The sequence below is a fragment of the Esox lucius genome, chromosome 7 (assembly GCF_011004845.1).
Source record: "Esox lucius isolate fEsoLuc1 chromosome 7, fEsoLuc1.pri, whole genome shotgun sequence".
In the NCBI taxonomy this organism is placed as follows: Eukaryota; Metazoa; Chordata; class Actinopteri; order Esociformes; family Esocidae; genus Esox; species Esox lucius.
In genome coordinates this window covers 39,938,547-40,000,914 of record NC_047575.1, presented here as the reverse complement: position 1 = coordinate 40,000,914, position 62,368 = coordinate 39,938,547, and the positions used below count along the sequence as shown (strand labels likewise).

General features: G+C 41.3%; 5 protein-coding genes and 1 pseudogene across 5 annotated transcripts; all 6 read left to right on the top strand.

The window, feature by feature from the left end:
* Window positions 1–9,375: 9,375 nt before the first annotated feature.
* Window positions 9,376–10,317, top strand: LOC117594677 (olfactory receptor 4S1-like). Its single transcript, XM_034292996.1, has one exon. The coding sequence runs from the start codon at window positions 9,376–9,378 to the stop codon at window positions 10,315–10,317; it is 942 nt and encodes a 313-aa protein (XP_034148887.1).
* A 5,395-nt stretch (window positions 10,318–15,712) lies between these two features.
* Window positions 15,713–17,858, top strand: LOC117594676 (olfactory receptor 8I2-like). Its single transcript, XM_034292995.1, has 2 exons — window positions 15,713–15,808; window positions 16,950–17,858. Exons 1-2 carry the CDS (start codon window positions 15,713–15,715, stop codon window positions 17,856–17,858), a joined length of 1,005 nt encoding a protein of 334 aa, XP_034148886.1.
* Window positions 17,859–22,177: 4,319 nt separating this feature from the next.
* LOC117594675 (olfactory receptor 4S1-like) lies at window positions 22,178–23,125 on the top strand. Its single transcript, XM_034292994.1, has one exon. It carries the CDS (start codon window positions 22,178–22,180, stop codon window positions 23,123–23,125), a length of 948 nt encoding a protein of 315 aa, XP_034148885.1.
* A 6,587-nt stretch (window positions 23,126–29,712) lies between these two features.
* On the top strand, window positions 29,713–31,831 carry LOC105008331 (annotated as a pseudogene).
* Window positions 31,832–40,184: 8,353 nt separating this feature from the next.
* On the top strand, window positions 40,185–41,126 carry LOC105008332 (olfactory receptor 4S1-like). The gene has a single exon (XM_020048007.3). It carries the CDS (start codon window positions 40,185–40,187, stop codon window positions 41,124–41,126), a length of 942 nt encoding a protein of 313 aa, XP_019903566.3.
* Window positions 41,127–59,193: 18,067 nt separating this feature from the next.
* LOC105008333 (olfactory receptor 4S1-like) lies at window positions 59,194–60,018 on the top strand. Its single transcript, XM_010867615.4, has one exon. The coding sequence runs from the start codon at window positions 59,194–59,196 to the stop codon at window positions 60,016–60,018; it is 825 nt and encodes a 274-aa protein (XP_010865917.4).
* The last annotated feature ends 2,350 nt before the right edge of the window (window positions 60,019–62,368 follow it).

Genomic DNA, 62,368 nt, shown 5'->3' with positions numbered 1-62,368 from the left:
TAACACGATCCCTACGCAATCTAAACTTTGTATATTACAAACGATTTTGGAGCTTACAGGACTTAATAAAGGATCTCCTCCTTCAGAGGTCTGGTGGAGTCCATGCCTCGATGGGACCTGCACAATATTACACGCGTGGTCATAATGTTATGGCTGACCAGTGTATGTATATGTGAGGTTCATTTTTCTTCGGTTTAGATTTTACTTTTCTTCTTGAACGTGGCCTGTTCTGTTTGTTTTTTAGACCTTTGATTTGAATGCTGCTTGTCCTTTTGTATAATTGATTACACCTATGTCTTGTTTGCCCCCTTGTTGTGTCCCTTTTTATGTTCCCTCTGCCTTAATGTTTCTTGATGGGCATTGTGTGTTCATATGTCTACAGCTTTGTTGCTTGTGAGACTTTTTTGATTAAACTACTTTTGCTCTTGAAACCTCTGTGCCTATGTCCTGCTACACATGCTGAATTGTGACTATATACAGTTAAGCCCAAAAGTATTCATACCCATACCAAATTCTGAGCCATAGTGAAATTTTATTTGACCAATAGGTTTCTTCTGGCTGGAAATTACATGAACAAGTGACAAAACACAGTAAGACATTGTGCTGTTATTGGTCAAATATAAATTCACTATGGCTCAAAATCTGGCATTGGTATGAACACTTTTGGGCTTAACTGTATATAAATGGTACAACTTAATATATTTTAAATATTTTTTGACAATTTATATTTACTAATTAACAAATACTATCCAAATATATGACTTCAGTTTGACTTTCAGTTGCCTAGAACTTTTGCACAGTATTGTTAATGAAAACACAAATCTCCATTTAAAACTGCAATGAAAAAATATTCTAATTTCAAATGATACAAATGCTCAGTTTGTCTAAAGGTCAAGAACTACAGGAAACATATGATCTCTGTAATTGCAAACAAAGGCTTCTGTACCAAATATTAAGTTCTGCTTTTCTGATGTATCAATTACTTATGTCATGCAATAAAAGGGAAATGTATTACTGTTGTGTGTTGTGTGTTGATTAATATTGTCTTCTAGTTCTGTAGTTTTGAATGTCTACCACATGGCTTCCTCCATGCCCGCTGTTGCTTTTTTGTCACACGAACAGTCATTGAGCCGATGTTACATGAGAACAACACCCTTTCGTGCATTATGTAGTAGCATTCATAGTTTAAAATATTTTTTATTTCCGTTAACCCGAATACTATTCGAATATCAACACATACTATACTGATAGTAAAATATGGTCCAATGTACTACCCTAGTTTGCACACATCTCAGTAGGGATTTTGTCCCACTCCTCTTTGCAGATCTTCTACAAGTCATTAAGGTTTCGAGGCTGACGTTTAGCAACTCGAACCTTCAGCTCCCTCCACAGATTTTCTATGGGATTGAGGTCTAGAGACTGGCTAGGCCACTCCAGGATCTCATTGTGCTTCTTCTTGAGCTACTCTGTTGCCTTGGCCATGTGTTTTGGGTCATTTTCAAGCTGGAATACCCATACACTACCCATTTTCAATGCCATGGCTGAGGGAAGGAGGTTCTCACCCACGATTTGACGGTGCATGGCCCCGTCTGTCATCCCTTTGATGCGGTGAAGTTGTCCTGTACCCATTAGCAGAAAAACACCCCCAAAGCATAATGTTTCTACCTCCATGTTTGACGGTGGGGATGGTGCTCTTGGGGTCATAGGCTGCATTCCTCCACTCCAAACATGGCGAGTTGAGTTGATGCCAAAGAGCTCGTTTTTGGTCTCATCTGACCACAACACTTTCACCCAGTTCTCTTCTGAATCATTCAGATGTCTATTGGCAAACTTCAGATATGCCTGTGCATGTGCTTTTTTGAGCAGCGGGACCTTGCAGGTGCTGCAGGATTTCAGTCCCTCACGGCGTACTGTGTTACCAATTGTTTTCTTGATTTTTATGTTGTTATTAATGTCCCTCACTGTTCAAATAAACACTGTAGTCAGTAAGGGGAGAGTTTGAATGGCCATGAAGGACTGGGGTCACCTGTCGAGCCATGTTTGACAATATATCACTGGACAACCCCCTCCCCATATGTGGATACAAGTAGGCCAGCCGGGAGACATAGTCCCTCCAGCGGGTCCTAGGTCTTCCCCGGGGTCTCCTCCCGGTGGGACGGGACCGGAACACCTTCCCAGGAAGGCGTACGGGAGGCATCCGAAACAGATGCCCAAGCCACCTCAGCTGACCCCTCTCGATGTGGAGGAGCAGCGGCTCTACTCTGAGCTCCTCCCGGGTCACCGAGCTTCTCACCCTATCTCTAAGGGATCGCCCAGCCACCCTGCGGAGAAAGCTCATTTCGGACCGCCTGTATCCGGGATCTTGTCCTTTCGGTCATGACCCAAAGCTCATGAGCATAGGTGAGAGTAGGAAAGTAGATTGACCGGTAAATCAAGAGCTTCGACTTGCGGCTCAGCTCTTTCTTCACCACGACAGACCGATACATCGACCGCATTACTGCAGAAGCTGCACCGATCCATCTGTCAATCTCCTGTTCCATCCTTCCCTCACTCGTGAACAAGACCCCTAGATACTTAAACTCCTCCACTTGAGGCAGGCACTCTCCACCAACCTGAAGTGGGCAAGCCACCCTTTTCCGACTGAGGACCATGGCCTCGGATTTGGAGGTACTGATTTTCATCCCCACCGCTTCACACTCGGCTGCAAACCGTCCCAGTGCATGCTGAAGGTCCTGGTTAGAAGGGGACAACACGTCAACATCATCTGCAAAGAGCAGAGACGAAATTGTGTGGTCCCCAAACCTGACACCCTCCGGCCCCTGGCTGCGCCTAGAAATTCTGTCCATAAAAATTACGAACAGAACCAGCGACAAAGGGCAGCCCTGCCGGATCCCAACATGCACAGGGAACAAGTCTGACTTGCCGGCAATGCGGACCAAGCTCCTGCCTCGGTTGTACAGGGACCTGACAGCCCTTAGCAAAGGACCCAGGACCCCATATTCCCGAAGCACTCTCCACAAGATGCCACGAGGGACACAGTCGAATGCCTTCTCCAAATCCACAAAACACATGTGGATTGGTTGGGCAAACTCCCATGAACCCTCCAACACCCTGTAGAGGGTATAGAGCTGGTCCAGTGTTCCACGGCCTGGATGAAAACCACACTTTTCCTCCTGAATCCAAGGTTCTACTATCGGCCGTATTCTCCTCTCCAGAACCCTGGCATAGACTTTCCCGGGGAGGCTGAGAAGTGTGATCCCCCTATAGTTGGAACAAACCCTCCGGTCCCCCTTCTTAAAAAGAGGGACCACCACCCCGGTCTGCCATCCCAGAGGCACTGTCCCCGACTGCCACGCAATGTTGCACAGGTGTGTCAGCCAAGACAGCCCCACAACATCCAGAGACTTGAGGTACTCAGGGCAGATCTCAACCACCCCCGGTGCCTTGCCACCAAGGAGTTTCTTGACCACCTCTGTGACTTCAGCCTGGGTGATGGACGAGTCCACCTCTGAGCCCTCATCCTCTGCTTCCTCAAAGGAAGATGTGATGGCGGGATTGAGGAGATCCTCGAAGTACTCCTTCCACTGCCTGATGACATCCCCAGTTGAGGTCAACAGCTGCCCACCTCTACTGTAAACAGCGTTGGTAGGGCACTCTCTCCTGAGGCGCCGGATGGTTTGCCAGAATCTCTTCGAGGCCAGCCGATAGTCCTTCTCCATGGCCTCACCGAACTCCTCACCGGCCCGAGTTTTTGCCTCCCCAACCACCCGGGCTGCAGTCCGCTTGGCCTGTTGGTACCTGTCAGCTGCCTCAGGAGTCCCACAAGCCAACCAGGCCTGATAGGACTCCTTCTTCAGCTTGACAGCATCCCTTACTTCCGGTGTCCACCACGGGGTTCGGGGATTGCCGCCTCGACAGGCACCGGAGACCTTACGGCCACAGCTCCGAGCGGCCGCTTCGACAATGGCGGTGGAGAACATGGTCCACTCGGACTCAATATCTCCAGCCTCCCTCGGGATCCAGTCGAAGCTCTGCCGGAGGTGGGAGTTAAAGATCTCTCTGACAGGAGACTCGGCCAGATGTTCCCAGCAGACCCTTACAGTATGCTTGGGCCTGCCGAGTCTGTCCAGCTTCCTCCCCGGCCATCGGATCCAACTCACCACCAGGTGGTGATCAGTTGACAGCTACGCCCCTCTCTTCACACGAGTGTCCAAGACATATGGCCGCAGGTCAGATGAAACGACAACAATGTCGATCATCGACCTGCGGCCTAGGGTGTCCTGGTGCCACGTGCACTGATGGACACCCTTATGCTTGAACATGGTGTTCGTTATGGACAAACTGTGACTAGCACAGAAGTCCAATAACTGAACACCGCTCGGGTTCAGATCAGGGGGGCCGTTCCTCCCAATCACGCCCCCCAATCAGAGCACTTTCCAGCACCCCTCCCAGAGACTCCAAGAAGGTCGGGTACTCTGAACTGCCATTCGGCCCGTAGGCAAAAACAACAGTGAGAGACCTATCCCCGACCCGTAGGTGCAGGGAAACGGCCCTCTCGTTCACCGGGGTAAACTCCAACACATGGCAGCAGAGCTGGGGAGCTATAAGCAAACCCACACCAGCCTCCCGCCTCTCACCATGGGCAAATCCAGAGTGGTGAAGAGTCCATCCTCTCTCAAGGAGTGTGGTTCCAGAGCCCAAGCCGTGCGTAGAGGTGATCCCGACTACCTCTAGTCGGAACCTCTCAACCTCACACACGATCTCAGGCTCCTTTCCCGCCAGCGAGGTGACGTTCCATGTCCCTAGAGCTAGTTTCCGTGTCCAGGGATCGGATTGTCTAGGCCCCCGCCTTCGACTGCCGCCCAATCCTCTCCGTACCGGCCCCTTATGGTCCCTCCTGTGGGTGGTGAGCCCACGGGAAGGCGGCCCCATGTCGCTCGTTCGGGCTGAGCCCGGCCGGGCCCCATGGGGATAGGCCCGGCCACAAGGCGCTCACAAACGAGCCCCAACCCCGGGCCTGGCTCCAGGGTGGGGCCCCGGCTGCGCCATACCGGGCGACGTCACAGAACACAAAATGTTTTTCATCATTAAGGGGGTTTTGAACCGCTCTTAGTCTGACCCGTCGCCTAGGACCTGTTTGCCTTGGGAGTCTCTCCCAGGGGCATATAGCCCCAGACAACATAGCTCCTAGGGTCACTCGGGTACTCAAACCATTCCACCACGTTAAGGTGGCAGTTTTTCCATTCAACCGGAATATATTTTATTAACAACTTAATTTCAACTTTATACCTCCAATCAAGAATTATTACTGCTATCTTTTGTTGCTCTGTATTGAAACACGGGTAATATCCACAATTGGATAACATGAAGTCACATTCTCTTCAAAAGTACATTTCCACATACAAGTATTATCACATATTTCCTCAACATTAACTTATCGCAGTTTTATCTTAAACCATAAACACACATTTTCTCTCTAAACCATATACTCTCTTATCTCTCATTAACAAGTATTTCTGTATTCATTATACATTTTGTAAGTGTTCACATAATAAAACAGAATAAATCCCATTTGCAGATAAGTTAAATTGTATTTACATTACATGAGTACAAATTTCAATATAAATCATATTTCTCTCATAACTTTAACACTTAATTTCTATGAACCGAAACTGTGTTATAATCTAATACTACCACGTGCGTCTAATACTACCACGTGGTTTTCACCCAAAGCTACATCTGTAAACTGCTTTTATTTATCTGTAAACGTTATTTCTTACCCGTAATGCATAGCCTTACACACACAGTTGCTCTACACATCCACAGTAATAAACTCAGAAATATCCCTAAGCAGTTAGGAATAGATAAGAGAAAACATTTGAGTGACTGTCGGCCGCCATTTCCTCTCAACTTCACAACGTTATCATTGGACTTGACTATTTACACACTTAACGTACCTTTAGCTTATTAAACACACATCATTGGGGATTCATATTAGCTTATAACCCTCTGTAGTCATATAAACGATGTACAATAAACCTGGAAATATTGGAAATATGACGCCGTTATAAGAGACGCTGGACAACTGTTACACTTTTTCCATTCAACCGGAATATGAGCTTATCTTCCTCTGCGCCTCGCTAAAGGTCCCAGAGTGACGAAGCTGAGAGGTACTGCCTTCTTGTGTCCTTGCTTCTTTGCATTCTCTCAACAGTATTTAACTTGAAATAAAAGAAAAGAAAACAAAAGATAATTATCTCAACAAAACCTATTTTTGTGTCACATGAAGAACCATGACATGTAACCAATGACACTTGCTGGAGGCGCCCCGGCTGTGATGTAAAGACAGTAACCCCGCAGCATCCTCAGAAGTCAGCTGTTGTTTCAAGCGCGGAGTATATCGTTTCTGTTGTAAGTACAAGTTATTTTATTTGAAATAATTGATTTGAATTGTGCTGCAATTACAAAAGTTATCAAACGAGACATTTGAACTTTTTAAGAATTTGTAAATCAATTTTACGTTTGCGCAATACATGCATTTTTAGCTGTCTTTCATATTGCCTGTTTAAATCCCCGGTTTAGGTTGAGCGGAATTAAACACCAGCCATGTTTGGTAAACACATTTTTGGGCCTTCAATTCTTGGAAATAATTTTGACATTATTGTTAATCAGCTTTAATTACCTGTATACCCTTGTTAATCCTCTTTGTATTAATACCAAGTGACGAGCATCTGTGTCAGATGGACTGAGCGGTTGTGATCTTACACAACCACCTAGCCCACAACCTGAGCAGATAGATTTTGTGTAAGTTTAATTATTTACAGACATCTTGTACTAAAGTGTTATTAACAATTTTGACAATATGCATACAGCTGAACCTTGGTACTCTTTTTTTTATTCCAACAGATTTAGGACAGCCTGGTGATGATACAGAGTACATTACCATAATGGATTCAGTTACGGACCTCCTACCTTATGGCTGCACAGCGTGAGGGTATTCATGCTTGAAAGCTGAAGGTAATACCGTCAGCTCATCAAGACTGCGCTGTATGTGAATGTATGTTTGAGTTAGAGTACTTTAACCTGAAAATTGGATCGTTATTTACACGTTAAGCTAGAGAAATGGTTAAAAGATAATGCTAACAACAGACCAGACACGGAACAGACAACAACCTCTACACATAATTAATTGAACACACTCCAAAAAACAAAAGAACCAACCATTACTTTGTTACTCTGCGATGCACACAATAATCCTCAGATACATCATTCGTGTAGGCCTTTATTTCATCCTGCATGACAAAGGGGTCGGCAGAAACAGTTGCATACCATTGCAAAAACTCAACTTTTTCTTCAGCCATCATGGTATTCACATCGTAGTAATGTGGTTCCGGATGGGGGCCAACATAGTTCTCATTTGTTAAACACCAAACACCTTACAGCTGACACAGCACTTATTTATTGCCTGGGAATTTAACATTCCGGAAACCAAAGGCCCATTTGTTAATAAACCAACATAACCCACCTGTTATAACACTAGTCTGGTTTGCTCATCACGCGTTGTAAAACATAAAATATGGACACATCAATATAATCATAAATGACAAAGTCACCGGACATGCATACGTCACTCCTGAAGTCCTGCCCGAACACGTCATACAGGAAGTCCCACCCTAACACACGTACAAACCAGATGTCCCGCCCACCTGTCACATCAATCTGGAAGTCCCACCCTCCAGGGCAATAAATCACCATTCCGACACATTATAACCTGCATTTACTACTGATACAACCTCCTACAGTTCCTGCTTGCTCTTGGTGCCTTTTGCCTTCTGGTTTGTTTCCAGGAAAAAAAGTCCAGGCAGGTCAGGTGATTGACAGGTGCTTTTTCAACAGTCACATCATTGGCAGCCATACATGCCCGTTCCATAACACTTCCTCCACCACGCTTCACAGAAGATGTGCTATAAAACTTCTCCCACCATGCTTCACAGAAGTGTTTATTTGTATTTTTATTTAAAAAACCTCTGCATCATGCCTACTCCAGATTTCGCTGATATTGCTACACTTGTTCTGGCCCTTGGGCCATTTTGCATGTTTTTTTATTACGTGTTTTGTATATGCATTTCTGTATTTTTCAATGTAATTTCTCATCTAAAAATCTGATTGGATTGCAATGATTCTTTGAATGTATTATTATTTACAAACTAATTTGAGTGCAATGTTCAGAAAGCATTTTGTTAATATTTGGGAATGCCGTATTGATTCATTGAATCTCCTAAACAGATTTTCAAGTTGAGCACAATCTTACAGACTACAAAAGATAGCTCCATGATCCATGCCCTAATTACTGTCAGTGATGCTTGAAAAGCGTAATCTGCAAATGTGTCTCACAATGAGTCTCGTTGGTAATAACCATTTATTTCTTACCAGATAGAAAGTCAGAAGTACATTAGGGCTCAGAATTAAAAAGCCGCTGCTGTATGGCAAACTTGGCTCACCAACTCAGCTGAATATACATGCAGATATGTTTGCTCAACTTTGTTGAGATCTACGGTATTTGTGGCAAGTGTGAATATGAACATCAACAATATTTCTGTGCTATTGTTTTGGAATTTCATTATAATGGTCTTATTAATGTGGCCTCGTCAGGAAATTAACCTCTAGAGATAGCAGTATATGTCATCAGTCTCTCCAGATACTCAAATTCTGCCCAATAAAAGTGTGGTGTAGAGAGAGAAGTGTCCAAACCTACGTATGATCTGGTATGTTCAGGACCCAACAACAAAATGAACAATGCAAAGGACACTCTTCCAGGTAAAATTGAGTGTTGTTTGTATTCTGTTTTAATCATTAATAATGTCATTATTTTATTTATATACACTACCCATATTTCATCATCGAACTCTAACAGTTCAGTATAGGAAGGTTTCTCCTTTACTTTATGTTCAAATATTTGGGAAGATTTTTTATTCAGTGAATAGTGTAAAGGTTAATCCCAAAATGTAAAATTAATAATTTGCAAATATATCATTCTATAAATGATATTGCTTCATACACACCAGAATGTGATTTATTTGTAATACTGTACTAACTCCACCCAATTTACTGTTCTCTAGATAGGTGCTGACGCAACAAGGTTTGGGGTTTTCCTGCTATAAAAATACCAACGGAAATTAAACAAAATACCAAGCAGGAAGGTTTAGACTGTCATGCAATCAAAATACAAACAACACTGGTAAAAAGAGAGCTGTCAGTGTGGTTGGACTAGCCATACACATTTAGTGTTATGTTTTAAATAGACCACTTGATAACATTTGGATAAAAGCTAAATGTTCATACCCTGTGAACAATAGCCCTGTTTTGCTGTTGTTAATGACAACCCTGTTCAACTCCTCCCAGGAGATAGTGTTTATGCTGCATGGACTGAATGTGACACAGAGAAACAGACACATCTACTTCGTATTTCTTCTTATCACATATCTCTTCACCATTTTTATTAATCTAACATTGATCCTCACAATATTTCTGGAAAATATGTTGCAAACCCCAATGTATTTATTCCTCTGTAATCTGTGTATTAATGGTATCATTGGTGCTTCATCTTTCTACCCAAAGATACTTTATGACATTTCATTTGACTCTCATGTGATAACATACAGTGGGTGCTTTACCCAGATATATGTAATCTACTTCTATGTTTTCTGTGAATTTACCAACTTAACAGTGATGGCTTATGACCGATATGTTGCCATCTGTAAGCCACTCCACTACCACTTTTTTATGACTATTAGAAAAGTGTGGACACTGATTCTTCTAACATGGCTTTTCTCATTGATGGAAGTTACTATTGGAATAGTGCTAACAGCTAGGTTACCCCTCTGTGGTGTTGACATTGATAAACTCTACTGCTCAAACTGGGCTGTGGTGAAGCTGTCTTGCATTGACATCACTCTGAACAACCTCTACGGTTTCATTTTCACATCAACTCAAGTCTCACAAACAATACTTATCCTGGTATCATATGTGAACATCATCAAAGCATCTTTGCGTTCTCAGGCAGGAAGGAAGAAGTTCATGCAAACCTGTGTACCTCATCTGATCACACTGATTAACTTCACCATATCTCTTGTCTTTGATGTGATGTTCGCTCGATATGGCAGCAACACCAGTCTGTTGGCCCTGAGGAATATCATGGCTGTAGAGTTTCTGGTTGTTCCTCCTCTGATAAACCCTATCATATATGGGATGAACCTCAGTCAGATTCGGAATAGAGTAAGAAAGATGTTCAATTGTAAAGTTTCTGCTGTAAGCTAAATTTTTTGTTGTTTGGTGTAAATGTGATTTGGAAGAGATGTACATATACTGATGGGGTCAATGGGTCGCAGACACTAAGCAGTTTAATTGAATATCAAAGATATGCAAATACTAAACATATGTACTTAATTTTTACTTTATAAACATGTCCCAATTTTGGGGGGATTTTTATTCAGTACAACAATACATTATTTCAGCTGTAAATCTCTGTTTTGTTAAACCTCCGTAGTTTTTGATCAATGATTTAACTGAAAAATATAATAACTTTACAGAGACATTTATGGATGTCTCAGAATTTATTGTTAGAAATTATAGTTAGATCAACTTAACTAGCAGTGCAGATACAGTATGTATAACTGGTAATTAATGTGCACCTCAATTACAGTAATTTGTTAAAATCTATGATAGGAAAATGTCTAGCTGAGTATCGTTACAGTAATAATACACTCATAAAATATTTTTGATTAACAAAAATAAATAAATAATTAAACCATGTGATGGCTAATAGTTTTAACAAATTATATGTGAAACCATAACAAACAATGCTTGAAATGTCAAAGTTGTTTGAGTGGCTTTCTGTATCACTATATTTGCTGGAGATAATCAGAATAAAAGACCAATACAGCAGATTTTACTCATAGTATAGGGTTGTTCTATTAGTACAAAAAACAGAAATATTATGGGCAAAATGAACAAATAAAAACAGAACAATAAAGGAATACCCCAACTTATCCCACTAGACTTGGTACCCTTTCCAAGATCAATACCCCAAAAGTGTTCACCACCTTTTCCCCACACCTCCCAGACCATCTTGTCTCGTTCCCTTTTGGTGCAAGGGATCTTGTATCAAGATTAGATCCATTAATTAACCTGCCTGCAAGGTTATATTTCTATAGAATCATAAAAAGGTAGGGCCTGAAACAAGAGAGATAGTATAGTAAAAGCAAGATCCACTGTCAAGAAATCTGTCATCAAAGTCCGGTGGCTACATTGAAGAATCTAAAATGAAAAGGCTTTTAAATTGTTAAACACATGTGTGTTATTTGATAGTTTTGATGTTTACACTATTATTTTACAATGTGGAAAATAGTAAAAACATAGAACAATCCCTGAGTGAGGTTTGTGTGGGCTATATGTGAGAGAATTCTTATCTAGGCTGGAATAAAATGATGTACTACACACAATGAGTACCATGCGTGTCATGAAGTATGTCAGTAGACCATCCACCATCAGATGGTTTGGAGAGTGTTTTTTATATTCCGTTCAACTCATCCGTGAAACATATGGAGGTATTGCTATGGCTTGGGCAGGAATGGCTGCAACTTTATTTTCATTTACTGTACAATGAGGATCTCTGAATGGTCTGGTAGAAACTCACTAATTAGAACTCTAAGGCAGGTAAGACAGATTTTCTTTCACACAATAACAGTTTATTATATTTGCAAATAGAGACAGAGAGAGACTAACTCCAGAACAGTGAAAGTCTGTCTGATATACAGTTAAAAAAAATCAACATGTTTATATGGTCTAAACCAGTTTGGTTTAATCCTCTTGTCAGTTTCATTCTCCTCCGCAAGTTTCCAAATACCTCCAGACTTCCAACTGTCCACCGATGTCTTGTCCCTTTCCAAATTACAGCACCATCAACATATCTTGTATTCTTCCTACTTGTCTAAAAACAGGCTCGGTACCTATCTAATCGGTCCAATACTAAGCTAGTAGTTCTCAACTCCCCTATACTGTTGTAGAATTAATAAATACATCAGCTCAATACATTTCTATAACAATGGCTTTTCATGATTGTCACGTCCTGGCTCTGCGCTGGGCTGGGGCCATAAGCCAGGACCGGATAGAAGGTGGTGCCTCTAGGCACCTCCACTCAGTTTGGTCTCCCCAATTGGAGGCAGGTGTAGATCCAATTGGGGACCCTATTTATGTTCTGTGTTTGGCCACATCCGGTGTGGTTCATTTTTGTTTTGTTTTGTACTGAACGCCCTACGTCACTGGTTGCTGCTTTTGTTTTGTTTTGTTTTTGATTAAAACTATGGATTACTACCACCCTTTCGTCTCTGCGCCTGTGTCCTACCACCACCGTGACAATGATGCAGCAGGATACGGACCAAAACATTTCCCGGTTGCTACCAAAGAATTCTTCTGGGCCAACAAATCTTAAGTTATTGAGTGGCCAAAACAATCCCGATCTGAAGACAAGACTGAAGCAAAAGGCCCAAAGCAAACATGAACTGAAGATGGTTCAGGGCATAAGAAGGACATCCCACCCTGCGCCTGGTGAAGCCTATGGATTACATACTTCAGGAAATGATTGCATGCAAGTGATATGCGACTGTTATGACCCAGCAGCTTGTCTAGGGAACAAGAGGTTGCAACATAAAACACCCCCCGCCCCACCCCAACCTAGTGTGTTTTGAAAATGACCGCCTACGTGTAGAATGTAGACCCCAGGGCGGCTTCCCTATTCCCTGTCCCCAAAAATACAATCGAAAAGGGCCAATAACCAAAAATAATAGCAATGCTTACAAAAATAAACAAAGAAAATATCTACCAGAGCTACATAAGGACAAAGAGACAACTGAATTCTGATGTGACAACACCAAAACTTTCTCTTCAGGATACTTCCAGGGCTATATTCACAGAGTGTGGCGCGGGAAGGAACTGGCAGTCAGCGGTAGTGCATTGCCTGATGGGCAAGTTGAAATGGCAGTGGGATGCACCAATCCTGTCGATCCTAATGTGAATAAGATGAGGAGAGCTGAACATAGAACACAAACAACAACTCAAGGACACACACCAATGTGTGGGGATGTAACAGTGAACGAGCACAAAGCTGATTTACTTTGTTATACATAATGTCAGTCAGTGCAAATATGGTTGGTACCCTAAAACGTGTGGAGATTTCTATATACTTTGCCCGGATTAAATACAAGTCAGTCATATGGATTAAATACAAGTCAGTACACAACCTACGCAACAACCTCAGGGTTTTCTACAAACAGAAAATAGATTTCTTATGGAGTTCAGTGAATTTCAGAAGTCCTATAGTGAAAAATGTTGCTCAATGTCAACACAATGTATTGCTAAACAATGGGACCTGAAGAATGTTGTAGAAATCCCATAAAAGTGAACAGGGGACAGAAAAATTAACTGTGCATCAGTTAGGAATGTATGAAGTTATATATTCCAACAGTCTGCTAATTATGAAGTTCGGACAGTATTTATAGCATAAGTGGTGTAAAAAAAATAACAATAACATCTCAGAAGTATGAAGAACATCTAGTTAGGGGTGCTAATATTCCTTTACTAACTGCATTGTGGGTTATATCAATAATGAGGAACTATGAGAAAGATTTAAAGTGTGGCTGCAAGCATGCTACATTAAAAATTAGAATGGCACAGATTTCAGCTAACTATTGCAATGTTTGGAGAGCGTGGAGGGAATAATGATCAGTTCCAAATACCAGGAAATGTTGGCACAAAATGTTCAGGCGTCCGTTATAAAGCTGAAGAAGATAAAGTTCACCTTTCAGCACGACTACGACCCAAAGCTCACATCCAAATCCACAAAAACATGGTTTCACCAGAAGAAGATTAATGTTTTGGAATGGCTCAGCCAGAGTCCAGACCTATATCCAATTGAACATCTGTGGGGTGATCTGAAGAGGGCTGTGCACAGCAGATATGGAGCGCTTTTGCAAAGAAAATTAGGCAAATATTGCCACGTCAAATGTGCCATGCTAAGAGACTGTTATGGAAATTATTGAACTAATGTACATTTGAGAAGTCTGCTTTTCTATTACCTGGTATTTAAGTCTTTGGTTGTGACACACATGTCTGCATAATATCAGAGGTACTCTGACCATCAGTTCATCTGCCTAGACCAATAAAGGTATCTGTCCTTTGTTCCTTAGGAATGTAGGAGAGGGGGATCTGGTATTTGCCTAGGGGGTATCATTGACTGGTATCGGCAGATTATAGGGTTGCTCATAAATCTGTACATCTGTAAAACTCATTAGAGCTTCTATTGTCTGTCCAGATGCTGTAAGTCCTCTTCAGAGTAAAAGAGGCTATCCATGTGGGGAAGGACAGCCTGCACCTTGTGTGAAACCTAGGTAGTAATAGAACAAAGGGAATGTGTTCTGTTGAGTTAGGACAGCTGTGCAGTTTCATTTCCTTATAAGTAATTTTTTTTAAATGAAGGGAAAAATAAACCTTCCTGTCACGGTTGACAGTTGATTATACAGAGTTGACAGTACTTATTAAGGCCTGAATGTGCAAAGAATTAATGCATATTTTATTTTGGGTTCTTTCTTAGAATATTGGAATTGGAACCAAGATTTTGTCATGGTTGTGGTGGGAGAAGGACACAGGTGCAGAGTAAAGGTAACTTAAATAATCCATGTTTTAATAAAGAAGGATTCAAACAAACAAAAAGCAGAAACCAGTGACCTGGGTCGTCTAAAACAGGACAAAACCAAAATGAACCACGCTGGCTTGGCCAACACCATGAACTTAAATAGGGTCCCCAATTGGAGGCAACACCGGCGGAGGCTCAGCACACGGGGCTGCCGGCACAGGCCGGGGAAGAGGAGGGACAGGAGACGGGAGAGCTGGCGGAGGGACCGGAGCCGGCGGGAGAGCCGGCGGAGGAGCAGGAGCCGGGGGACCCGGCGGAGGGCCAGGAGCCTGTGGGAGAGCCGGCAGAGGAGCAGGAGCCGACGGAGCCGACGGAGCCGGCGGAGCCAGCGGAGGGTCAACGGCCGGCGGAGGAGCAGGAGTCGGGGGAGCCGGCGGAGGGCCAACAGCCGGTGGAGGAGCAGGAGACGTGGGAGCCGGCAGTGGGCCAACAGCCGGCGGAGGAGAGACGGCCCAGGGTTAGGAGCCGGCGGAGGGACGAGGCGGCGGCGGCCAGTCATCGGCGGCCTCTCATCGGCGGCCTCGGGTGGCGGCGGCCAGTCATCGGCGGCCTCGGGCAGCGGCGGCCAGTCATCGGCGGCCTCGGGCGGCGGCGGCCAGTCTTCGGCGGGTTCCAGTCTTGGCTGCGGCTCCCAGGCAGCGGGGGGCGCTGGCGGCGCTGGCTGTGGCTCCCAGGCAGCGGGGGGCGCTGGCGGTGGTGGCTGAGGCTCCCAGGCAGCAGGGGGCGCTAGCGGCGCTGGCTGCGGCTCCCAGGCAGCAGGGGGCGCTGGTTGCGAGTACCGGTACGGCTGGTCCCGAAAGCCCCACCAGTCCTCACTTCGCCCTACATCCAGGAAAGCCCCCACTGGCCCCACCGGCGTTGTTGCCCGACACCTAGGAGCTGGCACCGGGCAGGGCTGGGGCAACTGGACCACCTCACACGTGAGCATAGGTGGCAAGGTCGCGTCCTTCCACTCCTCCAGGGATGGCGGCCACACCTCAGGGTCCTCCGCTTGCCCCCACAGCCCCCCAAGACACACGGAGGTTTGCTTTCGTCGCCTCTGTCGACGTCTCCTCTTGGGTGGACGCTGTGTTAGCCTGGTGTGCCGCAGGGGACGGTAGGCGTTCTCCTCCTCCTCCGTGTCGCTGTCAGGCCAACCGAGGAGTTCCCCTACCGTCCATTTCTGCCGTGTCTCTTTGAGGTGGTTCATTCTGTCACGGTTGTGGTGGGAGAAGGACACAGGCGCAGAGTAAAGGTAACTTAAATAATCCATGTTTTAATAAAGAAGGATTCAAACAAACAAAAAGCAGCAACCAGTGACCTGGGCCGTCTAGAACAGAACAAAACCAAAATGAACCACGCTGGCTTGGCCAACACCACGAACTTAAATAGGGTCCCCAATTGGAGGCAACACCTGCCTCCAATTGGGGAGACCAAAGAGGATTAGAGGTGGCTAGATGCCACCTCCTGTCCTGTCCTGGCTATGCCCCGAGCCCAGCGCAGAGATGGCTAGGGGCACAGCCAGGACGTGACAGATTTGTTAAGAACTGGATTCGATAAGCAGAATCGGGATTGGCATCAGAAATGATATAATTGAAACGATACCCAACCCTAATGTGGACACCTCACATAATCTTCATATCACATGTCGCTAAGGGAGTTCAGATACTCTGATTCTACTCCATAAAAGGGAGGTGCTGAGAGTGGAAGATTGTCTTACCCAGGCGTGATCTTGCCTGGTCAGGTGTTAATCTGCTCCAACCTTCAGTACAGAGAAAATACCAAACAAGAATAATCATCACCTTCAAGGAAAACATTACTGATCAATGTCTGGATCGTTAAAAAAGGAACATGAGTTAATATCTTCAAGGGGAACTGACTTTTACTTTTTGGTGTGATTGCTTGATTTGTATTATTTTCATCTTACATTCTGTTCATTAATTTAAATGTTTCTCCCTATATGTATGTTCCATCATTTGTGATGATATTGTTTTCACTAATGTTCCATTTACAGCAGGGTTGTTTTGGATTGTCCTTATATGAATATGATCTCATGGATCTGAATACAAACTACACAGTTTGAAAAAGAACTATTAATGTTGTGTAGTGGACAGTGCCCCAGTGTGGTTGGTGGTTACTGAGGAGGCATTATATTATTTTAAATATATAAAGCAATAATTTGTGTCTGCTGTTAATGACAACCCTGTTTAATTCCTCCCAGGAGATAGTGTTTGTGCTGCATGGATTAACATTTACGCAGACAAATGGACACATCTACTTTGTATTTATTCTTCTGCTATATCTCTTCACCATTTTTATTAATTTAACATTGGTTTTTGCTATTGCTCTGGAGAAAATGTTGCATGACCCAATGTATTTATTCCTCTGTAATCTGTGTTTTAATGGTATAATTGGTGCTTCATCTTTCTACCCAAAAATACTTTATGACATTTTATTTGACTCTCATGTGATAACATACATTGGGTGCTTGACCCAGGTATTTGTAATCTACTCCTATATTTACTGTGAATGTACTAACCTGACTGTAATGGCTTATGACAGATATGTTGCCATCTGTAAGCCACTCCACTACCACTCTATTATGACTACTAACAACATGTGGACACTGATTTTTCTAACATGGCTTTTCTCATGGCTGGAATGTGGCATCGGTATGGGATTGTTAGTTAGGTTACCCCTCTGTAATATCAATATCGATAAACTATATTGCTCCAACTGGGCAGTGGTGAAGCTTTCATGCATTGATACAACTCTGAACAACATATATGGCTTTATTCAAATATTTTTTCACGTTTCTCAATTTACATTTATTGTTATTTCCTATTTGAATATCATCCGTGCATGTTTGCATTCCCGAGCACATAGGAGTAAATTCACGCAGACCTGTCTGCCTCATCTGATTATACTGACTAACTTCCTCATATCTCTTCTCTTTGATGTGATGTACGCTCGCTATGGCAGCAACACCAGTCTGTTGGCCCTGAGGAATATCATGGCTGTGGAGTTTCTAGTTGTTCCTCCTCTGGTAAATCCTATCATATATGGAATGAACCTCAGTCAGATTCGGAACAGAGTTGGTCAGATGTTCAACCGTAAAGTTGCTGTTTGAAAATAAATATATTGTTGCTATGCACTTGTGTGTATCGTGTTTGTCAATTTGACATAAATCTGTGTTCTGGAACTTGAACAATAACAAGTAAAAATTGCAGCACTGTCTTAATTTAAACATTATTCTTTCAAGTATGAATATTAAGATTTTTCTTTTCTGTTGGGCCTATTTAGTTTTCATATTTATTTGTCATGGCATTAACTTCCATGACATTTTTGGAATTAATGACTTCAGTGTTTGGGTTCATGAAATCATCTTGTTACCTTGCCTGTCACGTCAAATTAGCTGATTAGTTAGTTGAACCACCTGTAAGGAGGAAACCATACACCAACTATTTAAACAATACACCACTCCGTCAAGGAACTTTCATTTTAAACTTTTAAATGTCTTACCTTGTTTTGATGTTTTTTAATTGCCAGTCAGCTCAATATTGTCTAAGTTCCTCCTTTTGATTCAATAATTTGTGACGATGTAATTTTTTAACTACAATGCTTTGACTACATACAAAAGTGATATATTGATCACAGTATTGTTCTGTACTGTAGGTGGATCTTGAAGTTGGGTGGTTTTGGTTTTTCCTGTAAACAATTTCATGTTTAATATTCTTTATTGAGCTTCATTTTCTTTCATTTTCTTTGTTTTAAACCAAAGTAGGTTGTTCAAAATATTTTGCTCATTTTTGTTTGGATCTAAAGAATCTATAATATGAATATTGTACACCGCTGAGCCAAAACATTATGACCACCTGCCTATTATACTGTTGGTCCTCTGTGTGCCGCCCAAATGGCACCAACTCGGTGAGGCATTGATTGAGGCCAGGGGAATTTGCTGTAGGCACTTGGACGGTGGACAGGGATCGTCATGGGCACTCTGACCGTTATGTGACTACGCAGCCCCGTACACAGCAAGGTGTGCTGCACTGTGAGTGAAACATTCCTCCCGTAAAAACACCATTAAAATGTTTTGTGACTTGTTTTGTATGTTTTGTAGACCTGCTGTTGGTTCGGACCAGACGGGATAGCCTTCATTGCCCTCGCGCATCGACAAACCTTGAGCGCACAACACCCGGTTGCCGGTTAGGTACTCACCACTGCTGACCGGGAGCACCCTACAAGCCTTGTTGTTTCAGATATGCTCTGACCCAGTCGTCTGGCCATAATAATTTGGCCTTGTCAAAGTTGCTCAGGGTTTTACTCCAGCCAATTTCTCCTGCATCAAACATGTTAACAATGAGAGGTGATTGTTCACTTACCATCTAATCTACCCAGACCTTGACTGGTGTACAGTGAGGAGAACAAGTATTTGATAATCCGCCAATTTTGCAGGTTTTCCCACTTACAAAGCATGTAAAAGTCTGTCATTTTATCATAGGTACTCTTCAACTGTGAGTGGTGGAATCTAAAACAAAAATCCAGAATAAAACATTGTATGATTTTTAAGTAAATTCTTTGCATTTTATTGCATGACATAACTATTTGATACATCTGAAAAGCAGAACTTAATATTTGGTACAGAAACCTTTGTTTGCAGTTACAGAGATCATAAGTTTCCTGTAGTTCTTGACCAAGCTAAATTTTTGTCTCATCAGACCACATGACCTCCCATTCCTCCTCTGGATCATCTAGATGGTCATTGGCAAACTTCAGATGGACCTGGACATGTGCTGGCTTGAGCAGGGGGACCTTGTGTGCGCTGCAGGATTTTCATCCATCAAGATGTGCCATGCTAATAGACTGCTACCCAAAAAGACTGCATGCTGTAATAAAATCAAAAGCTGTTTAAACAAAGTATTAGTTTAAGGGTGTGCACACTTGTGCAACCAGGTTATTGTGAGTTTTTTATTCTTCCCCCTCAAAGATTTCAATTTGTTTTTCAATTGAATTGTTCACGTTATAGGTCACATTAAAGGTGGAATAAGAACCTGGCATTTTAACAGGATTGTGTAGATTTTAATGAACATTCAACTCTTTATTTAGGCTAGTATTGAAACATTATAAATTCAACATGTCACACATTACCGTTTTTCAATAGGAGATTAAGCATTCTTGTGTAGGCTAATTAATCAAATTTAAATCAAAAATGCAAATCTAAATAATTATTCATGAAAATAAATACAAGATTTTTTTTTGCAATCACCAATTACCAATTCAACAAATGTATTACACAGTTATTGTATTATTAGGAGAGCAAAATAAAATTGCATACACATCCTATCATCTCTCTGAATTTTCTCTTGGCGGCTTTTGTATGGTGACTGTTGAACAATGGAGATGGAGCTACTGCCACCCCTTCATATATTTTTAACTATATTGATGTCACAGCTGTGTATACAGATGGTCAGTGCTACGTCAGCGCTAAGAATCACATCAGCAACTGACGATGGACAGCTCTGCTCCTACAGTAGATGTTGACAGTACTCAGCAGTAAAACTATATGAAGATTTTAGATGATAGCGACGTAGTCAAAAATCACTAATATCAGTTGGGTGAGAAAAGCACCAAAATCACAACTGTTTGAATTAAGGAAAACTCACAATACCTGACCGAAAAGGCCAAAGCATCGCTTGTCAGTTTTCTAACTTCAGATGTTCAAATATGGAACTTGGATAGTAGAGTAATACTGTTTAATCTTGGATTGAGACTGGTTTTCTAACTGTACCTCTAATACTAAAAACCTTTACGTATAGTGGGGAGAACAAGTATTTTATACACTGCCGATTTTGCAGGTTTTCCCACTTACAAAGCATTTAGAAGGATATAATCTTTATCATAGGTACTTCAAATGTGAGTGACTGAATCTAAAACAAAAATCCAGAAAATCTAATTGTATGATTTTTATGTAATTCATTTGTATTTTATTGCATGACATAAGTATTTGATACATCAGAAAAGCTGGTTAGGCCACTCCAGGACCTTGAGACGCTTCTTACGGAGCCACTCCTTAGTTGTCCTGGCTGAGTGTTTCGGGTCGTTGTCATGCTGGAAGACCCAGCTATGACACATCTTCAATGCTCTTACTGAGGGAAGGAGGTTGTTGGCCAAAATCTCGCAATATATGGCCCCATCCATCCTCCCCTCAATACGGTGCAGTCGTCCTGTCCCCTTTGCAGAAGAGCATCCCCAAAGAATGATGTTTCCACCTCCATGCTTCACAGTTGGGATGGTTTTCTTGGGGTTGTACTCATCCTTCTTTTTTCTCGAAACACGGCGAGTGGAGTTTAGACCAAAAAGCTCTATTTTGTCTAATCAGACCACATGACCTCCCATTCCTCCTCTTGATCATCCAGATGGTCATTGGCAAACTTCAGACGGGCCTGGACATGCGCTGGCTTGAGCAGGGGGACCTTGCATGCGCTGCAGGATTTTAATCCATGATGGCGTAGTGTGTTAATAATGGTTTTCTTTGAGACTGTGGTCCGAGCTCTCTTCAGGTCATTGACCAGGTCCTGCCGTGTAGTTCTGGGCTTCCTCATTGTAAGTAAGAAAACCTGCAAATTCGGCAGTGTATCAAATACTTGTTCTCCCCACTGTATTTGTTATTTTATCCATTTATTGCTACATGATTCTAGGCTTGATGACCTTGAGTATTCTATTCTGGCACAGTGATTCCTGTATAATGTATCATTTAGTACAGTAAAACAGAATCATTTTAATTAAACCATCAGCAAATTTAAAATTATGTATAAACACGAACAAGTAATGCCATTCCAAGATTTTTCTAACAGCAATGTGGGAGTACATTATATTTCATATCATTTTCATATAGCACTCCCACTTTAGAGGGAGCAGTGTGTCATTACTCCATGCAGCTCACGTTGCTATGACGTTCAAGTCCTCTGATGCGACCCAATAAAAGTGTGGTTCAGATGGTGGAAAAGTGTCATACTCAGGTACGATCTGGCCTGGTCAGGAGAAGGTAATCTACTATGTCCGTCACTATGGAGACCATACAGAATAAGAACTGTGATCAACTTTAAGGTGAACAGGATTTATTTTCTTATATGTTGTTCAAAAACCGTAATCGTGAGTGATTATCTTCAAGAAGAACCTTCATTTAAGACTTTGAAATGAAAATTTGATTGCTTATTTACTTATTTAAGCTCAATATATTCTAGCTTCCTGCCTAACTTTGTTTTTCAAAATAATATTAGGTGGATTCTAAAGCAGATTTATTTTGGGTTGTCCTTTAATCAAAATCATGTTCAAACCTCATTACACTGTTTAAAGAAGAGCTGTCAGTGTTGTAAAGCTGGCGGGGTTGCTGTTCAGACCACAAATACTGTTAGAATGTCTTTAAATTTGGATGAACTGTAAACACTAATGACATCTCAGTTCAACTCCTCCCTGGAGAAAGTGTTTGTGCTGCATGGACTGAACTTGACGCAGACAAGCAGACACATCTATTTTGTATTTATTCTCATCCTGTACCTCTTCACCATTTTTATTAATTCAACACTGATCTTAACTATTGTTCTAGAGAAAATGTTACGTGACCCAATGTATTTATTCCTCTGTAATCTGTGTATTAATGGGATCATTGGTGCTTCATCTTTCTACCCAAAGATACTTTATGACATTTCATTTGACTCTCATGTAATAACATACATTGGGTGCTTGACACAGATATTAGTCATCTACTTCTATGTTTATTGTGAATTTACCAACTTAACAATGATGGCTTATGACAGATATGTTGCCATCTGTAGGCCACTCCACTACCACTGTATTATGACTATTAGAAAAGTGTGGACACTGATTCTTCTAACATGGCTTTTCTCATTGCTAGAAGTCACCATTGGGATAGTACCAACAGTTAGGTTACCTCTCTGTGGTGTTGACATTGATAAACTCTACTGCTCAAACTGGGCAGTTGTGCAGCTCTCATGTGTTGACACGACTGGGAACAACATCGCTGGCTTTATTTTCATATGTTCTCATTTCTTCCAAGCATTGCTTATTCTGATTTCCTATGTTAACATCATCAAAGCATCTTTACGTTCCCGGGCAGATAGGAGGAAGTTCATGCAGACCTGTCTGCCTCATATTATCACCCTGGCTAACTTCTCTACATCCATATTCTTTGACTCGATTTATGCTCGTTATGGCAGTAACACCAGTCTGTTGGCCCTGAGGAATATCATGTCTGTGGAGTTCCTAGTTGTTCCTCCTCTGTTAAATCCTATCATATATGGGATGAAACTCACTCAGATTCAAAATCGAGTACGACAAATGTTTTACATTGAAGTTGCTGTAGTTAGATTGAGGTAATGCAGCTAGGCATTTCTGTGTATCAACGTGTGCTTTGACAATTTCTAAATATTAAAATCATGAAGTTTTATCATTTGGTTTTGTCAGATTTTTCTGTCAAGATTTTTCTGTCTTGTTTATTACTATGGCAGATTATAATTTTTTTTATAACAAATATACTCTTTTACATAATGGAATCATAATTTTCACAATGAAAATAAATGTGTGTGTCAGTAAATTGAACCACCTGCCAAGAAACTGTACACAAAATGAATAACACAATCAATTATGCAGAAATATTTCTGAATGTTTTAAGAGAGAAACCACATGATCATTTTTATTCCAAAATATATTATTTTCCCAAAGTCCAACTGAATTGTTTTAAAACTGTTTTGTGTATGTATATTGCTCAACATAATTATTGCTACCTCAGGTACATTTAAGCAAAAAAATACATTGAAAATCATCAAAAATATTCATGAAAAGAAAGATGTAGAGATAGTAACTACTACAATTATTAGCAAATATGTACAAAAAGGCTGAAAAAAATCGCCACTGTAGTTTAATTGGTTGAGCTTACACTCACATCAAACACTTTAGTGAAACATAAAAAATTTAAATAATGTATTAAATATTTTTTATTCAAAAATCTGTCACAATTATTGGCACCTATATAAAATCATATTAACTAAATCTAAAGTATATTTGGTAACACTTTTTTAAAGGCCAATTGTGTAACACATAATACAGCATTATTCATGTACTCATAATACAATATAATACAGTAATAATGCAGTATAAGCATAATTATAGACACTCGTAAAGACTTGTGAAGGCTCATGATTTTGTAGAAAAATACTCATTTATAATTATAATGACCTATAATGTACAGAAGTATAGTGAAACACAATTACTGGGAAATCTTTTCTCAAGGATCATACAGCATTACAATTACCAACACTGTGATTAATCTAAAAGACGGGGTCAATGAGCTGCAAATCACTATTAGTGCACACTTATTTTCATGGTGTGTAATAGCATACTTAAAAACCACTATAAAGTAATCTTTGATTGCTTTAGGGTAAAATTATGAAATGTCTAATCACACAAACATAATACACAAATTACCATTTATAAAGACTGAATAGGCATTCATAACTGCAGAAAGGATACCCTATTATAAAGTGACAAACCAATGACCATTTCTGAATGAGTTACAAAACATGTATCTTTAATTAAATGACAGAATTATGGACTTTATTATCAAGTTATCAAAATAAATGTTTTCAATGGGTGATAGGTCTGGACTGCGGGCCAGTTTAGCACCTGGACTCTATTACTACACATCCATGCTGTGGTAATACGTGCAGAATGTGGTTTCTCAGAATGTGGACCTCAGTCCATCTTAAATGAGCTCAGGCCCAGAGAAGGCAGAGGTGGTTCTGGACCTTGTTTATGTATGGTATCTTCTTTGCATGGTAGAGTTTTAACTTGCATTGGTGTTCCAACGACATGCTGTGTTCACAGAAAAGGGTTTTCAGAAGTGTTCCTGGGCCCATGTAGTGATTTCCACTGCAGTGATTCAATGCCTGAAGGGCCCGAAGATCATGGCCATCCAATATTGGTTTTCGGCTTTGTCCCTTGCATACAGAGATTTCTCAGGATTTTCAGAATCTTTTAATGATATTGTTTACCACAAATGATGAGATCCCCAAACTATTCATCCTTTATGAATGGCTATTGTTGTATCACTTTATAATAAGGTATCATTTCAGCAGTTGTAGCCCATTAGTAAATGGTTATTGGTGTGTCACTTGATAATAAGCTATCTTTTCAACCTCTCCCCCAAACGGTCCTTGTCCTATACCACCATAGCAACTGGTCACTTCTTGAAGAAGGTCCACCAAACCTCCGTCATTAAGGCTCAAACTGGTAAAACGGTGTGCCTTCGCTATGGCACCTGCTGAAAATCTGACAACAGGTACCCAAAATGTTTAGAGGGGGGAGTCATTTACTGTGACTTCCCTTGAGTTGTGAAATTCCTTAGTCAAAATGTATATATAATTATTAATTTGACAAAAATATTACGTAATGCTGACATTATACTTCTTTGTGCTAATCTAATCAAATGTGACCATTAATATGACTTAATTGCAACTACTATGTTAACTAGATAGCTAGCTACCTTTATTATTAGCTTGTTTTGTCAAGGCACTCCAGAAAATCACATTTTTATATAATTAATTTGCATTTTATTACATGACATACGTATTTGATTAACTGCACCTGTTTGAACACATTACCTGTATTAAAGACACCTGTCCACACACTCAATCAAACAGACTCCAACCTCTCCACAATGGCCAAGACCAGAGAGCTGTGTAAGGACATCAGGGATAAAATTGTAGACATGCACAAGGCTGGGATAAGCTACAGGACAATAGCCAAGCAGCTTAGTGAGAAGGCAACAATTGTTGGTGCAATTATTAGAAAATGGAAGAAGTTCAAGATGACGGTCAGTGTCCCTCGGTCTTGGGCTCCATGCAAGAACTCACCTCATGGGACATCAATGATCATGAGGAAGGTGAGGGATCAGCCCAAAACTACATGGCAGGACCTGGTCAATGACCTGAAGAGAGCGGAGACCACAGTCTCAAAGAAAACGTCATGGATTAAAATTCTGCAGCGCATGCAAGGTCCCCCTGCTCAAGCCAGCGCATGTCCAGGCCCGTCTGAAGTTTGCCAATGACCATCTGGATGATCAAGAGGAGGAATGGGAGGTCATGTGGTCTGATTACACAAAATAGAGCTTTTTGGTCTAAACTCCACTCGCCGTGTTTGGAGAAAGAAGAAGGATGAGTACAACCCCAAGAACACCATCCCAACTGTGAAGCATGGAGGTGGAAACATAATTTTTTGGGGATGCTTTTCTGCAAAGGGGACAGGACGACTACACCGTATTGAGGGGAGGATGGATGGGGCCATGTATTGCGAGATCTTGGCCAACAACCTCCTTCCCTCAGTAAGAGCATTGAAGATGGGTCGTGGCTGGGTCGAAACACACAGCCAGGGCAACTAAGGAGTGGCTCCGTAAGAAGCATCGCAAGGTCCTGGAATGGCCTAGCCAGTCACCAGACCTGAACCCAATAGAAAATCATTGGAGGGAGCTGGATTGATTTCCTGCCTGTTGGGCCCTGAGGTCCTGGTCCAAACCTGCGGAGTACCTGGTTTGGGGGTCTGTTGCTGTCCCTGTCCTTGTCCATCTGGTCATACTTCTGACCTAGTCTAAATATAAATAGACTCTGGATTTAGGCCAGAAAAATTTATTAATTATTCAAATTGAACTCACAGGAAGTATTTGATACACTGCCGATTTTGCAGGTTTACCCTGTCTCGGTAAAAGCACTTTGTGACAACTGCTGTTGTAAGAAGGGCTTTATGAATACATTTGATTGATTGATTGATTGAAAGTCCATATTGCCCAGCGACAGCCCCAAAACCTCAAGGATCTGGAGAAGGTCTGTATGGAGGAGTGGGCCAAAATCCCTGCTGCTGTGTGTACAAACCTTGTCAAGAACTACAGGAAATGTATGATCTTTGAAATTGCAAACAAAGGTTTCTGCTTTTCTGATGTATCAAATACTTGTCATGCAATAAAATGCAAATTAATTATTTACAAATCATACAAGTTGAATCTCACAGTTGAAGAGTACCTATGATAAAAATTACAGACTTCTACATGCTTTGAAAGTGGGTAAAACTGCAAAATCGGCAGTGTATCAAATACTTGTTCTCCCCACTGTAGTCAACATGGAGAACTACTATCCATATGGTTACACCAAAGTCATATTATTGACAACTGGATTTAATAATCCATTCATTTGGGTTTGTAATACACACAGGATAGACCAGTGAACCCCATGTCATTCCAAGATGGAAGAAGAGCTGGCACTCTCAAATTGTACATCTTACTTTTGGACTGACAAAATAATGAAGGTAAACATGTGGACATCGTATCAGATATAGACCCAGGTTATCTATTAATCAGGTCAGCAATCTATGGCAGTATGCCAATGTTACAAACAGGGGAAATGGAGAGAACCCATGCAGTTGATTGCTTGCAAGCAAAATGGGAGATGGGAAACAGTTGCAAACACAGCGGCTTGCAACAAATAGCCAAAGAAACTAACAAAGTGTAGGAATGTAGGAACGGAGGTGACTCAGGTACCTCTATATCTGTCTGATGTAAGATACTGGGAGAGCCTGCCCAGCTAAACGTGCACCATGGACTGGTGACAGAAAACACTCCAGCAGAATTGAAAATCAGCCATTGCCAGCTACAATAGTCATTTCCAAAAGTAATAGTTCCAAAATAGTTCAACGAACAACCCGGGATACCCTTTGTTGTGCTTACCTGAGCAAGCACCTGGAAAATGAAGTAAATAAAGACCTAAACTAATAAAGACCTTCTCCAACCAGAAGCCGTGGATGAACAGAGAGATCCGATAACTTCTAACGGTACGCAGTGCTGCTTTCAGATCTGGCGATGCAGAAGCAGGGTTACAATAGATGGAAACAAGCAGTTCCTGAGCCTGCTGGTGTGAGAACAAAGTGACCTGTATTGCCTGCCTGATGGTAGGAGGGTGAACAGTTTGTGGAATGGATGTGAAGGGTGCTGGGCACTAGTGATGTGCTGGGCGGATTTCACCACCCGTTGCAGGGCGTTCCGGTCGGCCACGGAGCATCCGCCAAACCACACAGTGGCACAGTTCGTCAGAATGCTTTCGATTGTGCAGCAGTAGAGGTTCACAAGGATCTGGGAAGACAGGCAGGCCTTCTTCAGCCTCCTCAAAAAGTACAAGCACTGCTGCACCTTTTTATCAGGTTTGAGGTGATCAGGGTCCAGGATAGGTCATCAGAGATGGAAACCCAGGAATTTGAAGCTGGACACACGCTCCTTCTCAGTGCCATTGATGAGAACTGGGGTGTGACAGCAGCCTTTAGAATTCCTGTAATCCACAAAGAGCTCCTTGGTCTTCTTTTCTGTATAAAGAGGAACAGGGTGTTGTCAGCGAACCATGCCGCCAGTCACGTGAACTCCTCCCTCTAGGCGGACACTAGGGAACCAGTGTTGGGAGGAAGCAGGACTTTAAGTGGGCTGGAAGTGCTTTCAAAGCACTTCATGATCATGGAGATGAGTGCGACAGGTCAGAAGTCATTCAGGTTAGACGCAGACAACTTCTTCTGTACTGGCACAATGGTTGTGATCTTGAAGCACATTGGGACAACCGTCTGGGCCAGTGACAGGTAGAAAGATCTTTGGCCAGCTGTCCAGCGCATGTACTGTGCATATGCCCAGGGTTGCCATCAGGACCAGCAGCCTTGCGTGCATTCACCCTGTTCAGTGCAGACAACACATCTGGATAGGCTGAGGGGGGGACGTCTGGGGGAAGTTCAGCTTTAATGGTTGGCCCTTTGTTGTCCCTGTCAAAGCGTGCGTAGAACCTGTTTAACTTGTCGGTGAAGGAGACGTCACTGGCTGTGTGGGGGTAGGGTTACGTTATTTTTAGGAATCATGGACGCTGCGTCCTCTGGGCTAAAGAGGAGAAGAACCATCCGGCATCTATTCCATGCACAGTTCAAAAGCCAGCATTCGTGATGGTATGGTGGTGCATTAGTTCACCTGGTATGAGTGACTTGACCATCTGTGAAGGCACCATTATTTCTGAACAATTAGCACAGGTTTTGGAGCAACATATGCTGCCATCCAGATGACGTCCTTTTCAGGGAAGGCCTTGCTACATTTTGAATCTATTATAACAGCATGTCTCTGTAGTAAGAGTCCGGGTGCTAAACTGGCCTGTCTGCAGTCCGGACCTGTCACTCGTGAAAAACATTTGGCGCATTATGAAACAAAAAATATGACAAAGGAGACCCCGAACTGTTGAGCAGCTGAAATCCTATATAAAGCAAGAATGGGAATATATTTCACTTTCAAAAGTACAACAATTGGTCTCCTCAATTCCCATACCGAGTTTTCTTAAAAAAGGTGATGCAACACAGTGCTAAACATGCCCATGTCCCAAATATTTTTAAACGTTTTGCTAGCATAAAATTCCAAAAACTATAACATTTCTCAGTTTCGACACTTAATATGTTATCCTTGTAATATTCTCAATTATATATCAATGATTTGCCCATCATTGCTTTCTTTTTATATTTGTATTTTATGCAGCGTCCCAACTTTTTCAGAAAAAGGGTTATACAAAGGGTTATACACCTTCTCTCTCAGTATAAACCCTCTAGACCCCTCAAGTAATCAGGGTCTGGTATGTAAACTGTTCCCAGTGTAATGACAAAGGAAGATAAGGCAGCGTTTAGTAATTATGCTTCAAAGAGCTGGAACAACCTGCCATAAAATCCTAGATTTGGCCCCAATATTGATCACTTTTAAATCCTGGCTAAAAACGTTTTTCTTCTGCCTTATATTAATCTTTTCATAGTCTTTTAGCCATCTAAAACGTGATGATTTTATTTGTTTTTAATGTTAAATGGATAGCTACTATTAATATTCTCTCAAGAAGACAGTCAGCAGAAGACATTTCGTAATGGATCTGGCCTGTGAGCTTTGTGAGAACTACACAAAGGTCAAGACAGCCAAGGAGGCAGCACGTCCCACTCTTCCTCTTTCCCAGTCTCGGCAACTCACACCCACCAAGAACACACAGTATCTAGTCCACAAGAGCACACGGAACAAGACCAATGAGGACTGTGTGCAGTGCAACCATTTTCTTTGCCGGTCTTACTGTGGGCAAGAAGCATAACCGTTGATTTTTATTGCCAAAATTAAATTGTTAATTCAGGAGTGGAATTAACCCTGTAAGGAATTTACGTATCACAGCGATTAAACATCACTTATTTAAAATAACCGCAGCATGCTACTAGCAACCATATTTAAAACATTTTCATTTCCCAAATGCTTTCAATGTTTTAAAAAAGCCTTTTTAATTCTGCAGTTCCTCAGTAGGATGCAGTTGTTCTCCCCGCCAAACCAATCCCAAGTAAGGAACTAGACTGATAACAGTACAGTATGTCCCCCTCCCCATTCCCAGGTATTGAACATGTTAAGACTGATAACAGTAGGTTAAACAAAACCTCATTAGGAATGTGACCTCAGAGCATTGTGTCATTACCCCATGGGTCTCAGATGTTGCTGTGAAAGTTTAGATATTCAGATTCCCAATTAAAGAAAGATGCTGAGACTGGAGAGGTGTCATACCCAGGTATGTGTTGGTGATCTGAAGTAGTCTACTCAGTCTGTCAGTACAGACACCATTCAAAATTAATAGGAGAAAATACATATCAGCCACATAAATCATCAAGAACCATCTCCAGAAGATGACATTTTTGACTTTTTGGACTCTGTTTTGAGGGTTTCTACTTTGTTTAATGTTTAATTATTTATATATATATATTTTATTCTAATGCTTTATGTATACCAGAATGTGATTATGTTTATGACTGTCCTCACTGCTTTGTACTCTATAGTGTGCAGTTGGTTGAGAAAGCATGATGGTTCTGGATTGTTCTGCAATCAGTTTCAAGTTGGATATCTGGAAACCAACAACACGGTTTTGACAAAAAGCTATCAATGTTGTGAGGTAGGCAGGTTTTCTGTATGGTTGATGGTTACTCTTAGTGCCATCAAAAATGTATTTAAATAGACCGAACTTAAATTAATCTAACATTTATATATCCTGTGAAAAATAGCTTTGTGTGTCTGCTGTTAATGACAACCCTGTTTAACTCCTCCCAGGAGATAGTGTTTGTGCTGCATGGACTGAATGTGACACAGACAAACAGACACATCTACTTTGTATTTTTTCTGATCCTCTATCTCGTCACAATATGTATTAATTTAACTCTGATCTTTACTATTGTTCTGGAGAAAATGTTTCATGACCCAATGTATTTATTCCTCTGTAATCTGTGTATTAACGGTATCATTGGCGCGTCATCTTTCTACCCAAATATACTTTTCACATTTCATTTGACTCTCATGTGGTAACTTACATTGGGTGTCTAACCCAGATATTTTTCATCTACTTCTATGTTCACTGTGAATTTACCCATTTGACAGTGATGGCTTATGACAGATATGTTGCCATCTGTAAGCCACTCCACTACCACTGTATTATGACTGTTAGAAAAGTGTGGACACTGATTCTTCTGTCATGGCTCTTGTCATGGCTAGACTGTAGCATTGGTATGGTACTATTAGCTAGATTACCCCTCTGTAGTGTTGACATTGATAGACTGTACTGCTCAAACTGGGCAGTTGTAAAGCTATCATGTGTTGACACCACCATTGACAACATCCACAGCTACTTTTATATATTTTATCACTTTTTTCAGGCCATTTTTATTCTGATTTCCTATGTGAACATCGTCAAAGCATCTTTGCGTTCAGTGGTGCAGAGGAGGAAGTTCATGCAGACCTGTCTGCCTCATCTGATCACCCTGATTAACTTAACCATATCTCTATTATTTGATGTGATGTACGCTCGTTATGGTAGCAAAACCAGTCTGTTAGCCCTAAGGAATATCATGTCTGTGGAGTTTCTAGTTGTTCCTCCTCTGGTAAATCCTATCATATATGGAATGAACCTCAGGGAGATTCGGTACAAAGTTGTACAGATGTTGAACTGTAAAGTTGTCCCTCAATGAATGCATGCATTGTTACTACCCACTTACAGAACGTATATATTTACATGTGTTTTTGGTTTGTGTATTTTGTACTCTGTAAAGCACTTTGTGACAACTGCTGTTGTAAAAAGGGCTTTATAAATAAATTTGATTTGATTTGATATTTTACATTAAGGTCTGGCTCACAAAACATTTAATTAATTTAAATATTAAGTTCATGAGGTTTTGTCTTTCAGCCTTGGTCTGAATAATTTGTCATGGAATTCATGTATACAACTTTGCCTCAATTATTTGATATTATTGACTTAGATTCTGTGTTTGGATTCATGAAATCATATTGTTACCTTGACCAATTAACTGAAATCTGCTGTAGGGGATTAGTGAGTTGAGCCACCTCTTTTTTTGAGGAAAACACCAAGTTTAAATAGAAAACTATTTAGAAAGAGGTCCTAATGCCATGAATTCTGTAAAGGCAGAAACAACATGAATTAAGCAAACAAGTTAGGTCCAAAAAAAAAAGCGGTAGATTGAAGTGAAATACATTTATAAATGTTACTGCTCTCTCTAAATTGCTGCCTTAAAAAAATAATTATTGTCATTATTTGCATTATCTTCAGTAGTTGACTGTGATTAATCCTATTTTGAGAATTTCCTTAAATTTGGCCCTTTATAAACAAATGACTTATTGGAAAGATAAATCCCACAATCTCTACATCATATTTTAAAGCATTTATTTAGAAGAGAAATTCAGAGGTCTTTCCTCGGGAACCCCTGTCTGCTAGTCCTCAAGCCACTGATCATTGAATCAAGTGTGCCTTTTCAGAGCTACAACAATTAATATGTTTAATGGTCCCTGAGAAGATGGTTGAATACCTCTGCTGTATTTTAAAATTTGATATCGTCCTAACGTTAAGGTTGGGTTACATCCTCCAAGCAGTGTTCTTTACACATACTTGGAATATTTATTTCTCACTTACAATACTGAAAACGTTTCTTACTGTCAGTCAAATCAGTACCCCCACAATGAAGCATGTTAAATCTACAGTTAGGGAAAAAATTAAGAGACCACTGCACCTTTTTCTTACCTTTCCAAAAAATTTTAAAAGGAAAGTTTTGAGTGAGAAACAGAAGTGTTACATCTGCAGTGGACTCGTAATTTTATCCCTTCTGTTCCTCACACAAAACCTTCATTTTCAACTGTTTTGGAAAAGAAAAAAAAGGTGCAGTGGTCTCTTAATCTTTTCCAGAGCTGTATGACCCATTAGACTGCTGAACAGTTGACCTAGTTTGACCAGTGTTATGGCAATTTCATCAATGAGAACTCTTAATGGAAGTGAGTACAGAGACAAAATTATCTTGGTGCAATTTGTATTTACTTGCAAGGAGAGAAGATTCACGGATTAAAGAATAAACCATGAGGCATCTCTAAAGTAACACCGAACAACCATCACTACTTACACAGTAAAACGGGTGTGGTAAGATATTGCACAGTAGTCCTGTGTCAACATGTTCCCTTTGATCCATCACATAGGTATTACCCAAAAGGACAGGCTGTCCCCCCACCTTACCCCAGGGAACTAAGGACACTGTAGGTAACTTATTTACCACCTGGACAAAAACTGATGAACTGACGGTTTAAACAGATATACAAAGAGACAGATTGATAGAAGACCCAATCATCAACTGTTACCATTCAATGATGACCATGAACAGATTTCAGATCCCCCTCTCCCACATTCCCTTTCTTATCTAAACATGGTGACTCAGTACTTCAATCAGTAACTCCTTTATACATTTATGGAAGTAATACATCTGTTAAAGAAATGCCATGACACTAGCTGCGCTGCTTCTGTTCGATTTAAATATATTGTAAATAAACAATTAACTACATACTTTATTAGTTTTCATATTGTATTCTGCTGGGATTTGTCTCATTGTTATTATTATGATAATCTCTATTTGTCTCATTTTGTTTTTATCTATTAACGATAAAACAATAAAAATAAGTAGGACTTTTTTTGCAAGTAGGAATTTACCTTTTTTTTTTTATGTTAAAAAAGTAACACTTGAAGCTTGATTGGCCTGTGTTGACTGTAGAGTTTTCATTGTGACATTTCTATTGTTAATTTGTGAAATAAATTAACACTGTAAGTACTGTAACTATTACAGATATTTAACATTAGTTGGGTAAAATACCTCCTGTGTGTTATTAGTAACTGTAATTAAACCATTATCATTTCCCAGAATACTCTCACTGCCTTTATTTGAGAATTGTATGATTGTGTTTTCTTATGTACATTCTTATGAAATCATCTTCGCTATTAATAACATAATTTATCCTAAAAAGTTCATTTATTTTAGTCATTGCACAACCAAACAGGTGCACTCCGTGTCACAGCATTAGGACAGTGTCAGGCCTCCGGACAGGATAAGGGTCTGTGTCAGGTCTGTGGACATGAATGGGGTGGTGTCATGCCTGTGGACTGTGGACAGGGAATGGGGGGTGTCATGCCTGCGGACAGGGCAAGTGGGGTTGTCAGGTCTGTGGACATGAATGGGGTGGTGTCATGCCTGTGGAATGCGGACAGGGAATGTGGTGATGTCAGGCCTGTGGACTGTGGACAGGGAATGGGGGGGTGTCATGCCTGTGGAATGCGGACAGGGAATGTGGTGATGTCAGGCCTGTGGACTGTGGACAGGGAATGGGGGGGTGTCATGCCTGTGGACAGGGAATGGGGGGTGTTAGGCCTGTGGACAGGGAATGGGGGGTGTTAGGCCTGTGGACTATGGACAGGGAATGGGGGGTGTTAGGCCTGTGGACTATGGACAGGGAATGGGGGGTGTTAGGCCTGTGGACTATGGACAGGGAATGGGGGGTGTTAGGCCTGTGGACTATGGACAGGGAATGGGGGGTGTTAGGCCTGTGGACTATGGACAGGGAATGGGGTGGTTGAAGTCTGATTTTATTAATGAAGAAAAGTAATAGTTACAGTAGTTACATCCAAATATAAGTTTGAGATTGCATGCCCATAATTACTTTAATTTGTATTGGTTAGCTTACATTCTCATAACCATGTAAGATGATCAATATGTAACTTGCACCGAAATTGTGTGACACACGCTTAAAGCCAAAAGTGAATTAATTGCTGAAGATCACATGAGCATATTGAGATTAATTTATGTTGTATATTTTCATTGATTGTCCTACCAGACATGAATGAACCAACTTAAGCTACATTAGTTAACAGAACTCCATCTACCGTCTGATCTTTTATTGTTATTTGCAAGTTATAAAATTTCAGAGATAAAACAACATACAGGTTTTAACACAACATAGTGTGAAATGTACATTAACAGTAACATCTCATCTCATCTCATCTTCATCTGCTTATCCGGTATCGGGTCGCGGGGGCAGCAGCTCCAGCAGGGGACCCCAAACTTCCCTTTCCCGAGCCACATTTGCCAGCTCTGACTGGGGGATCCCGAGGCGTTTCCAGGCCAGTATCTAAATATAATCTCTCCACCTAGTCCTGGGCCTACCCCGAGGTCTCCTCCCAGCTGGACATGCCTGGAACACCTCCCTATAGGGAGGCGTCCTGGGGGGCATCCTTACCAGATGCCCGAACCACCTCAACTGGCTCCTTTCAACGCAAAGGAGCAGCGGCTTTACTCCGAGTTCCTCACGGATGGCTGAGCTTCCATTAACAGTAAGGTTAGTCTTAATTATTTGAAGATGTTTGCTAGTTTAGCTGGGGCTCTTCTCCAGCATCAGTTTCCATGACATTTCAATTACATTTGGTGAAGTGTATTTTGTTTAGGTGTGGTTTCTCTGCTATAGCTAACTGTTATGGCAAATATGGCCATCAATATTTTTTTTAAGTATTTCCTCTGCCACAGGACATTGGCCTGTACCATTGTGTCTAACAGTTTGACTGGTGTGCTTGTTAAAGATCAGGTAAAATACCTTCCTTAGCTCTAACCCCCAGCCAATGAGGGTACTCATATCTACCCCTCAGCCAATGAGGGTACTCATATGGTTCAGAGCTTTTCTGTGTTTCCCTGCCAGAGGCTACAACAAGTATAAATATGCTTTTCTGCACCCACATCTTCTCAAAGACCGAAATACAACACACATTGGAGAAGGAAAACGCGACAACTCTCTGGATTGCCATCATACTTCTCTATTAAAAAGCTCTCCGGAGTTCCCTCTCCTGGCCGCGACTAAACACCACACGACCAACCAGAGGAGGTGGCGCCGCTTCAGCAGGCTCAACAGGGCTCTTCTCCCTTGATCATGGTACCAGGTCGAACATCATCGGGGGATCTGTCCCTCCATGGCGCAGAGTCTATCCTCAAGCTCCACTACTTTTCCTGAAGAACCGGGCTCCCCTTCATGCCCGCCCTGGCTGATCCCAGGACAAGTGTAGAAAAAGGGAAAAGAGAAAGGACCAAAACGGAGCGAAAAAGGAAACTGCCTTGTTGGTGATTAATTATTCTGTGATGATTCTAAGTGTTGGTACCAAGACAGCCGCTAGTGGTACCCAGGCACTAAACACCCCTCACTGAATGCATGGATGAATGTGCGATACTCCTAGATGAATTAGAGAGTCTTGGTTGAATTTGAACAATTCAATTTTAAAACAAACTGAAACCTTCAAAGGACAAAAATGAAAAATTATAACCTTACGATAACCTGGTTGCATAAGTGTGCATACCCTCTTATAACTGGGGATGTGGCTGTGTCCAGAATTAACCAATCACATTCAAATGCATGTTAAATAGAAGTCATTACACACCTGCCATCATTTAAAGTGACTCTGATTAATCACAAATAAAGTTCAGCTGTTCTAATAGGATTTTCTTGACATTTTCTTAGTTGCATCTCAGAGCAAAAGCTATGGTCCGCAGAGAGCTTCCAAAGCATCCGAGGTATCTCATTGTTGAAAGATATCAGTCGGGAGAAGGGTACAACATTTCCAAAGCATTAGATATACCATGGAACACAGTGAAGACAGTCATCATCAAGCTGAGAAAATATAGCACAACTGAAACATTACCAAGAACTGGATGTCCCTCCCTCCTCCATGAACTGCCACCTTAACGTGGTGGAGGAGTTTGAGTACCCGAGTGACCCTAGGAGCTATGTTGTCTGGGGCTATATGCCCCTGGTAGGGTCTCCCAAGGCAAACAGGTCCTGGGCGACAGGTCAGACTAAGAGTGGTTAAAAAACCTTTTATGATGGAAAACATTTTGAGGACCGTGACGTTGCCCAGTATGGAGCCAGGCCTCGTTGGTGGACGGGCCTTTCCCCACAGGGTCCGGCCGGGCTCAGCCCGAAGGAGCGACGTGGGGCCGCCTTCCCCTGGGCTCACCACCTGCAGGAGGGACCATAAGGGGTCGGTGCGTAGAGGATCGGGCGGTAGTCGAAGGCGGGGGCCTTGACAACCCGATCCCTGGACACGGGAACTAGTTCTAGGGACGTGGAACGTCACCTCGCTGGCGGGGAAGGAGCCTCAGATTGTGCGTGAGGTTGAGAGGTTCCGACTAGAGATAGTCGGGATCACCTCTAAGCACGGTTTGGGCTCTGGAACCACACTCCTTGAGAGAGGATGGACTCTTCACCACTCTGGAGTTGCCCATGGTGAGAGGCGGCGGGCTGGTGTGGGTTTGCTTATAGCCCCCCAGCTCTGCCGCCATGTGTTGGAGTTTACCCCGGTAGGTCTCTCACAGTTGTTTGTGCCTACGGGCCGAACGGCAGTGCAGAGTACCCGAACTTCATGGAGTCTCTGGGAGGGGTGCTGGAAAGTGCTCCGACTGGGGACTCCATCGTTCTACTGGGTGACTTCAACGCCCACGTGGGCAACGACAGTGACACCTGGAGGGGCGTGATTGGGAGGAACCGCCCCCCTGATCTGAACTTCAGGCCGAGTCTCCTGTCAGAGAGATCTTTAACTCCCACCTCTGGCAGAGCTTCGACTGGATCCCAAGGGAGGCTGGAGATATTGAGTCAGAGTGGACCATGTTCTCCACCTCCATTGTCGAAGCGGCTGCTCGGAGCTGTGGCCGTAAGGTCTCCGGTGCCTGTCGAGGCGGTAATCTCTGAACCCGGTGGTGGACACCGGAAGTAAGGGATGCCGTCAAGCTGAAGAAGGAGTCCTATCAGGCCTGGTTGGCTTGTCGGACTCCTGAGGCAGCTGACGGGTACTGGCAGGCCAAGCTGACTGCAGCCCGGGTGGTTGTGGAGGCAAAAACTCGGGCCTGGGAGGAGTTCAGTGAGGCCATGGAGAAGGACTATTGGCTGGCCTCGAAGAGATTCTGGCAAACCGTCCGGCGCCTCAGGAGAGGGAAACAGTGCCCTACCAACGCTGTTTAAAGTAGAGTTAGGCAGCTGTTGACTTCAACTGGGGATTTCGTCGGGCGGTGGAAGGAGTACTTCAAGGATCTCCTAAATCCCGCCGTCACGTCTTCCATTGAGGAAGCAGAGGCTGAGGGCTCAGAGGTGGACTCGTCCATCACCCAGGATGAAGTCACTGGGGTAGTCAAGAAACTCCTCGGTGGCAAGGCACCAGGGGTGGATGAGATCCGCCCTGAGTACCTCAAGTCTCTGGATGTTGTGGGGCTGTCTTGGTTGACACGCCTCTGCAGCATCACGTGGCAGTCGGGGACAGTGCCTCTGGGATGGCAGACCGGGGTGGTGGTCCCTCTTTTAAAGAAGGGGGACCAGAGGGTGTTTTCCAACTACAGGGGGATCACACTTCTCAGCCTCCCCGGGAAAGTCTATGCCAGGGTACTGGAGAGGAGAATACAGCCGATAGTAGAACCTCGGATTCAGGAGGAACAGTGTGGTTTTCGTCTGGGCCGTGGAACACTGGACCAGCTCTATACCCTCAACGGGTTAATGGAGGGTTCATGTGGATTTAGAAAAGGCATTCGACTGTGTCCCTCGCGGCATCCTGTGGAGGGAGTATGGGGTCCAGGGTCCTTTGCTAAGGGCTGTCAGGTCCCTGTACGACCGAAGCAGGAGCTTGGTTCGCATTGCCGGAAGTAAGTCAGACTTGTTCCCAGTGCATGTTGGACTCCGGCAGGGCTGACCTTTGTCGCCGGTTCTGTTCATAATTTTTACGGATAGAATTTCTAGGCGCAGCCAGGGGCCGGAGGGTGTCAGGTTTGGGGACCACATGATTCAGTCTCTGCTCATTCGTGTTGGCCCCTTCAAACCAGGACCTTGAGCATGCACTGGGACGGTTTGCAGCCGAGTGTGAAGAGGTTGGGATGAAAATCAGTACCTCCAAATCCGAGGCCATGGTCCTCAGTCGGAAAAGGGTGGCTTGCCCACTTCAGGTTGGTGGAGAGTTCTTGCATCAAGTGGAGGAGTTTAAGTATCTAGGGGTCTTGTTCACGAGTGAGGGAAGGATGGAACAGGAGATTGACAGACGGATCGGTGCAGCTTCTGCAGTAATGCTGTCGATGTATCGATCTGTTGTGGTGAAGAAAGAATAAAATAAAACCCTGAATAATAGCATGTCAAAAGTATTAAACATTTTAGCATTTCTAAATGGTATAACCAATATGCACATGAATGCCGTCAAACAGAAGTATAGAATCCTAGAGAGTCATAGAAATTGTTTGATTTAGAATCCAAACTCATGAGTAAATTAACCTCAAGAGGTTTGCTGTAAATGTCGTCACTCCCTCCAGATACTTTGATTCTGCCCAATAAAAGTGTGGCGTGGAGAGAGAAGTGTCATATCCACATATGATCTGGTCTGTTCAGGACCCACATCAAAATGAACAATGGAAAGGATCCATGTCCAGGTAAAAGTGATTGTTGTTTGTATTCTGTTTTTTACATTATTTTATTACCTTGAAGACTGAATTTACTTTGTTTTATCATCTAACTCCATAATGATAATGAAAGGTTTCTCCCTAAATTTCTATATCAACCATGATATACTTCAATGATCAGCTTCAACGAACTTTGAAAATACTATGTATCTATTGATAATCTAATTTCTTTAGTAAATAGTTAAGGTTTCTATCAAACTGTGAGTTGAATGATTTGCAAATATATAATTTCATAAAGTATATTGCCTAATATACACCAGAATGTGATACATGTCTAATACTGTACTTACTCTCTATTTCCTGTTCTCTAGCTGAATGCTGAATCGAGATGGTTTTGGGTTTTCCTGCTATCGGTATACCAACGGAAATCAATCAAAATACCAAGCAGGAAGGTTTGGGTTGTCTTGCAATCAAAATACAAACAACACTGGTAAAAAGAGAGCTGTCTATATTGTTAGATATTGTATGCGATTAAAAGCAAAATGTTCAGGCATGTCATGTAAACAGTAGCTGCCTGTACCTGTTGTGAATGACATCCCTGTTCAACTCCTCCCAGGAGATAGTGTTTGTGCTGCATGGACTGAATGTGACCCAGACAAACAGACACATCTACTTTGTATTTATTCTCATCCTCTACCTCTTCACCATTTTTATTAATTTAACACTGATCTTAACTATTGTTCTAGAGAAAATGTTGCATGACCCAATGTATTTATTCCTCGGTAGTCTGTGTATTAATGGTATCATTGGTGCTTCATCTTTCTACCCAAAGATACTTAATGACATTTTATTTGACTCTCATGTAATAACATATATTGGGTGTCTAACCCAGATATTTTTCATCTACTTATATATTTATTGTGAATTTACAAATTTAACAGTGATGGCTTATGACAGATTTGTTGCCATCTGTAAGCCACTACACTACCACTGTATTATGACAATTAGAAAAGTGTGGACACTGATTCTTGTAACGTGGCTTTTCTCATTGCTAGAAATTATTATTGGAATAGTGCTAACAGCTAGGTTACCCTTCTGTAGTGTTGACATTGATAAATTCTACTGCTCAGCCTGGGCGGTTGTGAAGCTGGCATGTGTTGACACCACTCTGAACAACCTCTACGGTTTCATTTTCACATCATATAATTTGTCTCAAATGATACTTATCTTGTTATCATATGTGAACATCATCAAAGCATCTTTGCGTTCCCAGGCAGGAAGGAGGAAGTTCATGCAGACCTGTCTGCCTCATCTGATCACCCTGACTAACTTTGTCATATCTATTGTCTTTGATGTGATGTACGCTCGCTATGGCAGCAACACCAGTCTGTTGGCCCTGAGGAATATCTTGGCTGTGGAGTTTCTAGTTGTTCCTCCTCTGTTAAACCCTATCATATATGGGATGAACCTCAATCAGATTCGGAATAGAGCAAGAAAGATGTTCAACTGCAAAGTTTCTGCTCTAAGCTAAATGTTTGTTGTGGTGTAATTGTGTGTGTATTGTCTGATGGGGTCAATGGGTCGCAGACTTTAAGCAGTTATTGAATAAAAAAGATATGCAAATACTAAACATATGTACTTAATTTGTAAATTGTATATTTTTCCCAATCTTCTTGGTGCAATCAAAAAAAGGGACTCTAATCAAAACAACGGGGTCACAATAAATAATTTCAACAATAAATCTCTGTTTTGTTAAATCTCAGTTTTCACAGATATATTAATTATAGTGTTTCATAAATGATAGAACAACTTATAACTAGCAGTGCAAATGACACATACACAGTATGTATAACTGGTAATCATGTGCACCACAAATCCAGAAATATGTAACAATCTTTGATAGGAATATGTCTATCTGAATATCATCGCACTTATAAAACCGTCAAATGTATTATTTGTAATGAATTAAAAAAGTATTTCTGAATCCACGTGATGATTGACTGTTTTGAACAAATAATAAGTGAAACCATGAACGTTGTTTGTGTGGCTTTCTGTATAAATACATTTGCTTGAGATAATCTGAATAAAACCAAGAAAGGAACCAGGCAAGCCTAATTCAGCTGGCCCGCGATTAAGTGATGAATGCTGTCCCCTCCCTGGATTTAAACATGGGTCCCCCACATGAGAGGCTGCTTCATCAACCGCTAGGACACAGAGCTATACGTTTATGAATGTCGGTATAGCGTCTCATATTTCTCACACATTAACAACACACCAAGTTTGAATATTTCGTGAGACACCATTAAGCATTGTGTTAAACTGATTATTGTTTCTAATTAAGTTTACCTCCACCACAAATAGTATCTATGAACTGTATGGCTTTTGCCAATGGCCGTTTTAACGACTTATTAGCCAGTAATAGGCTTACTGGTATCTACTAACTTACTACTTGGAATAGTCATAGGGATTGAGCAATTGTTAGTGAGACTAAAGCTAATTCATTTCATGCCACAACAATATACGTTTTTCTTTCATTTGTGAATTACTTTGACACAATAACTATCAATATAGGTGACGATATTCTTTTAGTTATCACTTCATCAAGTGAAAAGACGAGAGTCGTGGAAACCCCTACTCTTTTACTGCCCAATGCTTTGTGATCAAGCCTATATTACACCACAAATCATGCACAGATGCATACTTTGAAAATCAATTTGGCTATAACCTCCTGGCTTTAACCTTCAGTACCTACATTATAGTAAGCCTAAAATAAAACTATTTACTATATATCGCAACTGTTTCTGGTAGATATCCGTGCATGCTTTTTGGGTCAGGATAGACAAAAACTTAGCTGGCTACTACATTGAGTAACTATGTATAGTAAGCCTAAACTAAAACAGTTTACGGTTACATTGCGACTGTTTCTGGTGGATTTTCAAAGCTAAGCATCAGATATTTTTCAGGATAGACCAACAATTGCTGACTACACGATTCTCTCGTCTTTTCACATTGAGTGAAACTTTGTCATATCTTTATTATTTGATGTAATATATTCTCGTTGTGGCAGCAACATCAGTCTGTTGGCCCTGGGGAATATCATGTCTGTGGAGTTTCTTGTTGTTCCTCCTCTGGTAAATCTTATCGTATATGGGATGAACCTCACGCAAATTAACTGTAAATGTATTCCACTAAGGTAAATATATTGTTTTGATGCATGTTTGTGTATCAATATATGTGTTTTGGTTGTTCTATTTTACATAAAGCTATTCATTATATTTACTATGGGTTATGTTGAATGGACATAAAAAAAAGAAAAAACATGATCCGTTTTGTCTATCCTGAAGAAATCATCCTATGTTCTGTCCAGGCTCGGATCGAACACTGGTGGCCCGCATGGAAGTCTGTATCTCTAAACACTACACTATTTAACAAGCTGTAGTCAGTCACTCCACTTACACGGTTCAGCAAAAATATAAAGTTTTGTCTATGAACATATGTGAGATTTATTGTGTGCAGAATTTCTGGCACTTCACTGAAAACACCTTTGTGTCAGTAATGACTTCAGTGTTTGGCATTGTTAAATAATTTCATTTTGTGACCATTTTGCTGAGACACCGCGTAAAAAAAACAGGATGCACGAATGCGTGTAGCCCAGTCTTAATTATGACACTCCTATATTTATTTTTTATAATATTCCTTTTATTTTGTTAGTTTATTCAAATGTGGTCGGAAGTTGTGGTTACAAGCAATATTTAAAGAAAATGGTTGATAACACTTACTACACTTTTAGCTGTCTGACCAGGTCACCATTAAGGGTTAACTTTTAGTTTTTGGTTATCTTTGATGGGTTTACAAGTGAGCCAGTACTCCAATACATGATGCTTAGCACACCACACACACAATGGACTTACTTTAGAACTGTTTGAAGACAACCCTGTCTTCGTATTCTTAGAGGTTTCCACATATTCCACTGGTGCAACAGTAGTGGCAGAGGTTTCCTTGAATTCTTCCTTCTGGACATAGCCTTGGTCTATTTACAGGTCTTGGTACAGTAGGCAAATCCCTAATATCCCCAAACAAGGGGTCCAATAGGATGCCAAATTGTCTTTCAATGAAGTTCACAAGATCTTTGAACAAAGCTCTACTTTGAGTAGTTTCCAGAATGTTATGGGCAACAGTTCTCCACCGCTCTCTGAGCTTGAAAGGCAATTTACACATAATAGCTCTCATATTGCTGGGCATATCTAACTCCTGAAGGTATTGCAATTCCTCTGTGACGTTGCAGCAACCACGCAGAAAAAGAGCATACGATTGCAAAGCATTGACATTCTCTCCTTTTATTGAGGGCCAAGACAATGCTTTTTCCAGATAAGCAGTGGCAACCCTGTACTTACTGCCAAAATGTTCTTTTAATAGCTGTTTTGCTTTAGCATAGCCAAGGTCAGGGGTCATGTGTAGGCAACTACGCACTAACTCTTTTGGTTGCCCCCTAGTGAACTGTTCCAAGTAATATAAACAGTCACTACAGCTTGTCTTCTCCTCCACTCCCTTTTCAAATGCTCTGATAAAGGAAACATACTGAAGAGGGTCTCCATCAAATAATGGTATATCTCTAGCTGGTAAAGATGAACAACGTTGTTGTTGGACAAGAGCTGATGTGATTTCATTTTGCTTTTGCATTATGGTGCCAATGTCACTATACTGAATCTCCTTTTGTGGCCGAAGAATCATTGCAGATGCTTGTTGTCCATGTTGAACTGATGCAGGTTGAAAAGCTATTTCAGATGCACGTTGGTAATTCTGCCTTTCTGAGTCCATATCATGCCAAGGCTGTTGATGAATTTCCTGATATGGCACAGATGAGGTTAAAGAGGGATCCGTTGCTGTTACTTTATTTGCAGTTTTGCTACGGCCAACAAGTTTGAACTCCTCTGCCATCGGATTTAATACGGTTGCAGATGCTCTACTGCTTTTTCCACTTGAGACTTTGAAACTGGAGAAGCATTAGAGACACTGCGACTTTCAGAGGCCTTTAGAACAGCAAGCTTCGCATTGGATTCCAATAGCCTTACTTTCAGTTCCAGTTGCTCCTTTTTCCTCTTAATCATTTGCTCTTGCTCCTCCAAGTCCTGTCTTTCCTTTAAGGCCTCCATACGAGCAAGCAGTGCAGCCTTATTTGCCTCAGCTATAATTCTAGCAGAAGAAACACTACTGCATGTACTTGTTTTACTTGGATGTCTACTACCAACATTTGAAATACTATCATTTGGATTGACCCCATCAACTTTGTCACTCATGACCTCGTTTGTAGTAATTTCATCATTTTCATTAAATGGTACCCAGGCTTTAACTTCAGAAATAAAATCATTATTTACAATAATTTTTGCCTTAAACCATTTGTCATGTTTTTCCTTCTCAGTTTCAGGTAACATACCCATCAAAGAACCATGAATACTTTTTACTTCATCACACAAATCCAAAAAGTCAACAAAAACAGTTTGCACCTCTTTTACATTTCTTTGTTGAATCAGACCTTGAATCTTTTTCTTTAAATTTGTAGCTTTAGTTAATACAGATTTTTCAACCTTTTCTGCAAATGCTTTAGGTGTTAATTTCACAACACGTTTTTGTTTGTCCATTTGAACATCAACATTAGTAACAACACCATTGTTCAACTGAAGCGCTTCACTAGACCTATGATCTGCTTCAGCCGTATTCATAATCCAAAATGTTGAGAGCACGATCGAACCAACAATAAATCTAGTTCGTAAAGTTATTCTTTGACAACCAATGCATTGGAATTATGTCCCATGTTGTGTGCACACAAAGTTAAATGGCCAATCAACAAGTAGCACTACTTAACATACCTCTTCACGTTGGGCGCCATTTGAACAAAAACTCCTCTGCTTGACGTTTGTAGAGCAGAACCAGTGTTTTTCCTTGCACTGGTAGACGGTTTCTGACCCAAGAGCAAAGACGTGCACATATAATCCACAGATATGCGATGTCCTTTTGACTGCAGCTGCTCTCAGATGCAGATGAAATCGATGCAACGTTCCTCCGATGATCCACTCAATCTCATTCAACAGATGCGTGAAACTCCAATGAAAACACAAGTAAACTCTGGTCCTTTTGAGAAAACAGTTTTTTGACTAAATTGTAAGCAGCCAAGTCTAATACTTCAATCAATCAATCAATCAAAATTTATTTATAAAGCGCTTTTTACAACAGCAGTTGTCACAAAGTGCTTTACAGAGACACCCGGCCTTAAACCCCAAGGAGCAAACAACAGTAGTGTTGAATTTCAGTGGCTAGGAAAAACTCCCTAAGAAGGTCGAATTTTAGGAAGAAACCTAGAGAGGACCCAGGCTCAGAGGAGTGACCAGTCCTCTTCTGGCTGTGCCGGGTGAGATATTAAGAGTCCAATTGGAATAATAAATACATTTCTCTTGGCTAAATCCAGAGTATATTTGATTTTAGACTAGGTCAGAAGTATGACCAGGTGGACAAGGACAGGAACAGCAACGGTCCCCCCAAACCAGGTAATCCGCAGGTGTGGACCAGGACCTCATCTCCTTCTAAAATTTAAAATTGGAGGAAACTGAGAAAAGTTAGTAGTACATCCCTCATGTCCCCCAGCACAATAATATAGCAGCGTAACACCTTGGAAACTGAGACGGGGGGGTCCGGTGACACTGTGGCCCTACCCGGGGGAGGCCCCGGACAGGGCCCAACAGGCAGGAAATCAATCCAACCACAATGCCAGGCATCAACCAAAGGGACACCCACCAACCGCAACCCCCCTGAATGAGGGCCGAGTATTGCTAGCAGCGTACAGCCCAACTGCACATGTGCGCAATAGAGAGTCAACAACAAGCCAGTGACTCTTCCCCCGAAGGGCATTGGAGGGAGGGCATCCCAGTGGCGACGAGAGCCCACCTGGCAAGACAGCAAGGGTGGACAGTATCAAGCCTACTGGTCACCTTCACGCCCCCGGGCCAGGCTACACCTAATTATAAACCATGCTGTAGAGATGAGTTTTTAGTAGACACTTGAAAGTTTGCACTGAGTTTGCATTTCTAACCTTAATTGGCAGATCATTCCACAGGAGTGGAGCTCTATGAGAAAAGGCCCTGCCGCCAATTGTTTGTTTAGAAATTCTAGGTACAATTAAAAGGCCTGCGTCTTGCGATCTAAGGTTACGTGTAGGTATATATGGCTGGATAATTTCAGCAAGGTAAGTAGGAGCAAGTCCATGTATTGATTTATAGGTTAAGAGTAAAACCTTAAAATCAGCCCTAACCCTAACAGGCAGCCAATGTAAGGATGCCAGGACAGGAGTAATGTGTTCACATTTTTTTGTTCTAGTTAGGATTCTAGCAGCTGTGTGCAGCACTAATTGAAGTTTATTTATTAATTTGTCTGGATAACCAGAGATAAGAGCATTGCAGTAATCTAATCTAGAAGTAACGAAAGCATGGATTAATTTTTCTGCATCAGTTTTTGATAGGAAGTTTCTAATTTTTGCGATGTTTCGAAGATGAAAATAAGCAACTCTTGAGACATATTTTATATGTTCTTCAAAGGAGAGGTCAGGATCAAGGGTAACGCCAAGGTTTTTTACAGTTTTTTGGGATACGACCATGCAGCCGTCGAGGTTCACAGTGAGATCTGCTAACAACGCTATTTGTTTTTTGGGTCCTAAAAGGAGCATTTCTGTTTTATTTGAGTTTAAGAGCAAGAAATTCTCTGTCATCCACTACTTTAGGCAGCTGAGGGCTGCTTGACGGTGCTTGTTAATGGACGCGCAGACTTGAGTTGTTACTTAGTTCATTGTCCACACATAAGTTAGTATGCTTGGATTGTAGTTTATTTTACCGTGACTGGTCTTCATTTCCCATTATGCAAGAGTCCATCAACAGTCAATAAATCCATAGTTCACCAATACATTTTTTCTTCCTGCACAGCATGGCATGACATAACTTAGCGTAGCATAGTGTAGCGGTCAAAAAACTGTGTGCACCTTCCCTCAAGCAACACCTATCGTCTGAAGGAAGGTTCCTACCTAAATTCAATTACCAAATACCCAAAAAGAGCCCCCGAGTGGACACACTTGATAAGAGTTTAGGCAAAGACAAAAAATGGCTCTTACAACGTCATTTAGCGACTACTAGCAACTTTTAGGACAGCCAATAGATACTTTCCTTTCTGAGAATTTGGCAACATTGCTCACGTTCTTTTGGCGCCCGCACCAGAGCGTAAGAGGAGAAACGATATTTAATGAATTAAATTAATTCCAATATCAGTATTGGTCACCAAGATGGCGCCATTTGAGGATGGCTGCTGTTTTTTGTGCTCCCAACCAACTTTACAGATTTGTTTTATTGTTGTTACTATTGTTGTGTAGATTTGTTGCATTTGCAACCACGTTATTAACCTATGACAGACAATCACTACTGGACATCAGAACTGCACTGGAATCATCTTTTTCATACAGAACATCAAGTTCAACGAACAACCCAGGATATCCTTTGTTGTGCTTACCTGAGCAAGCACCTGGAAAACGACGCCGACCGAGAAAGCAGTGTTTCCTCACCACAGACTAGGATGTTCAGAGAGGCGTCTGGAGGCAATATCAATTAATACACAGAGTCAGTGACCAGTTTTATTAGCAAATGTATTAAAGACATTGTACCACGTACAACTACAAGATCGTTTCCTAATCAAAAACCGTGGTTCAACAGTGGTATCCGTGCCATGCTCAAGGCACAGACTGCAGCATTCAACTCCGGCAGCATGGACAATTATAAGAAAACCCAGTATGATCTCAGGAAGGCAATAAAAACTGCAAACAGTCAATAAACAGTCAAAGAAGAATCTCTCTACCAGGGCTCCAATACCATCAACATGTGGAGTGGTCTGAGAATCATCACTGACTATAAAGGCTATTCAGGTAGAGTTCCCCCAGAGGAACGGAACTCTTTCTATGCTCGCTTTGAGAACATCATCCCTGGCATGGATACTGAAATAGAACAGCACGGCTGCCCTTTCCAAATGACCAGGGCAGACGTCTGTAAAGCCCTATAAAGGATTAGCACCCGAAAGGCTCCTGGACCAGATAACATCTCAGGCCGTGTTCTCAAGGTCTGTGCAGACCAACTGGCTGATGTCTTTACTGATATCTTCAACCTATCGCTACGTCAGTCAGTGGTCCCCACCTGCTTTAAAAAGTCCATCATTGTTCCTGTGCCAAAAAAGCTAAATGTCCTCTGCATGAATGACTCCTGCCCTGTAGCACTCACACCAATCATCATGAAGTGCTTTGAGCGGCTAGTTAAAACACACATCTCAGACTCCATGCCTGTAACAATTGACCCGCTACAGTTTGCCTACAGACAATCGTTAAGTTTGCTAACGACACCAACATCATAGGCATGATCTTTGACAAAGACAAGTCAGCCTATAGAGACGAAGTAAGGTCACTGACTTCATGGTGTCAGGATAACAACCTCCAGCTCAATATCAGCAAAACGAAGATGATTGTTGATCACAGGAAGCAGTGGTGGGGAGACCACGCCCCCATACACATCAATGGGTCTGCAGTAGAGAGAGTTCACAACATCAGGTTCCTCGGAGTCAACATCAGTGATGACATGACCTGGTCTCATCAATCTAACGTCGTTGTGAAGGAGGCCAGGAAACAGGTTTTCTACCTACGCCGATTAAGGAGATTTGGCATGGATTCCAGGATACTCACCAACTTCTACAGATGCAATATCGAGAGTATCTTGACCGGCTGTGTCACCGCCTGGTATGGCAGCTGCACCGCCCTCAAACACAAAGCACTTCAGAGGGTGATTAAAACAGCAGAGAGCATCACAAGGTCTGACCTGACATCCCTGCAAGATCTGTACACAGATAGGTGTAGGAGGAGGAGCAAACGGATCATTACAGATCCCAGCCACCCATGCCATGGACTGTTTACCAAGCTGCCATCAGGCAGAAGGTACAGGAGTATTCAGTCCAAAACAAACAGGCTACGGGACAGCTTCTTTCCACAGGCTGTAAGGCTGCTCAACTCGGGAACCCCTCTTCCCTTCCATCCATAGTCCATGCACACCTGTTACTTTATATCATTCACACCTGTCACTTTTACATTGCACTACGGTTGTATAGTTTTATAATTATTATTATTAATTGCATTCTCTTGTTTTTTCTTATTATAATTTATTTGCTATAATTACTGTTACTTTTTAACTACACTGCCGGGAGTAGGAAAACCAAGCATTTAATTGCCGTAACTTGTTATTGCAAATGACAAATAGACCTTTTTGAAATTTTGAACTTTGGTCACAATGACTATCCATTGTTGTAACATAGTGCAAGAGTGCTGTGCCCAAATCCACTGGCATCACGAGGTTAAAGGCAGTGAATTCCGCTAAATGATAATCTACGGTATAATTATAATTTCCACTAAATGCCTCCCCTCTGGTAGGCGTTTCAGAGCACAGTACGCCAAAATGAACAGACACAGGAACATTTTCTACCCACAGGCCATCACTCTGATGAACAGTCAACTTCAAACACTTGCCAGGCACAATCACTGTATAACAACCCAGTAACTCTGACCCTAACATCCACTTGTCCACTACTTATTTTTTTGTCATCCTGTAATTCTGTGCTGTTCGTACTGTATATACAATGGGGAGAACAAGTATTTGATACACTGCCTATTTTGCAGGTTTTCCTACTTACAAAGCATGTAGAAATCTAAAACAAAAATCTAGAAAATGTATAATTTTCAATAATTATTTTGCATTTTATTGCATGACATAAGTATTTGATCACCTACCAGCCAGTAAGAATTCTGGCTCTCACAGACCTGTCAGTTTTTCTTTAAGAAGCCCTCCTGTTCTCCACTCATTGCCTGTATAAACTGCACCTGTTTGAACTCGTTACCTGTATAAAAGACACCTGTCCTCACACACATTCAGACTCCAACCTCTCCACAATGGCCAAGACCAGAGAGATGTGTAAGGACATCAGGGATAAAATTGTAGACCTGCAAAGGCTGGGATGGGCTACTGGACAATAGGCAAGCAGCTTGGTGAGAAGGCAACAACTGCTGGCGCAGTTATTAGAAAATGGAAGAAGTTCAAGATGACGGTCAATCTCCCATGCAAGTTCTCACCTCGTGGGGCATCAATGATCATGAGGAAGGTGAGGGATCAGCCCAGAACTACACGGCAGGACCTGGTCAATGACCTGAAGAGAGCTGGGACCACAGCCTCAAAGAAAACCATTAGTAACACACTACGCTTTCATGGATTAAAATCCTGTAGCGCACGCAGGGCCCCCTGCTTAAGCCAGCACATGTCCAGGCCCGTCTGAAGTTTGTGGTCTGATGAGACAAAAATAGAGCTTTTTGGTCTAAACTCCACTCGCCGTGTTTGGAGGAAGAAGAAGGATGAGTACAACCCCAAGAACACCATCCCAGCCGTGAAGCATGGAGGTGGAAACATCATTCTTTGGGGATGCTCTTCTGCAAAGGGGTCAGGACGACTGCAGCGTATTGAGGGGAGGATGGATGGGGCCATGTATCGCGAGATCTTGGCCAACAACCTCCTTCCCTCAGCAAGAGCATTGAAGATGGGTCGTGGCTGGGTCTTCCAGCAGGACAACGACCCGAAACACACAGCCAGGGCAACTAAGGAGTGGCTCCGTAAGAAGCATCTCAAGGTCCTGGAGTGGCCTAGCCAGTCTCCAGACCTGAACCCAATAGAAAATCTTTGGAGGGAGCTGGAAGTCCGTATTGCCCAGCGACAGCCCCGAAACCTAAAGGATCTGGGTAAGGTCTGTATGAAGGAGTCATCCCTGCTGCAGTGTGTGCAAACCTGGTCAAAAACTACAGGAAACGTATGGTCTCTGTAATTGCAAACAAAGGTTTCTGTACCAAATATTAAGTTCTGCTTTTCTGATGTATCAAATACTTATGTCATGCAATAAAATGCTAATTAATTACTTAAAAATCATTCTGGATTTTTATTTAGTTTCCGTCACTCACAGTTGAAGAGTACCTGTGATAAAAATGACAAACTTCTACATACCACTACATACTGTAAGTGGCAAAATCGGCAGTGTATCAAATACTTGTTCTCCCCACTGTATACTGTATATATCATATCCACCTACCTCATGTACATTACACCTGCACAAAAATTACTTATTTATTCATTCCAGCATCGTTTGCACTCTGCTACATTACACTATACAGTGAATTGATCAGTCTATAATTGTTATGGTAGGTTTATTTGAACAATTTGATACAATTTAACGTAGCTATTACGGCGACTAACTCCTCTGCAAGTGTATAGTCAGCATCCACAAAAATGGCACCAGCGTCACTAGTTTGGTGTCTGATGGTAAATTGTGTACTTACAAAGAGCCGTCTTCTTCTGATTTCTTAACTTGATGGCCCCAGATATATTGCCAAGCATCGTTTTGTTTGATAAAATCTGTTTTTATAATCAGACGATTTATGTTCTCCATAGCGTTGTACAACAGAATCCAACTCTGAGCAAAACTATTCATGATATTCAAACCGTATTAGATTTTAACACAGCAATAATTGGTATTCCTGAAAAGAAGAGTCTCTAGCATTTAACCAGAAATAGTTTATCCTTCTGCGTTGCCTATATGCTTCGCACCACGTAAGCAAAGACATGCAGTCTGGCACCGGTTACGCGCGAGCACATGTCTTCGGTAGCATGTATCTTCCTCATATGACGACCAATGGATTTGAAACTCACTAGGTTGAGAGCACACGAGCCACACTTTACGGCAATTTTTGAACAATCACCGTCAGACACACACACAGGATACACCAACATTGCGCACCACCCCCCACAAATCTTCAACCAAACTTGACTATTGCGCAAGACGCATAGCTGTCGCTGCTCACGAAAATATACTCAGCATTTAAAGTTTAAAAGGCTACTCATAAGTGGAAAAGCAACATAGGAGACCAATTTGGACAAGATATTTGGAAGAAATCATGGACTTTGAGTCAAGCAACTTGGTGAGTACAATAAGATAGATTACCCAAGACATACAATGTATTACCATTAGCATATTAGGCTATGTTAGGCTGTTATACTATGTTATGTTTTAATTTTTTTAATTTACTGCCAATTGGGTCACGTCATTATAGTAGAGTTCAGTTCATAATGTCCTTATATGTAACCAATTGTCTGACATTTGGCTATGGTATTTTGTGGCTGTTTCTTATGGCCTATTCATCCCCATATTTCTCCCTGAATAACCAACAGTGATTCAGGAGGTCCCTCTGGCTCTTGACCCCCACTGTGACGCCATCATCTGGCTGGCCATTTCAGAAATTTCCCAGAAGTCAGTAAGTCTCCCCCTTCTTTCTCCTATTCCCTTCCACTCTTTTCCTTTCTACTCCTGCCAACTGTTTGCTTACTATCTATGTGTGTAAGGAGGCATGGATACCACATGATCTAACATCATATGTGGTGACCTAACATATGATGAAAACAACACATATGATGTTAGATCACCACATATGATGCAAACACCACACATAATTGGATCATTGGATCCGCCTCCTGTTAGTACCTTTATGAAGGGAAGCACATTTTCCATCATGTATAACATTCCTGGGAGCGTGTAACCCTTATATTAATCACTTTTGCCCTGTTGTTTGTTCTGTGTATGTATGAACATGGAAACTCCTAATGTGTCCAATGTGTCCAATTTGGCACAAAATGGCCAATCTAGAAAGGACACTTTGGCATTGCTTTACAAATGAGTAAGTAGATCACTGAATTTCTCATCAAATGGCCATGAAACTTTACCCAGATCCTGCTGACATCTAGAGGATCAAGTGGAAAGTTCCTCCAGGTTCATAATCCATGTTTGGCCTTCCCCACTGCAACTCAAACATGATGAGGAATTTTGTTTTTTAATCTTCTGCCAAATCTATTGTGTTAATTAATTTATAATTCCTACAAACTACAGAGTGTCTCCTTTCAAATGGACCTAAACATATGTTTCTACTATATTCAGGTCATGAGCTACAAGCATTTACATTTGGGTACATCATTTTAGGCGGAAATTGACTTTTTTGCCCATTCCATAACAGGATAAGGAGCACACTTTTAAAGGGAGTGCTCCTAATCTCAGCTTGTTACCTGTATAAAAGACACATGTCCACAGAAGCAATCAATCAGATTCCAAACTCTCCACCATGGTCAAGACCAAAGAGCTTTCCAAGGATGTCAGGTACAAGATTGTAGACCTACACAAGGCTGGATTGGGCTACAAGACCATCGCCAAGCAGCTTGGTGAGAAGATGACAACAGTTGGTGCGATTATTGACAAATGGAAGAAACACAAAAGAACTGTCAATCTCCCTTGGTCTGGGGCTCCATGCAAAATCTCACCTCGTGGAGTTGCAATGATCATGAGAATGGTGAGGAATCAGCCCAGAACTACAGGGGTGGATCTTGTCAATGATCTCCAGGCAGCTGGGACCATAGTCACCAAGAAAACAATTGATAACACACCATGCCGTGAAGGACTGAAATCCTGCAGCGCCCTCAAGGTCCCCCTGCTGAAGAAAGCACATGTACAGGCCCGTTTGAAGTTTGCCAATGAACATCTGAATGATTCAGAGGAGAACTGGATGAAAGTCTTGTGGTCAGATGAGACCAAAATCTAGCTTTTTGGCATCAACTCAATTTGCCGTGTTTGGAGGAGGAGGAATGCTGCCTATGATCAAAACAAATTCAATGCATCAAAAGTATGATGGATGGGGCCATGTACCATCAAATCTTGTGTGAGAACCTCCTTCCCTCAGCCAGGGCAATAAAAATGGGTCGCGGATGGGTATTCCAGCATGACAATGACACAAAATACATGGCCAAGGAGTGGCTCAAGAAGAAGCACATTAAGGTCCTGGAGTGGCCTAGGCCTCGAAACCTTAATGACCTGGACAACATCTGCAAAGAGGAGTGGGACAAACCTGGTGGCCAACTACAAGAAGCATCTGACCTCTGTTAATTCCAACAAGGGTTTTGCCACCAAGTACTAAGTAATGTTTTGCAGAGGGGTCTAATACTTGTTTCACTAAATGCAAATCAATTTATAAAATTTTTGACATGTGTTTTTCTGGATTTTTTGGTTGTTATTCTGTCTCTCACTGTTCAAATAAATGTACCATTAAAATTATAGACTGATCATTTCTTTGTCAGTGGGCAAATGTACAGGGGATCAAATACATTTTTCCATCACTGTATATATATATATATAGATCACATCAACCTTCATTATGTAAATAATAATACATGTACAAAAATATTTATTTCCAGCACCCTTCATACCCTGCTCATTGCACTATTGTCTCATCAGTCTTACTATGTCATCAGTCTTACTAATGTATATTGCAGTCGGTGACTCTTGTTGAGTGTCCTTTGTTTAAGTTTATGAGTAAGCACATCATGAGCCTGTAAAATCCAGAGTCAAATTCCTCGTATGTGTACACATACCTGGCGAATAAAGATTATGATGATGAGTTATTTACCTGGCGTTAGGCCTGTGAAGTTTGCTAGCATTCACGCTAATTGGCACTAATGGGTAAGGCCATAGACTGTAAAAATAAAATGGACAACGCCCTTTCGCTCTTTTCCATTGGTGAAAACGGAAGCCACCAGTGTCCCGATACGGCGCTGACATCTTGGACTTGCGTCTGCGCAGATAGAAATCTTGGGACCAGTTCTGCTCAGTAGTTATGTGCAGTAGCGAGCAGGAAGTAAAGCCGTAAAATCAACGGCCCCACCCCTGTGCCCCGCCCTCACTCTCCCTCGCAGAATGCGCATACCGTAATCAATCGCAAGTCCAAGTACAGTACAACCTTTGCTTATTAAACCTAGACGATATGTTATAGCCTAACTTACATCATGTTTAACCTTAATTTAGAATAGGCCTAATACAAAAATAATTGGTAACTTCTAGCTAATGATCACCTGCTAGCTATTAACATGGCTATTAACGAGGCTTGTTGTCTTTTTGCTAACGTTAGCTAGCCCATTACATTTATTTACTAATTAAATAGCCTATAAATTTAACTTACCGAAAAAAATTCAAAGATCGATTGGAAATGCCAGATCGGTTAGCACAATGTACTGCAGAACAACCCATTATGTCCGTGAGAAATTATATCAATTATAGAAATTTAGAGATTAAATGTAAAGCTCCAATCTCCTCAGTCCTCCGAAGATCGCGAAAAAAGCCTGATCGCGCTTCAGTGGCTCCTTCAGTGTCAATAACAGCTGTGAATGACGACGTCACACCACCGTTTTTAGAGCATTAAATAACTAGCTAAAAACCAACTTATTTTAAAAACAAACTCTTCAGTTTACATTAGCGTGATACAAACTACAGTAAATGACAGAAACCAGCTTTGGAAAAAATATATTTGAAGGGTAATTTCATTGTTTAGTTGGTCTTGCGTCCCATTGAATAACATGGGGAGGGCGGGGTTTATGACCTATACTGGGACCACTCACCAGGAGGCAATCGAGACGTTTTGGCTTCACTTTTCAGGGCTTGTGCGTATTAGCATATGAACACAGCAATGTCACATTAGCTTTGCACAATTAGCACTTACCCAAAGCTAATGTGACATTGCTGTGTTCATATGCTAATATGGTAATTGGGCACAAAAGGCTAGTGGAATACTGTTTATTGCCTGTGGAAAAAACAACTAAGGATTTTGTCTGTTAGTTACGAAAAGAAATGTTACCTTTCCATACTGTGACAAACTATGTGTATTCTGTTAAATGAATGATAGTACAAACTGTGAATTTAATTGTGTTTTTACTGGAGTTATGGCGAAGTAATGAGGCTGTATTTTAGTGCATTCTTTCCACTGTTACTGTGCAGGGAGGGATACATCAGCAAGCAAATCTTAATGCAGGCATCTAATTTACAATACTGTAGCTGAGGTTGTTGGGAAATAATACAGTTTGATGAATGTTTACATGCAATTAATGACATTTTTGTTATGACAGTGCTAATGTTACAAAGGTTCCATATAACTTGAATTAGAAATGTATTTTTTATAAAGGTTGTCTATTGATGTAAATGTACTTTTGATACCTGAGTGAAGATGTTTAAGACCTGCTGTAAAACTAAATAGAGATTTTGATATTTCATTATGGGTTTAATGAAATATTACCTAATTTTATTCTCATAGAAGCCTGTAGCAATTTATTTGATTACTAAATGGCAATTGAGAGAAATTATCTGGCCTTATTTATAGGTCAGGTTTTGCTAAAGGGTTGGAGCATCGCCCAGCCGAGGTCCATTCCACGGAGGAATACGGGTCTTCATATTCCAGACACCATCAGATCCCAGAGATTCCTAGCAGATTCCCAGCACCCGCATACTATCATGGATGCTGGCTTTTGAACTGTGCGCTGATATAAAGCCAGATGGATCCTCTCCTCTTTTTTCCGGAGGACGCGGTGTCCATTATTGCCAAATATTTTCTAATTTTGAATCGTTGATACATGGTGTCTTTTCATGGTAGAGTTTTAACTTGCATTTTTGGATGGTGTGATAAACTGTGTTCACAGTCAATAGTTTTCAGAAGTGTTCCAGAGTCCATGCAGTGATTTCCACAACACAATCGTGAATTGTGTCTGTTTTAATGCAGTACTGCCTGAAGGCCCAAAGATCACAGCCATCCAATATTATTTTTAGGGCGTGTCCCTTGCATACAGAGATTTCTCCATATTCTCTTAATCTTTTAACTTTTTCACGCGTGAATTTCAAATATTCCTTAACGACCCCAGCGTGATTTTTTTTGCGCGTGAGAGTTCCAGCATTTAAACAGTCACCTTGCTAGGTAAGGAACACTACATACATTGCATTGCAAGCATTTTCTCGTTGACTCAAATTCAAAGAGCTGCAAAAGCTGGTTGATGTGGAACTGTAGCTAGCAAGCAAACGTCAGCTAACCGCTAGCAAACGTCAGCTAACAGCTAGCAAACGTCAGCTAACAGCTAGCTAACAAAGCATGACCTGTAATTTAGTGGAGTGAAAATGAATAAACTATATAAAAAGCATAGCGGCGCCCACAACGGGTAACGTAACTTCTGGACGGTTTTTACAATGGTTTTGATCGGTTGTCAGCTCTTACAAGAAATGTTAAAATGCTTTATAGTAGTTGCTAATATCATTCGTTTTTGTGTATTAGTGTTGGCTGTCTGTTGGTACGTAAGTAATACTTCTTGTCCCGATTTGAATGCTTCCTACCTGGTTAATATCCCCTAAACCCCTAAACTCTTAGCAATTTTACATTGAAAAATGTTATTCTTAAATTGTGTTATTTCTTAATTTGCCTGTGCCGTCTTTCAAAGTGTGGTGAACCCCTCCCCATCCTCACTTCTGACAGATCCATCCTCTCTGGAATGATTTTTAATAGCCAATCCTGTTACTGACCCATTGCCAATTGACCAATGTATTTGTGTGATATTACACCAGGTTTTCTTTTTAATATCATTACACAGCGTTTCCAGTCTTCTGTTGCCTCTGTCCCAACTTTTTTGAAACATGTTGATGGCATCAAATTCAAAGTGGGCATATATTTTTCAAGAAACAATAAAATGTCTCAGTTTCAACATCTGATAAAAAAAATTGCACAGATATGAGCTTTTCTGTGCTGATGAAAGTGTGCATATGAATGTAAACAATATTATTTTGCTATTTGGAATCTCATTCATATGATCTTGGTGATTTGTCTTGTCTCATTACTAAAGTGACCTCTGAGAGAGTGGTGTGTCATCATTACATAGGTCTCACATGTTGCTATGGCAATTCAGATACTCTGATTGTATTAAATAAAAGAGTGGTTGAGAGGTGTCATACCCAGGTATGATCTGGTCTGGAGGAAGTAGTCTGTGCTAGCCTTCACTACAGAGGCCATAGGAAATATAACGATGCACATTACCACCTTCAATCTTTTTTGAGATGCTGTTTTGAAAATTCATCAACCATGAAAGGAAAACTACTTTACAAAGGCTTTGGACAGAAATATCTTTGATTTGATTCACCATCAAACTCACTGAGTTTCATATTTTTTAGGTTCCTACCTACTGAGGACAGATACATTTTTAATCCATAATACAACATGTACATCATAATGTGATTATGTGGATAATCATCCTAACTGCATTTTACTGTATTGTATATAGGTGGATCCTGAAGCAGGATGGATTTGGATTTTCCTGCTATGAATATCATGTTGAACATCTGAATACCAACAAGACCTTTTTAACAAAATGACCTTTCTTGGCATACAGTGCTATCAATTAATTTTTAAATACCAACTACACAAGGGTAATCTCAGGTCCTGTCAACACTAGCCTTTTTTTCTGCTGTTTTTTCTGCTGTTAATGACAACCCTGTTCAACTCCACTCAGGAGATAGTGTTTGTGCTGCATGGACTGAACGTAACACAGACAAACAGATACATCTACTTTGTATTTATTTTGATCCTCTACCTTTTTACAATGTTTATTAATCTAACATTGATCTTTTCTATTGGTTTGGAGAAAATGTTTCATGACCCAATGTATTTATTCCTCTGTAATCTCTGTGTTAATGGTATCATTGGTTCTTCATCTTTCTACCCAAAGATGCTTTATGACATTTCATTTGACTCTCATGTGATAACCTACATTGGGTGCTTGACCCAGATATTTTTCATCTCCTTCTATGTTTATTGTGAAAGCACAAACTTAACAATGATGGCTTATGACAGGTATGTTGCCATCTGTAAGCCACTCCACTACCATTCAATTATGACTGTTAAGAAAGTGTGGACACTGCTTCTTTTAACATGGCTTTTCACATGTCTGGAATGTTGTATCGGAATATTGGTAACAATTAGGTTACCCCTCTGTAGTGTTGACATCGATAAACTCTACTGCGCAAACTGGGCAGTGGTGAAACTCTCATGCAATGAAACCACTTTGATCAACATCTACAGCTATATTTTCACATTTTTCCATATTTGTCAGGTGATACTTATCCTGATTTCCTATGTGAAAATCATCAAAGTAGCTTTACGTTCCCAGGCGGTTATGAGGAAGTTCATGCAGACCTGCCTGCCTCATCTGATCACCCTGATAAATTTTGTCATATCGCTTCTCTTTGATGTGATGTACTCTCGCTATGGCAGCAACACCAGTCTGTTGGCCCTGAGGAATTTAATGTCTGTGGAGTTTTTAGTTGTTCCTCCTCTGTTAAACCCTATCATATATGGGATGAACCTCAGTCAGATTCGGAATAGAGTTAGACAGATGTTCAACAGTAAAGTTGTTGCCCTAAGATAAATTAATTGTGGTTTCGCCATTGTGTGTATGAACCAGAATTGTGGTTTTGGAACTACAAAATTAAGTATGTATCCAGGGAGCTTAAAACACATCAGTAACGGCCGGTCATGTTAGTACAAGTAATGTTACCCAAAATGACATCAGAATTGGTCATGATCTGAATTGTCATACTGGTTATCAACACGTTTCCCAATTAGTGGCTTACATATTCATATTAAATTCATATGATAATAAAAATGAACATTTGAAAAATAAACATAGTGTTATATAGGGGAGGACAAAATAACAGTAACATCTAACAATATATTACCATCAGTGATCTGATTAGGAGTAGGGACATCTATTGCCTTCCGAAAATCTCAAATTCTGTCTTGAAAGGCTTTTGTAGAAGTACTGAACAGCATATAGTGAGAAAAGGTGAGATATAGTGAGATATTGCAGCAAATTTCAAGAGGAAAAGCCTCAAGGTCTTTGAGGGATGAAGCACTCTGTGCTCATGAATTTCTCTCAAAGACTAAATGATGTTCAGATCTGGGAGGCAATGGGATTTACTGTCATCCTGGTCTTCATAAAACCAACTGTTTTAAAACCAACTCTTTTTGGGGGTAATATCATCTTGGATTATTGGAACAGTGTTTTCACCACAGGGTGCAACCGATCCTGTAAAATGGCCTTTAATTCTTTGGCCGTTATACAACCATGGAGAGCAATCATCAGACTCAATAATTCGCACAACATGGCTGCCTAGAATATTAATGGATCCACCACCTGTTTTACAGCTGCCAGCAGACATGTTTGGCGTTCAGCTTTGTAAAGCTTACAACATATGTTTTTTGTTGAGACTGGGTTAAAGCTGCTGATTAAATTCTGTGGTAATATCTGAGGCTGTAGTTTTGGGGCATTGAGCAACGAATATACATGTCAGTCAACTTCACCTTGCGATCATTGTTCCTCTTTGTGTATGTAATGTGTCTATGTTTGGCATATGCTGTCATGATTTGACGCTCTTCCCCTTGAGAATTTGAAAATTCACTTAATCCGGAGTTGTTCAATGTGGCAGATAGTGTGGTCCAAAAGGGTTACTTCACAAGAATGTTTTAACATACTATGAATAATCAGTGTCTCTATCTCTAAACTGCTGCTAAATTTCTTTCTCACACACACACACACACACACACACACACACACACACTGTACTGTACTCACATACTGGAGATAACTCTGTTTTCATGAATATATAATCTGGGTCTATAATTTTGTACATCCAAAATATTTTCAGAAAATAAAGCTCAAGCACTAAAGAGATAAAATAGCCTTTGTGCATTGTATAAATTGCATAGTTAATTTAGTTAATTTGCAACAACACAACACATCAATTTGACCTACCAAACAAAAATTTACTTGAAAAATGTAAATCATTTTGGTGGCCATCATTAAAAGAAACTCACAGTATCATATTTATGCTGATGTATATTATGTGAACTAATAAAATACAATTTTGGAATTGGCCAAATGAAGACCAAATTAAATCTGTAATACATTATACCCTTTGGAATAATCATTTTAGAATGTGAAGGTACTAGCTCGTACACAGTGCCGGTTTTAATCATGACCAGAGGGACCGCCTAAATGCAAAATTATGCCATATTGGGGAGAACAAGTATTTGATACACTGCAGATTTTGCAGGTTTTTGCAAAAAAGAAATCCAGAAAATCAAAAAATGTATTTGCATTTTATTGCATGACATAAGTATTTGATCACCTACCAACTAGTAAGAATTCCGGCTCTCACAGACCTGTTAGTTTTTCTTTAAGAAGCCCTCCTGTTCTCCACTCATTACCTGTATAAACTGCACCTGTTTGAACTTGTTACCTGTATAAAAGACACCTGTCCACACACTCAATCAAACAGACTCCAACCTCTCCACAGTGGCCAAGACCAGAGAGCTGTGTAAGGACATCAGGTATAAAATTGTAGACCTGCACAAGGCTGGGATGGGCTACAGGACAATAGGCAAGCAGCTTGGTGAGAAGGCAACAACTGTTGGCGCAATTATTAGAAAATGGAAGAAGTTCAAGATGATGGTCAATCTCCCTCGGTCTGGGGCTCCATGCAAGATCTCACCTCGTGGGGCATCAATGATCATGAGGAAGGTGAGGGATCAGCACAGAACTACACGGCAGGACCTGGTCAATGACCTGAAGAGAGCTGGGACCACAGTCTCAAAGAAAACCAATAGTAACACATTATGCCGTCGTGGATTAAAATACTGCAGCGCATGCAAGGTCCCCCTGCTCAAGCCAGCGCATGTCCAGCCCCGTCTGAGGTTTGCCAATGACCATCTGGATG

Excerpts from the sequence above, each read along its gene's own strand:
- LOC117594677 (XM_034292996.1), top strand. The coding sequence starts at position 9,376 with ATGACAACCCTGTTCAACTCCTCCCAGGAGATAGTGTTTATGCTGCAT.
- LOC105008332 (XM_020048007.3), top strand. The coding sequence starts at position 40,185 with ATGACATCCCTGTTCAACTCCTCCCAGGAGATAGTGTTTGTGCTGCAT.
- LOC117594676 (XM_034292995.1), top strand. The coding sequence starts at position 15,713 with ATGGCGGCCACACCTCAGGGTCCTCCGCTTGCCCCCACAGCCCCCCAA. Across the intron at positions 15,809-16,949 it reads CTGTCGACGTCTCCTCTTGG|GAGATAGTGTTTGTGCTGCA; the intron begins GTGGACGCTGTG and ends AATTCCTCCCAG.
- LOC105008333 (XM_010867615.4), top strand. The coding sequence starts at position 59,194 with ATGTTTATTAATCTAACATTGATCTTTTCTATTGGTTTGGAGAAAATG.
- LOC117594675 (XM_034292994.1), top strand. The coding sequence starts at position 22,178 with ATGACATCTCAGTTCAACTCCTCCCTGGAGAAAGTGTTTGTGCTGCAT.